At 46.8% G+C, this 68,401-nt stretch overlaps 4 protein-coding genes across 8 annotated transcripts; 3 read left to right on the plus strand and 1 right to left on the minus strand.

Moving 5' to 3' along the window:
* Positions 1-267: 267 nt before the first annotated feature.
* On the plus strand, positions 268-10,342 carry ATP6V0E1 (ATPase H+ transporting V0 subunit e1). Of its 3 annotated transcripts, XR_015806943.1 has the most exons (5): positions 268-414; positions 2,120-2,167; positions 6,474-6,588; positions 7,170-7,298; positions 9,848-10,342. XR_015806943.1 is itself a non-coding variant. In XM_014875952.2 (4 exons), exons 1-3 carry the CDS (start codon positions 311-313, stop codon positions 7,261-7,263), a joined length of 246 nt encoding a protein of 81 aa, XP_014731438.1. In that variant the 5' UTR covers positions 268-310; the 3' UTR covers positions 7,264-7,298; positions 9,848-10,342. The 3 variants fall into 3 exon arrangements, 1 of the variants encoding a protein (XP_014731438.1); XR_015806942.1 differs by having other exon boundaries at positions 6,474-7,298; XM_014875952.2 differs by lacking the exon at positions 6,474-6,588.
* A 2,533-nt stretch (positions 10,343-12,875) lies between these two features.
* Positions 12,876-38,963, plus strand: CREBRF (CREB3 regulatory factor). 2 transcript variants are annotated; one of them, XM_014875949.2, is made up of 9 exons: positions 12,876-12,992; positions 22,181-22,358; positions 23,248-23,373; positions 24,231-25,314; positions 29,393-29,587; positions 31,258-31,447; positions 31,918-31,991; positions 32,365-32,487; positions 33,029-38,963. In XM_014875949.2, exons 2-9 carry the CDS (start codon positions 22,350-22,352, stop codon positions 33,142-33,144), a joined length of 1,917 nt encoding a protein of 638 aa, XP_014731435.2. In that variant the 5' UTR covers positions 12,876-12,992; positions 22,181-22,349; the 3' UTR covers positions 33,145-38,963. The 2 variants fall into 2 exon arrangements, with proteins under 2 accessions (XP_014731435.2, XP_088029634.1); XM_088173508.1 differs by having other exon boundaries at positions 12,905-12,992; positions 22,184-22,358.
* Positions 38,964-39,910: 947 nt separating this feature from the next.
* BNIP1 (BCL2 interacting protein 1) lies at positions 39,911-44,612 on the plus strand. Its single transcript, XM_014876049.2, has 6 exons — positions 39,911-40,039; positions 40,120-40,212; positions 40,523-40,614; positions 41,369-41,470; positions 42,164-42,282; positions 44,005-44,612. Exons 1-6 carry the CDS (start codon positions 39,953-39,955, stop codon positions 44,199-44,201), a joined length of 690 nt encoding a protein of 229 aa, XP_014731535.1. The 5' UTR covers positions 39,911-39,952; the 3' UTR covers positions 44,202-44,612.
* Positions 44,613-60,514: 15,902 nt separating this feature from the next.
* NKX2-5 (NK2 homeobox 5) lies at positions 60,515-62,606 on the minus strand. Of its 2 annotated transcripts, XM_088174006.1 has the most exons (3): positions 62,309-62,606; positions 61,104-61,703; positions 60,515-60,693 (listed from the first exon to the last, which is right to left on the minus strand). In XM_088174006.1, exons 1-3 carry the CDS (start codon positions 62,604-62,606, stop codon positions 60,515-60,517), a joined length of 1,077 nt encoding a protein of 358 aa, XP_088030132.1. The 2 variants fall into 2 exon arrangements, with proteins under 2 accessions (XP_088030132.1, XP_014731404.1); XM_014875918.1 differs by lacking the exon at positions 60,515-60,693 and having other exon boundaries at positions 61,099-61,703.
* Positions 62,607-68,401: the final 5,795 nt, after the last annotated feature.

Here is a 68,401-nt window from a genome sequence, read left to right on the forward strand (position 1 = left end):
AGCCCCGATCCCATCGCACCCCGATCCCATCGCGGCTCCGATCCCATGGCAGCCTCCATCCCGCCGCAGCTCTGTTCCCATTGCAGCCTCGATCCCATGGCAGCCTCCATCCCACCGCAGCTCTGTTCCCATTGCAGCCCCGATCCCCTCGCACCCCGATCCCATTGCACGTGCCCCGCGCGCTCCCGCGGCCCGTTAGCTCCCGCCCCGCGCGCTCCCGCCGGTCCCGGTGACGTAGCGGGCGCTGATTGGCGGGCGCGGGTCGTGGCGTGGCGGGAGGCACCGCCCCCGCGCCCCTCAGAGCGCGGCCATGGCGTACGGCGGCCTGGCGGTGCCCATCATCGTCATGAGCGTGTTCTGGGGGGTGGTCGGCGGCGTCCTGCCCTGGCTCGTACCCAAGGGGCCGAACCGCGGGTGAGTGACCGGGGGGCGGCGGGTACCGGGCACCTTCCCTTCCGTCCGCCGCGGGTGCGAGGGAGGCCCCGGCGGAGGCGGCCCCGGAGCCCTGAGACGCCCCGAGGTTGCTCGGGCCCGGGGCCGCCTCAGCCCCGCGGGCTCCCGGTGCGGCGCTGGCGCAGTGCGGACGGGCCTGGGCCGGGCCGAGATGCAGCGGAGTAGCCGCTGCTGGGGCTGCCAGAGCCGGGCAGTGCCCCCGGAACCCCCCACGGGCTTGGGTTTCCTCTGAGGCCCTGGCACAGGGTGACCAGAGAAGCTGTGGCTGCCCCTGGATCCCTGAAAGTGCCCAAAGCCAGGCTGGACGGGGCTTGGAGCAGCCCGGGATAGTGGAAGGTGTCCCTGCCCAGGGCAGGGAGTGGAACGAGATGAGATTTAAGGTCTTTTCCAACCCAAACCATTCTGTGAAAGCTCTGCAGACAGAACGTCCTGTGTCAAGGTGGCTCATTGTCAGGCGGTGTTTGAGCAACAACTTCCTCTTTCTTTCCTTACTTGACCTTTCCTAACTTACTCCACCGTCCTCTGGTTTCACACTGGGTGACACTGGAAGGGCTGCAGTAGTGGGTTGCAGTTTTGGGTTAAATGTGTGCTGGTGCCCTTGTAGCTGAGGACAACAGCAGGGTTTCCAAGCTGAGGCTTTGCCTGCAGTGGTTGTGGCTGCTCAGATTAAAAAGCAGACAAGTTTTTTGTCTTTCTCTTTTCTCTAGGAGATAATGGCTTCTTAATCTCTCTCCCTCTCTCTGATACTCCTTCTACTCTACAGGTACCACTGTGTTTTCTTTCAGTTCTTTATCTAAACCCTCAATATTCCTCAGTCTCTGATATTTCCTACCTCGTTTTCCAACTTGATGTGCGTTTTATGCCTGGAAACGTGCCTGTCCTCAGAAATACCTTGGAAAAATGGCTTCCAGGCATGGAAGTGTGGGAATTCTGTGCCTCACCAACAGAAGTTACTGACCTATCATGAGGTTTTGTTACTCAGTTGGGGGAGGAAATACATAGATGGAAATGGCTTTTTAGAGTTTAAAAAGAAAAAAAATACCACTCCACTTTGCCACTGAGTTCCATGAGCTGCAGAGATCATTGTTGGAAAATCTCATTTCCTCTCCTCCCATTTCAGACCCATCGCTGTGTGTATTACTGCAGTTTTGCCATTTTCAATTTTAAGAGTTTGGTTCTTCCTTCTTTTCAGCTTTCCAGTGGTTTCAGACACAGTTGTGTTTCACCAGGAAAGGACAATTTTTACACTACAGCTTTGAGGTTTTATTTTGTATTCAGTTTGTAAACCCCTCATTCATGATATAAAATTAGAAGTGACAATTTGACACTGAAATTTTCCTTAAGTAGAATTCCACAAATGGAGAAGGCATTTATTGTGTGCATCCACCCTCAGTGGTTCACTAATGTGAAGGACACTGCCTCAGATTTTGCTGCTGTTCACAGTTGTTAAATCCAGCTGTAAACTGTTGGGCAGAGCTGTGTCAGTCCTGCAGACCTGAGCCTCTGCAGTTCACTCAGCTGGAAGAAGCCAGAACATTCACGTTGAGTCATCTTTCATGTGATCAAAGTTAAACTTGTCCTTGTTTGCCGTGGGGTTTGTGGCTGTGAATCTTGTGGTCAGTCACAACACCACACCTGATGACATTTCTCTCCTTCCTCTTGGCAGGGTTATCAACACCATGCTGGTGACCTGTGCTGTTTGCTGCTACCTGTTGTAAGTACAAATAATGTCCTGCCTCTTGAGCGAGGCCCTCTCCTGTTATCATCACAAATTCCTTTTTTTATAGCCTCAGAACAGTTAGAACCTTTTTGAATGTGTCACAGAGATTTAGGCACCACCTTTGACAGCTCTTGGAATTCTAAGTTCTAAAGACCTTCAGTGTGCTGAAGAAATTTTCCAATTGGAAAATAGTGAATTAAAAGGAGCCTGAATTCCTCTTGTTGTCCTCTGACACATAACTGTGAGCTGTCCTCTGCATGGACTTGCTGTTCCTCCTCTCCAGTTCACTGCCTCATTTGCTCAAGTGTGATGATATTTGGTCCATTCTAAGATTTTCCTGATTCTTAGGGTTTTTTTTATTTTTTTGTCTTTTTCCTTTCCACTTTATACTTAATTCTGAGGTAATACTAATTCAATCCCACTGAACAGTTTTCCTTTTAGATTCCTTGAATAGATTCTCAAAATCTGGTCGAGGGTGGGTGGAAAAGCTGCTGCATGGTGGTTTTTTTGTGAGACTTTGATATATTAAGACCATTTCTGTTCAAATGCACAGTGTATTTTGAGGCTGCCTCCTTTCTGTAGGAGATTTGGTAGCAATAACAAAGTGACTTGTTGAGAGCTCTTCATATATTTTCTTTTTTGTCAAGATTTAAGCCAGCTGTATCTGGAAGCTGCAAGACAAAGCTTGCTTGTGTTTTTCTCTCTTTTTAAAGACTCTAGAGGCTGATCTTGTAAAAAAAACAAACTGCTGTGCAGAAATAGCTTTGAAAGAATTTGTTGTGGAGAATAAAGTGGTAAAAGTCTTGTTTGATCTTAAGGGTTAACTCGTTGCAAAAATTATCACTTGGAGTTCCATTCGAACCTGAGTAGTATTTGTACTTTCTTGAGCTATTTAGGCATTATTTATGCTATTCAAAGGAATTTAATATGAATATTTAGAGAAATGCATCTCAGTGTTGACATGTTCTAGGAGAGGCCTGTTGGGTTAGACTGTGGTACAACTTATGCAGGTTTGGTTTAGGTTAATAGTGTGATAATCAGGATTAATATCAGTTTATACCCTAAAAAATTAATTTCTATTCAGAGCATTTGATATGTGAACTCCTAGGAATTCATTCTTGCTTAACTTTACAAGTCCAGCGAACTTGGGTCTGTTTTGAATCCTCAGAAGTTTTTTAAATTAAGTTTTGCTGAGTGGATATAGAAATTGGAGAATCTGTGCCAGCAGTTTGAATTTGAGATTGAAATTTGAGAATCTCAGTGCTATGAAGGTCTCCTTGCCCTGCACATGAAGTTTGTAGCAGCCCAGTCTTATAACAGGTCCCAAATGTTTGGCTAAGAAAAGACAACTTTTTTTGGATTTTTACTGCAACATAAATTGGGTGATTTTTAATTAGGAGGAAGGTTGAGCTTTGTTTTAGTTTTGTTTAAATTTAAAGTTCTCACTTGGGTTTTTTCCTACAGAAATAACGTCCCACTCTTCTAAAACCCTTGAGGCTTAGGGTTTGGTGTCTTTATTATTTGAAGGAGAGTTTTCATTGAAGTAGAGACCTCGTGGCATCTGCAGCATCTCCTGGATTGTGATGTGAAATGTATTTGTTGTAGAATTTCTTAACTTTTGGCTGAATTCTGTGAACTCTTCAAATGTATTTAACTTGTAGGTTTAATTGATCATTTTTATCTAAACAGACCCATTATAAAGCCTACTGCCATTAACATGTTTTATAAACTCTTCTTGCATGTCCAGGGGTTCTTTGGTAATTTTGTGGGCTCTGACTTGTCTTCTGAATTTCCTTTGGCTTTCTCCAGTTATACTTTGGAAAAATAAAAGCAGCAAAATCTTAGGATGTTTTCTACCCTCCGTAGTTGTACCCAACCACAGAAATTGCATTTTTGTTGCCAGATTGCAACAAAAAGCAGATTTTTCTCCTCAACTTCCAAGAACTTGCCTCATCACACAGTCTTTCTTTTTGCATTTGCTCATTTATTCTGTATAAAATTGTAGAACAGCCCTGGTTGAAAAGGACCTCAAAAGATCTGGTCCAACCTTTTTCTCTCTATTTTATTCAAACATATGGAAATTTATTGTTCTTGTATCCTTTTCCTTTTGGAGGAGGAGGCACTGAAAACATTTAAGGCCTTAATTTTGGGTAATTAAATAAAGAGATTAATATTTCATACCAGTCTTGAAGGAACCCCAAAGAATTGTTCCTGAGGGTTCTTCATTGGATATGTTAGGATTAAAATCATTTCTGCTGTCCCAGGTATTTGTGTGTCCTTAGCAGGAGGCTGGTGCTGTTCTGTGCTCCTCTGTACAGCTGCTTAGTCTCTGCCAGACCTGCTTTCATATATTTGAGTTACCTTTCCAGTTGAAAATAGGGAAAAAACAATTTCCTGTCTTCACTAAACACCACTTGATTGACAAATTGATTTTCACTGAGCTGAATTCTAAGTCAATCACATTTTAACTTAAAGCCGTGCCTTCTGCATTTAGATTTAACAGTGGTAATTTTGAATAACCGTATTGATTACATGGGATTCATTTGGTTGTTCTGTGGAAGATATTTGCATCTAATTTGTGTACAGATCCTGTACCCAGCGGCCTTTGGAAGAATAAACCATTCCCGGGAACCTCATAAAATCTAAGGCAAAGTCTAAGGAGTTACTGCTGCAGAAATTAGAGGTTACACCATATTGTGAGGTACTGTCAAAGTCTAAATCTATTTTGCTGTGCACAAAGCAGTTCCTGAACAGTGTCATCATGTCCTAAGAGAGGACAGGGTGCCTGGAAAATCGTATTTGCTACTGATTCTAACAGGATTAAAATATGGATGCCCAAATTGACATTTAAACAGAGATAGGAGGACCTTAATTTGTAACACGAGCACAGACAGATGGCAGTTGTGGTGGGAAGACCTTTTAAAAAATCTCTCTGGTACAACAGAAGGGACTTTAATTTCCTTGTCTGAGCTGGATAATTAACAGTAACTGTTCTAAGTGGGATCTGGTAGAATTTAAGGACCTGTGGGTGGCTCGAATGCCATACCTGCTTTTAGCAGCTCTGGAACATTGTATCTTGGATCCAGAGGTTTGTTTCACTCTGAAAGCTGCATTTTGTTGCGAGTTGTCGCTGGGTTATTGTATAAAGCAGCATCACTTGAGCCAACCACGGGAAAAGCTTTTTCGTGCCTTACCTTGAATGCAAGGCAGTTGCAGCCTAACAACTGCTTTAAATTCCTCAGCCCTCGCAGAGCAGGGAGGAGGAATGTGCTGCTGCCCTAATGCCACCCTGGCTCAGAGCTCGGCTATCCAGCACGGCCCCAACAAACGCCTTTTGAAACCTCCACGCTGCTTTTCCCAAAGCCTGCTTGCAAAGGTTGAGGTTCTGAATGTGCTCCCAGCTCGTTTAATTCACAGCCATGCTGGGCCTGAGCTCGGGAAGCATCGAGAGGTGAGAGATTCCTGCATGGAGTTCCTTCCTGCTCTGCAGTGACAAAGGGAATAATGTGCTTTAACAGGCTTTTAGTGTTCTACCCTCCTCCCACTTGTGTTACTTCAGGATGCTGGAGGCAGATGGCACAGGGCTCTTTGGATCTGTCTGCTGGAGCTGAAAATTTAACCCTCACAAAAGAAATTCCGTGATAATTTGAAGAGCTAATTTGTTTTTCTCTTAAGTAGATTTAACACCATGGTCTCAAAATACATTGTTGTCACTGCTTTGGACAGCAAAGTAGAAACGTGTCACCCTGAAGGTTTTTGGCTGCTCTCCGTGGTGTCTTGCTGATGTTTTAATTCCTTTGTAGAGCCTGCTACGTGTTCCAAGGCTTGTGTGAGTGATGAACTGCTGCAGGCTCAGCTCCTTGTTTTAGCTGGAGTTCTACCCCGTGCAAAACTGAAAGGGGCATTGCAAAGAAATATTGATAAATGTGAAGAGGATTGATGTGTTTTCTTTAAGTCTGACCCACATCTTTTCCCGTGGCTGTTGCAGGCGTTTTGCAGCCGACCTGCACTTGGTTTGCTGGTCAGAGCATCAAGGTTTGTGTGGAATTTTCCATGACTGCCTAAGCACTCTGATACATTTGTGGCAGCTCCCATTACAAAGCTGCTCTGCTTTTTCTCCTCCTTACAAAGCATTCTAGAAATAGCAGACAGATGAGCCAGTGTGTTCATTAAATGTGTTTATATAGTTAGTATTTAACATAGATTTAAATCCATGGAAGCATCCATTGCTTTTTCTGACTCTTGTAACGTTTACAAAGCAAATATATCTTTTAACAGTGGAATATTTATTTCTGTTTAGCTTTCCTGGATATTTTCCACAAACTACATTCCTCTTGTTCTCAGTTCTGGCCATGGCTTCTGCAGTGTTAGTTCGTGCTCTGCTCCAGTGCAAGGCTGCTGTGCTGATGATCTGGGTTTGTGTCATATTGGGCTTGTTTTTTGGTCTTTTTTGTGTTCTTTTGTATCCTTTTGCTTCAGGTCCCTGTTCCTTGACCTCTGTGCCAGGGTTAAATTCACTTCTGTTCAGTCTGTGAAAAATATACTATGTCTGCAAGGGCAGGTTGTTGTGCACTGAGAAGCAAATGAGAGAGAGAATGTTTCTCAGAGGTTGTTGTTTAAAGGATGCTTCAAAGGCACTGAAAAAAGGTCTGTCTCTTTTATGTTTCCATCTTCTGAGCCCCCAGATACTTGAGTTTCATGTGTCTCAAAACACTTTCCTGTCAAAAGAGAGGTGTGAGGGCAATGCTATCAGGTGGGTCTGTGTTGCTTTCAGTTGAACAGGACAATATTTCAGTTGCAGAATGATTTGGGACCAAACTTCATAGCTGGTGGCTGGTCATTGTGTATGAGCTTGAGTAGAATTTTTGTTTGAACCCAGACCTCCCTGAAACAGCCTTTAATTCTCAGATAGTTCTCATGTTTGGACAACTTTTCTATTGTCACCAACTGTCATTTGGCTGATTTGTCTCTGTTGGGTTGGGGGGTTGTCTTGCAGTTGGCTGATTGCAATTCTGGCTCAACTCAACCCTCTCTTTGGGCCGCAGTTAAGCAATGAAACAATCTGGTATCTTAGATATCACTGGCCTTAAGGATGTCTCTGTGCTGTGCTGCAGTTCATGGGCAGGTGAGTATGATCAGATTTATTGATAAATTTGGTGTGTTGAAGCTTCAGGAGACATTGAATAGTAATGGGAGCAGTGTGCTCTAACTCTACTGTAGCTCTTTTGGAGGAGAAATCTATCTGTAGGCTGCAACAAACATTTTGGATGTTAGTCTTGATTGGATACATGAAAAGCTTGGAGTGAATTACTGACAGTTATTTTTCTTTCTATCCTGTCGTGTGGTGCTCTGTTCAGGGGTTTGTAAGGAGAACAAAACATTGCTTCTAAAAAAAACCTATAATTGGACTGGGGTGTTTTTTAATAGCTAACATAAGTGGATTTCCTAATCTTTACCAATTGTTAAACCTCTCCTCAAGCCTGCTACCATTTCATCTAAGACCTGTCCCGATTTCCAAGGCAACACAGCATTGCCCTCATTCAGCTGGGAAGTTGGACTGGGAGCTGCCATTCGAATGTTCTTTATCTCCTGAGCTCACAGCTTGATGGTTTATTTTGTTTTTAATGACAGCCTGTGTGTGCAGCTTTAATCCTGGGTGAGCCTGGTGGTTGCTATCTGGGCAGTGCTGCTGGAATGTGGTTCTTGCACCTCCTGGGCTTTTTGACAGGGCCAGCAAAAATAGTGTTGTACTCAAAGTACCTTAAAGCTCTTGGGCTTCTTCAGGAGGGCAGCATTTGGAATTGAAGGTTCAAATGAAGGAAATGTGGAAACAAGCAACTGTGATTATAGTTTTAAAGCTGGTAACTGAATAATTAAACACATTTTTTTGTGCTTGTACAACAGTCTCAGTTGAGTGCAGCAGGCAGTGACAGTTGATGTTATGGCTCTGTTAAATGCTTTCTGTGAAATGTCCTGGACATTTGCTCCCCTTCAGAGAAGGTTTCCTGTGAACTGGGATGTTGCCAGACTGGGCCTGTGTGTGTGTCTGCAGCTCCTTTTAAGCACCAAGCAGAAGCTAAAGGTAGACTTGGCCCTGCTTCAACTCCAGGCCTGTAATTAGCTAAGTCAGTCAAGCAGAATTTCCTAGGAGCATTTTCACTGCTTGGGTGCTAACATATAATTAGTTAGCTAAAACAGAGAACAGTGTGTTTTGGTAATGGGCACAAAGATCCCTGAATCCCATAGGATGAATCAGTTGCCTGGGATCTGAAATTGGAGTTATCTGGACATAAAAATTGGGCTTTACAGTCGAAACCAGCAAGGACAGGCAGGAGGTGAGACACAACCTCTGGATTCCTGTTAGCAGAATCAGGCCTTTCCCTGCATTTCAGTGAAGGATTTTCCAGAGAACTGGAGTTAAATTTATACCAAGGAAGAGAGGGAACTTGTTTATTTGAAGATGACTGTAGAGTTTCTGAGGAGCTGTGATTTTTAAACTTATTCGTGGAGCATTTCAGCCCTGCATAGCACATGCTGTTGTGTTACATGAAGGAGTTTGTTTTAACCTTTCCTCTGATTTTATTGGCTTGATTTTGGAATAAAATTAAGGTTGTTGTCTCTGAAAAGAAAAGGTTTAGAAAAGTAGAAGCATATAATAAGCCTCAAATATCTGTTCTTTGTTGCTTGAAATGTGCTGTCACAGGTCACACCACTACAGTGTTGTTTGAGTGCTACTGCAGGGCTGAGGTGCTCCATGTCCTGTCCTTGCTCCTGTGGAGTTTGTGCCTAGTCAGGAGCTAGTGAGTGAGATTCCATCTGATAAGAGCTGGGATATCTCTCTGACACTGCATGGATTCCCATCAGTGTAGCAACCAGTTATTATTGGATTTTGAGATGTGCTTTTCCAGCATTCAGGGGACATGTACTATACTTGTTTCTGCCTCCTGTTCCTTTCAGTTGAGGTTTGGGTGGATTAGTATGGAAAATGCAAAGAGAATGAAGTGCTAACTCCCAAAGTGGAAAGATCCTTAAAAATAAGGATGATTAAAGCAAACCTATTTTACTTTACCAACTGAGCAGCCTGAAAATGCTCCAGTGAGCTCCTCATGTTCTGCTGAGCAGCTCTGCATATGCTGGCTTGATTGATCTGTGCCAAATTCCACAAGTTTGCTCTGTGTTTTCAGGCAGTCTCCCTCCCATCCAAGGGATGATTTCTTAGCAATTCAGCTGATACTTCACCAAGTTAATGGCTTGGGTGGCAGCATGTAAGAGCACACAGAGCTCTGTAAATCCAGGCTGTGGACACTTCCAAGCTGTGATCCAACACTGCCTTTTCTCCCTAGCTTGGTGAATTCACAGGCTGTGTTCTCAGAGCAGGAACTGTCTCTGTACAAGTGGAGAAGGGCTGTCATCCAGCTCACTGGGTGCTGTTAGAGCAGTGAAAACATTCGAGGGAAATAGTTGTTCTACCAGCTTATAATGTAACTAAAACTACTTGCAGCAACTTTAGAAATGAAACTGCCAAGAAAACATCCACACAGATGAATTATCTCCAGTTCTTGACCATTGCTCAGTGCATCTGTGGAATGGAAATTGCTGTGGTTAACAGCCAGGCCTTTAATTAGCAAACTGTCTCCATGGAAGGGAATAATGAAGTTGCCTCTTGCTTTACAGGTGAAGAAGAGATGAAAAACTCCACTGACCCAAAGGTGTCCTTTCCATAGCTGGTTGGATACAAAGCCTGCAGTAAAGCCTTAACCTTTCTAATGTTCTTCAAGTGGCCTCTTCAAAATTCTGTGGTTTTCCCTACTATTCCATTTAACAGAGTGCCTAATGCAATTTATATTCCTCTTTGGTGCTGTCAATTTTTGACTGTTAACTCCAGATGTGATGAAAGTTTCTATTTTTACGGGTCATGGAATCACATTTTATCTGTAATAACACTTTATATTTGCAGGTCTTAGCTTGTCTGTCATTGTGCTGTTCACCCATGTTGTGCTTGCACTGGACAAAAATTTGTGCAATAAACTGTGAGGAGAGGAGAAACAGTGGTACCACGTGTTGATGGCAATTTTTTTGTTGTTTTTTCAAATGAATTGTATTCTTGAGAAATCTGGCCTTAAATTTCTCATGCCTGGAAATAAAACTAATCCTCTGCTTGATACAAAATGTTCTCGTGCCATGTTTAACTGTTACTTTTCTGGGGGTTTAATTGGATACTTGGGAGTTGAGCTGAGGTTATTTAGATGATGTGGATAAATTATAATGAAGTTAAATGGTAGGAATAAATGGGGGATTGTTGCCTCTATCGAGACCTCTGGGGTAGATCTATAATAGGATTAAATTTGCAATTTAAAATTGCTGAAAGGTACGGGGAAAAGTGAATGCTTGGCTTGAGAGCCTCTTTTCCAGGAACTTCCCATTGTCTGAGGGGGGGCTCAAAGTAGCAAAGGTAACGTGGTTGATTTGGATTAAACCTTCACAGTGATTTTGACAGGAGGCTGATTTAATCCCTGGCATGTTTGGAGGATATTTATGAGAGCAAATGGTTTGAATTGGACAGTAAACATTGCAGTTGTTTTGTACTGACCTCCCCCTTGCACGTGGAGTTGCAGACCCGGGAAATGGCAACGCAGGCAAGAGGTTCCTGAGGCTCCTCAGTGTCAGCTGAGTCCGTGGAATTGGGGATGGATCTGGTCAGTTGTTGGCTGAGGAGCAGCTTCAAAGGATAGAAATGCTGCTTCCTGAATGCTTCCTTACCTCATGGCCAGATAAATTACAGTTATTCCCTTTACTGTTATGCACAAGGACATAATGGAATGGTTAATATTTTATTTGCTTTTCCCTCTTGGATAGCACCATTAACACGTTCAGTGGGACAGCACTCATTACTGCACAGGAAATTCCAAGATCCTGACATCTAACTTAGAGTGATCCAAAAGTGGACAGTGTGAATTGCAAAAGAAGGGAGAACGTGCCCATTATTACAAATAAGCATAGCAGCTGTTGGGACTGAAATAGTGGATTTTATTGTCATGTTGCCTTCTAAGAGCTGTATTTTACCATGCAATATGTTGTATACCATCATGTTACACAGTCTGTACCAAATAATTCCTAAGAAAATTGAAACCAAGTGATCATATAAAACCTTAAGGTTGTTGTTTGATTTTTGAAATGTGTGGAGAATAAAATATGTTGACATTGTACGAGGAGGGGGAGAGAAATATTTGAAGACATCATTGGCAGATTTGAGATTTTAAAATATGTTGATCTGCTTGTCATATTTATCCTAAAGTGAAATATCCCGAAAGAAAACACTCAATGACAAACAGTGTTGTTTATTGTGTTACCACTGTCTTTAACAAGCTTTCTATTTTAGGTTCTAAGCTATCACTTGTTCTAGAAGAGAGAAGTAAAACAGAGTTCCCGTGGGGTGTCTCACTGGTGCTGAATTTAATGGAAAGAGCTATTCCAAGCCAGGACAAAGAAGCCATGGAGCAATTTTCACCTAGATGCTTCCCAGAAAGACGTTCTCCTTCTCTCCTTTTCCAGAGTGCTTAATATTTCCCCTGGAGCAGATGCCAGGTGGTGACATGACTGAAGAAGCTGAAAGAATAATATTTTGTGTCTGTTCTGGTAGATGTTGCATGGTGGTTGGGGAATGGTCTGCTCCATGTGTGCCAGGAATTAACACTGCTTGGGATAATTTCTTTTTTTTGGCATGACTGCAGGAAATGAGAAGAGAGGGATTCAGCCATTGGTGTTTAACAAACAGTGCAGGTACCAGAGCTTTTATCACACATCCCTCTGTCTTCTGACAGCAGAAGAGAACTCAGAATGTTCAAGTATAAAAGAAAGAAGTTTGTGCTTGAAATGGAAAACCTGTGCCAGTGTTGAAAGATATTTGGGTAAAAAAATGAGGAAGGTGGAGGAAACTGACTCCACAGTCAGGTTGTGAAGACTTTTAAGTCATAAACTCCGGCAATAGAGCAAGAGTTCAGGTCAGGGTCATCTGAAATGTTTGTAACTGCTTTTGTTCATATTGTTTAGGAAATACAAATATCTGCATCTCTGCCCCTCACAAGAAATCGTTTTGGAGACTTTGTAGAAGTTTACTTTTCCTCTAGTGGAAATCATGGAAACATTTTACTCCTGTGAAGGGCTGAGTTATCAGAGGTGGGTGGCTGCTCCCTTGTTTCCAGAATTAAATGTCGTGGACTCTGTGGGGCAAAAATAGAAGAAATGGGGTGAAATGCAAAAACTTCTTTAAAGAATAGCAGACATTCTTTAGAATTAGCAAGATAAGAGCGCGTGAGTCTATTTCTTATTATGTTTATTAGTAAATTCTCCAGTTGTGATTGAAGCAGTCCAGGCCAGCCACCTGTCACTGAAGGGTGGTTGTGCAGTGGGAAAAATACAGAGCTGCAGGTAGAAGATGGACGTATGAAGGGGGTAAGTGCATGAGCAGGGCCGCAGAGCAGCAGGATCGGGCTGTCGGACACGAGTCCGATACGGCCCCAGCAGCCTCAGGCTCCGCCGCCGCCGCCCCGGCGCGCTCTGCCCGCGGGCACCCGCCTCCCCGCCTTAAATACCCCCCTCGCGCCGCTCCGCCGTCACGTGACTGACACGGCCCCCTGCCATTGGCTGGCGCAGCCCCCTTTCCCCCCGCCCCCCGCGCGCGCCCGCCCCCTCGGGCCACGTGAGGGTCGAGTCACGCGATTTCCGGGAACCCGTCAGGAAGGGACATAAACAAACAAACCCGGGGCCGCATGGAGGGGCCGGGCCGGGCCGCGCGGGGCTGCGGCCCCCGCTGAGCGCCGTGAGTCAGGGGCTCGGGGGGGCCGCGGGGCTCCGGGGGACCGCGGGGCGCCGCCAGGGCCGGGGGTCGGGGGCCCCGGGTGGTCCTGCGGGAGGAGGCGGTGTCCCCGGGCAGGGGGCTGCAGGGAGGGAGCGAGAGCGGGGCAGAGGTGTGTGCTCGGCTGCCGAGGACAGCGGGACGGGGATGGTGCCAGCGGCCCCTCCGCTCTGTTCAGCTCGTCCGGCGGGGGGGTGTGGCTGCTGGGGCCGCGGGAGAGCGGCTGTGTGCGGGGGGTGTCCGGTCCCGGAGCGGGGCTCTGGGGCCCGGGGCCGGGGTGGGGGCGAGGAGAAGGGGCTGCAGGGACGGAGCGCGGGCTGAGCGCAGAGTTGTCGGCGTTGTCCCCTCCAGCCTCCGCCCGGCAGGAGCGGCCCGTGCCTTTACAAGGAAAGCGAGTCTCGCAGCGAGCGCTGGGGAGAGGAAAGCGCCGTCCTGCCGGGGGAGCCCGGCCGCTCTGGGTGTGCGGGCGGAGGAGCTGCCCGGGGAGGGAGAGAAGGGTTCGGCAGGTCCTGCGCTCCTCTTCCTTTCGGGCTCGTAGTCACCTCCTCCGATTGCGACCTGTTTGAATGCCCGGGACGGCCGGGGGTGACCCGTGGGTATGCGGGGTCTCTGTGCCCGGGCGTGTTGGTGTCCGACGGGCAGCTCCGTTCCGAAAGCTGCGGAGCAGAGGTGGTGGAGAGGGATCCCCGCTCTGCGAGTGCGGGACGGGACCGTCCCCGCTCCGGCACGGCGTTTATGTAATGACAGAGCCGGGGAACGGCTGTTCGCTGCGAGCCGCGGCCCCGGGAAGGGGCTTCTCTCGGGCAGCACGGGTGCGCTCCGGCTGCCCGCAGCCCTAGCGGGGGTCGCCGGGCGGGGGCCGCCCTTCGCGAGACACGGGTCCGGGGACGGTGTGTCCGGCTCGGCGGGGCCGGGGCCGGTCTGGCGCGGGCCCAGAGCGGCGGGCGCGGCGCGGGGGTCGCGGGGCCGCGGCCGGGGCGGTGGGAGGGGGTTTGTTTACATGTCGCCTCACCCTAGCTTGAAAGGGCCGCTGGGCGGGTGAGCGGCGGGCGCGTCGGCCAATGGGGGAGCGCGCGGCGGAGCAGCCAGCCAATGAGTGGGCGCGGAGGGCGGGGCGGCTGCGGCCGGGGTAGGCTGCGCTGGGCGGCGGGGCGGCCATGTTGGCCGGAGGTGTGTTAGTGGGTCAGGGCCGGGCCGGGGGACACAGGGGGGGACACGGGCACCGTGCGGGGCCGTGGCTACGGGGCCACTCGCGGTTCTCGTCCCTCCACAACGCTCTGCCTCAGGGGGGCTGTGCCATCTAAGGGTCGGGACCGGCCCGGGGCGGTGCCCGCGCACAGGGGGTCCCGTTCCCCGCACTGAGGGGAGGACGGGGCGCGTTCCCGTGTCCTGCTCCTGGCTTGTCCCCGCAGATTTGGGTTATAAAACATCCATGAGTTCTCCGGGCCGCCTCAAAAGCCGCCCGCGGGTCTCAGCGTGTCCCCACACGGGTGTCGAACACCTCTCCGTGTCTGCTCTAAGCTCACCAGGTTCCTAGCCGGGAACACCTTGCTGAAAGCCCCTCGTGTCACCGAGGACTCAAACCCAATATTTATTATTTACCTTTTTCCCCCATGATCCCCACCCTGGGCGTTATTCCCCACCCGCGGCATCGCTGCCGTGCCCTCCCCCGTCCCTGCCAGCCCCGCAGCCCACGGCATTGCTCCGGGCATCGCTGGATGCGATCCGGTATCCGAGATAATTCCGCTCTCACACTCGCCATAGCACACACGGTGTTTGTTCAGCCCGTGCAACAGGCGGGAGCGCTCAGCGCTGCCGGCTGAAAATGTGCGATTCTCACTTAAAGTGATCGGGATCTTTCTGTTGCTGCCACTCGAGGGGTAACTTGTTGAAATCACGCTCCGTATAACCGGCAGAACAGAATCAGATTCACTTATTGCCTTTTAAACGCTTGTAAATGTTTTAGGGATTGTGTTTGAAAGGCCTCTAAGGTTGCTTCCGAGCATCCTTGTGGGGAAGGTTAATTATAACTATTATTGAATGTGTTTTCGTAGTAAAAATTACAGAGGGGCAGATGCAGGTGCTTTAAAAATATGGTCGATTTTTGTTGTTGGCTGCTTAAATGAGAACTCTGAGTTTCTATGGAAAATAAATCATAGAATCCCAGAATGGCTTATGTTGGAAGAGACCTTAAAGATTATTTAATTTTGATCTCCTTCCATGGGCAGGGACACCTTCCACTATTCCAGGTTGCTCTAAGCCCCAAGCAACCCGGCTTTTGACACTTCCAGGGATCCAGGGAAAGCCACAGCTTTTCTAGGTGTGATAGTTCTGCAAGAAACCTTTCCTGCTAAAATAATCTTGGTGAGATTGCTTTTAAAATAAATAACAGCAGCTCAGAGACCTCAGACATGTCCGTAGCCAGTAGTTCCCCTGAGCCAAGAAGGAATTATCCTGTGTTTGATGGGAGTATTCTCTGATAAGAGCAATCTGCAGCAGAGGCACCAGGCCCCCTGAGCATCCTCAAGTGGTTTTTAAATAATGGGAGAGTCAAACAGCCTTGTGAAGGACAGAGATTGAAGTCAGCACTAACAGGAATTAATTTGGAACAGAAGCTTTTGTCCCACTAATAAACTGATAGTGTGGGATAAATAAGGGAACCCACAGGTTTAGATTGCCATGGCCTGCACGTCCATGCTTTGTGATTTGGGAAATTTAATTGAATGTTTTAACATCAAACCTTGATAAGGAGATTTGCCACTGCCTAAGAAGTGCTTGAGAGTTGGCATTGGCAAGAAAGTTAAACCAAAAGTTCTGTGAACATTTTAAATTTAAGGTTTAGACCTTGCTATAATAATTTCGATTTTTTAATCCTTCTGGTTTTAAACTCTTAACCCACTTTTTTTTTTTACTTTTTGGACAGTTTTGACTGACGCATTTTTCAAATTTGCTACTGGCTTTGAAGTATTCGGTACAGATGCCCCATTTCTAACAAGGGTATAACAATTGTAATTTCACAGTGTGAAGAATAGACCAGACTGTACTGTTCCCTTCATCATAAGACTTGTGTTGTTGCTTTTTGTTTTTTCCTGGAAACTACAGAATTGATTTTTCTTAGTCCAAAAGACTCTGTCAGAGAAAAATATAGGTACAGCCATCCTGTCAGGATGTAGAATATTGCTGGAGATTGGAAACTGAATTGTTTAGTTTTGCTTTTGTTTTTTGCCTTTGCTTTCACCCCACTCTGTTTCACGGGAAATCTACAGCTTAAAAAAAAATGTAAATGTTTGTTTTACTACTAATTCTCGTGTGCAAACAACTCTCCTAACTCTGCAGTGTTATTTTAATAAAGGTTTATGCTATGAATATTTTAAATGTAACCATTTTTCAAAATTAATTAAAGTCTGTTAATGTAGTTCTAATAAGTTCAACATGCTGCACATCCCACTCTTAGCACTAAAATAAGAATAAAATCTCAGTCTTTGTTCCAGAACATACAGAAAAGTGCTTCTAGTAGGAATATATTAATCTGGGCATAGTTGTTACAAAATATGTTGATACAGAATGTTTGTTAGATTAAAAAGTAATCACTTTTTTTTGCTTCTGCCTCTTGCATGATGATCAGAATCAATGCAGGCTGGGATATAAACACAGGCTGGGGATGCACAGATGGAGCAGCCCTGGGAGAAGAATCTGGGGGTGCTGGTGGCCAAGAGCTGGACCTGCCTTGGCCCCCAGGAGCCCCCCATGCCCTGAGTTGATCCCAGTGGGCAGCAGGAAAGGGGTTGGGATTGTGGCCCTGTGCCCTGCTCAGGTGAGACCTCACCTGCAGAGATTCCCCAGCACAGCACAGCAAGGAGCTGGAGCTGCTGCAGAGAGCCCAGAGGAGGCACCAGGGTGAGCAGAGGATGGGAGAGCTGGGATTGTTCAGCCTGGAGAGGAGAAGCTTCGGGGTGACACAGTTTGCGGCCTCAGTGCCACAATGGAGCTGCAGGAAAGATGGAGAGAGACTTCACAAGAGCCTGGAGTGGCAGGAAACTGGGAATGGCTTCACACTGACAGAGGGCAGGGTTGGATGGGATATTGGGAAGGAATTGTTCCCTGGGAGCGTGGGCAGGCCCCTGGATCCCTGGCATTGTCCAAGGCCAGGCTGGATGGGGTTGGAGCCACCTGGGACAGTGGAAGGTGTCCCTGCCCATGGCAGGGAAGTGGAACCAGATGATCTTTGAGCTTCCTTCCAGCCCAAACCATTCTATAACTCTGTGATTCCATCAGTTTTGGGGATCTGCCTGTTTGCTGACACAGCTGGAGCAGCCCCAGAGCTGGGAATTGGCAGCTTGGCATGGGGGGGTCCATGAGTTCTGTGTTCCTGTGGTGGCTCCTGGGCTCTGCTGCCTGAGGTGCTGTGTGTGTGTGTTTGCAGACCAGAGCTTCTCTTTAGAGGTATCACTTCCAGGTCTTGAAGTCTGTCTGCTATGGGCGAGTAGGATTGGAAAAATAACACTGCAGGGGGAAGGGATGGTCAGTAGAGGAACGGGAACAGAGACAGTGAAATAAGAGTTTCCCTCTCCTGAAGGGAAGAGGCTTAGAAGAAGTGAAACAGTCTGTGTATCTTTAGATCTTTTAAGTGGCAATGCTCCATCAGACTCAGGGTCTGGGGGTTTTAAGCAGGTGTTATTTTCTCTTCAGGACAGAAAAAGCAAAGAGCATAATGCCTTAGATGCTTGTGCTGGCATTTTAATAGAAATCCTTCAGCAACAACATAGAGGGACTTGGCTGCTCTTGTGAGTCCAAGAATGAGACTGTGGTGGGTGGAAATACAGGAAGACATTTAAAAAGAGTGTCATTGCTCACTGCTATGAAATAATAATAGTACTAATAAACTTAGTGTCTTTGTGGTGGGGGAGAAAGTAAAATAATTTTTTTGAGTCTAGATAATTATAGAAGGATCATGTAGACAGACAAAAAAATAAAAGGAACATTTTTCAGAAACAAAAGTAAGAAAACATACATGTTCATTGAGGTTGGAAAAGTCCTCCAAAGCCATTGAGTCCAACCTGTGAGTGATTCCCACCTTCTCAACCAGCCCAGAGCCCAGAGTGCCATGTCCAGACACTCCCTGTCCCCTCCAGGGATGGGCTCCACCCCAGGCAGTCTGCACGTTCTCAGCTTGAAGACTGCCCTGAGCAGAGGCTGTTCTGTAACAGAAAACAAGTTGGCACAAACTGTGGAAGGAAAAGATGCTTTTAAGAGACGTGCAGGAGAACTTCTTGCATCTCTAACTCCAGTATTTCATAAAATGTCCGGATCCAGCAACCAGTGCATGGTACATAATGGTTCTTTCCAAGCACGTGGCATAGTTTTTGTGCTTTCTCTGAAATTCAGAGTTGGCCATGCATGTTTTAGCCTGAGCTTTTAGGTTTAGTACTGGCAGGCTCTTGTGAGCTATTTTTTTATACCTGCATCAAAATTGTGACTTTGACAAGCTGTGCTGTGTGATGCAGTCACCATCATGAAAGTGTAATTGTTCCTGTAATGCACTTAGAGCAGGCATTTAGCTGCTGGGATAATAAGCACTGTGCAGCCAACAAAACAGCACAGCCACACTCCGTGTGCCTTTCCAGTGGTACAAAATACAGCTGAACTGGGCCAGAAATAGCAACTTTCCTTACAGCCATGGTACAAATGATTCACACAGGTGACCGAGAAAGACTTTCAGAGGTGCTAAGCTAAAAGCTGAAATTTTGGGGTTTTCTCTTCTAGGGGCTTCTTTGGAGGTGCTGTGTTGTGGTAGGAGGGTATTTGAGTGGCCCAAGAGGCAGCACATGCACAGGAGCTGCACTGTGTGTCCTAAATGCTGCATATGTGGAGTTCAGCTGCTGCTGTAGGCTGGGGTAGACCAATAATCCCAGCTAATGCACTTGCTGTGAAATTCAGTCTTCCTGGGCATCTTGGAACCACTGTTCCTCTTCAGAAAGTAAATATTGAATACAGAGGATCATTTTTATGTAGGATTTGTCATTAGATTAATTAGGTGTTAACTCTACAGAACAGGCTTTGGTTCCTTGTTGATGACTGATGGGATTTTAACCAATGTAAATATGCTTGCCTCCATCAGTAGCTCAAATTCTTAAATTTTAGATGGACATTGCTGTTCCCGAGATCACAGAATCATGGAATGGTTCAGGCTGGATGGGACCTTAAAGATAATTTCATTTTAACCCCCTGCCGTGGGCAGGGACATCTTCCACTATCCCAGAGTGCTCCAAGCCCCATCCAACCCAGCCTGGAGCACTTCCAGTGATCCAGGGGCAGCCACAGCTTCTCTGGACACCCTGTGCCAGGGCATCACCACCCTCACAGGGAGGAATTCCTTCCCAATATCCCACCTAACCCTACTCTGTGTCACTCCATGCCTTGTCCTGCCCTTCCTCAGGTCCCAGTGAAGGAAGGAGGCTCCTCCCAGCAGCAGAGCTGGGCACTGGAGTGACTCCAGAGCTGCAGACACAGAACCAGCTCCGGGCCTGGCTCCTTAATCACCTTAATCTGATTTCCCTGCAGGCTGTTGCCAGAGGAGCCAGCACCCTGCCCTGCTCCAGGCTCTGTATTCCACCTGTGTCTCTGCATTTGGGAAGGGCTGATGGAAGGCATTAATGGAAATTGTCCTGAAGCAGAAATTCCTGCTATATTTATCTTCAGTAATTCTTAGTGCTGCTGTACTTGAGCTCTGCCACAGCTCTTTTAGTTCATTCAGAGCTGCATTCATTATAGATAACACAACAGCTGGACTATTCTTTTCTAACTCAGTCTTGGGCTGAAAGTGCCAGTAATGATAAATTCTGTAAAAATGGGACTTTAACTGCAGTCTACAAATTACTTTCCTTCACAGCAAGTTCTGATTTTACACCTGTGCTTCCATATGTGGCATTGACTTGTGCCATACATCTTTATTTACCACTTCATGGAGAAACACTGGTAGTTAAGTACAAACAGCAGGAGGCTTTTAATGATGACCTTGATCTTTCTGGGAAATTTGGAAAGCAGTTGGAAGTAGGGCTGCTTTGTTGGGAGCATGAAGGATATCTGGATTGTGCAGCTCCCTGAGGCAATGTCTTTCTTTTCATGGCCTCACTGTGTTTTTCCCCTCCACAGAGCTACTAAGAAAAATCCTACGTTGTGGAATAGTCGACTAGATCCTACTGGGATTCAAGTTACATTTAAATATGAATATTATAAAATGTCAAGAGTGAAATATAAAGAGAATTACGGGAATAATTGGGTTAGCTGATACACTGCTTTGACCTGAGAGGACATGCACTGGCATTCTTAAACAGTGCAAGAAGTTTATCACTCCAGTCTTGGAGATGGTAGAAGTATTTTGAGCCTTTAATGTTTGTTTAGAGGATTTGGAAATGATCCAAAAGCTGGCACCTGGAAATGTTGGTTGGTTCTTACTGAAATCAGTGTCAGCAGAGATGAAGTTTCACTCCCCTTTGCTGGCTGTGTGTGGAACGGCTTGAGGCCCATGCTCTAACAAAAAACACAACGAAGAATAACCAGTGAAGAAGCAGCAAATGTTTCCTTTCTTTCCCCTTTGTGTCCTGGAGAACTCTGGCAGTCTCCTTGTGAATGCAGCCGATGTGCTGGTGAAAAAGGCATCAATCTGCATAGAAATAAAGTGTTTGGGTATTTAGGATCGTGACCTTGCCTGTCTCTGTGTGTCTGAGAACGTCCTGTGTTTGTTTTCAAGAACAAGCCCTTTCTGCTGGCCCAGGTGAGGCTGAGCAGTGACTCAGTCACTGCTGCCACGTCCCCACCTGGGAAGGACCAGTCCTGCTGTGGTGTGCCCTTTGCTGGCTGGAGGGAGATGGGGCTTGCTGAGGCACAAATTTCACTTTAAATGTTGCTTTTCAATAAGTAAAGGGTTCCCTGGAGGTTTTGGAGCAGAAAGGAGCTTTTCTCACAAGGAGCTGGCTCATTCATCACAGGGCCCTGTGAGGAATGGCCACTCTGGCAAAGGTAGCAAGGGTTCAACTGAGAACTCCTGTGTGACTGAACCTGTAACTGTTGTTCTTTATATTCCAGCTGCTCTTTGCAAAGCAGCCTGTTTTGATAAGTAAAGACTTTTTTGCAGAGTGTCTGTTTTTACCACAGTCTGATGGTCCATATGCTAAAGAGGACAAACTAGCTGAGATACCATCTGAAAGTGGGAATAATCACGGGGATGCTGTCATGTGCTGCTGGGGGAGGGTTCTGAGCTGTGGGAGAACACTTCGAGTTTACTATTTGTTTTTCAGAAGAGGAGAATAAACACAGCCTGAGCAGATTGCACCAAAGCCTGACTTAGGAGCAGTGCTGAGTGAGAGTTTTCCTTGCACTGTTCAAAATGCTGGATTAAGCTCAGAAAAGTCATTAGACAAACATCTGAAGTAGAGCAGATCTATAGAAAGTCCTAAATTGGTAAAACTACCAGTAGATTAATTGGTCCAATTTCAAAATATGCCTTACTTGAATGAATAAAGAAGATATTTTATTAGACAGCTGTGCATTTGGCAGTTTTTAATTTGTTCTCTTGGGGAAATCTGTCTCTCCTGCTCTGCTGCTGGATGGTTTCTGTGATCCTCTACCACTAGATGTTGCTGTGTGAGTGATTGATGTAATCTTATCTGATGCTGGATGGATTCATCCCTGAAGAAAAGGAGGAGATACCACTGAAACAGCATTTCTGCCTGTTCTGAAATTTGTATTCTGAGACTTTTTGCCTGAGACATTTTTAGAGTTTATTGGCTCTGTTACATTAGTCATAAAGGTTGTGTCTCTCTTGAATACCCAGCAGTGTGCTGATTATTGTTCCAAATTTGGCAGGGTTTTCTCTTCAGGTGTGTCTGTAGAGCTGCTGGTCTCAGCAGAGAGGAAAAAAGGCAACAAAATGTAACTTGGCCAAAAACGGTTTTGCAGCAGCTCTGTTCTGTAGCATCTGTGGCTTTTCATTCAATGAAAGATATCAGGGGAAGAAAATTTCTATACATACCAGCATGAGGAAAAATCAATTTTCAGGGGAAATTCTTGCCTTTGGCTGTTTTTTAAGCGTTCACCTTGTTGGTGAAGGATTACTCACCTCCTTGGGGGTTTGCTGTGTTTATTCTGCACAGAAGTCGACAAATAGAAAAGCTCCATCAGGGTGAACTGAAGTTATCCTAAGGAAAATTTTCATTGCATGGATAGTGTAAACTCCCTGAGACTGAAGTAAAGCTGGAAAGGAATCTACAAGTGAATAAAACAAGAAGTTTGGAATTGGATTTGGGGAATCTGGGCTTGGAAATGCCTCAGGTAAGTCTGCTAGGATTTTATTTGCTTCTGTAAACAATTTTGCCTCTGTTTAAGAACAAATTTGAGCAGCACTGGGAAGGAAGACGTGTAAGAAATTAAAAGATGGATATTTTGTAGGGTCCCTGTAGTGTCTGTGGTGGAAGCTGTGGTGCTGCTCTTGCTCCTGTGTTTGTTCAAGCTTCAGCCACGTTCTCTTGGTGAGGGAGGGTGCCTGGAGAGCAGAACAGCCTTTTATTACTGCAGTGATTCACACTCAGCACACTGAATGACTTTCAGCAGCACAGTGTTTCTCCCTTCCCAACCCTCAGGGTGAGAGTGTCTAGAAGAGAAATTGAGGTCTGGAATTAAATGTAGCAGAAGGCCTTGCTGCCCATTCCCTGCATGCCCAGTCATCCTGCATAATGCTTTTTTTGCCAAATTTCACTTTATTCTTGAGAGAGAGGTAACAGTTTTGATTTAGTTGTTATAAATTTTGCTTTCCTTACAATTTCATATGGAAGTTTTATGAGTTCTGATGGCTCTAAACACAGCACTGCTGTTGTACTAAATGATTTGTATTAGAGGGACTCCCAGATCTTGCCAGGACTGGCCCTCATCCTCTACAAATGCTAACATATCCCAAAACTTGGCATACATAAGACTTTGAAACCAACAGGGAAGAAAGAAGGAGTCTTACAGCTCTGTGGTGGATAAAAATGTGTGCTTTGATTGCTCCTACATGATGTCAGCTGCTCTTGAAGCATTCTCTGGCTCTGAGGAATGATGTGCTTATCTGTGGTGGTAAAAACCTTTGGAGACTAGGAGGAAATTGTGATCCTTTTTCTATTTGTTGAAGACGAAAATGTGCCTTTTTATATCGTGTCTGAAATGTCTGTGTGTTGTGTTGTAGCCCAGTGTGAGTGGAATGGACCCTCCTTTTGGGGATGCCTTTCGGAGCCACCTGTTTTCAGAGCAGACTCTGATGAGCACGGATGTCCTGACGAGCAGCTCGGATCCAGACTTCATGTATGAACTGGTAGGTCACCTGTGTGTGCCCTGGCTTTCATCTCCTTGTCTGACACCACTTCCTGTAGGAATAAAGGGGTGTTGGTTCGAAAATGCAGAGAAATTACTCGTTATTCTGGCTGTTGATTAGGGAAGTGCTGGACTGCTTGTCCAGCAAATGTGATGTTTCCTCAGCAAGCACTTCTTCAAAGTGGCCATTGGGACAGGCTCAAATCCACCTTCCACTAGCCTAGGGTGCTCCAGCCTGACCTTGGACACTTCCAGGGATGGGGCAGCCACAGCTTCTCTGTGCCAGGGCATCACCACCCTCACAGGGAACAATCTCCCCCTGCTATGTTCTACTTCACCCAAGCTGTGAATGCAGAGGAAGGAGAATAAAAGTTGACTCACAAGCTACTTACATGAGCATTCCCTTTTTCATTTTCTCCCTGCATCAAAGGAGAAAGGTCACTCGTGGTCATTAATTGGTCGTGTTAGAATGAGGTTTTCCAGGTACTGGTAAACTCGAGCATATTCTGTTAAGCACACAGCAAAGGTTGACCTAGATTATAGAGGTGCCTGTGATGTCTTTCATATTTTAAATACATGGATATTGGTACTGGTTCAGTTCCTGATGAGCAGATGGATTTGCAATACCAGGAAAATACAGTGTTATAGGAAGAGCAGTGTCTTCGGAAAGATCTGTTGCTGAAGCACAGGAACTTCATTCTGACCTTCAACAGAAGCTTTTAGTTGAAGGTTGAGGTCTCTTCCTATGTCACCACTCTCTCATACTTCGCTGGAATTGAGCTCTCTTTACCAGGTTAAGTAGAGGAAAGAGATGATGCATACTTTTTTTTATATTAACTTTTAACTTAACTTTAACAGGACAGAGAAATGGACTATCAGCAAAGCTCCAGGGACAACTTGCTTTTCATGGAGGACTGCAAAGACCTTGAGAACCTGGAGTCTTTTACAGACATCCTGGACAAAGAAGCTGCTTTCACTTCCAAGTGGGAGCAGTGGGATACCTACTGTGAAGACCTAACCAAGTACACTAAACTAACCAGCTGTGACATCTGGGGGACAAAAGAGGTGGATTACCTGGGCCTTGATGACTTTTCAAGCCCATACCAGGATGAAGAGGTGATAAGCAAAACACCCACACTGGCTCAGCTGAACAGCGAGGACTCCCAGCCTGTCTCAGATTCACTCTATTACCCTGATTTGCTCTTTAGTGTAAAACAAAACCCTTTAAATCCTTTGTTACCTGGCAAAAAGATGGCGAGCAGAGCCGCGGCGCCGGTCTGCTCCTCCAAGAACGTGCAGGCCGAGGCCGCGCTGTCGGACTGTGCCCAGAAGGCCAGCAAGCCTGGCAGCCAGCCTGCTTCCAGCACACAGATCATGGTCAAGACCAGCGTGTACAGCAGTGAGAAGGTGAACATTCACGTTGAATGTAAAGACTATGTTAAAAAGGCAAAAGTAAAGATCAACCCCTTGCCGCAGAGCAGGCCGGTGCTGAGCCAGGCGCACGCCGACGCGGCCAAGGAAAACACCTGCTACTGTGGGGCTGTGGCAAAGAGACAAGAGAGAAAAGGACTCGAGTCCCCCCATGGTCACAGTACAAATCCTGGGCTGCCTTTCAAAGAGACTCAAGAGCTGCTGCTCAGCCCTCCCCAGGAGAGCCCCGGGCTGGCCGTGGGGGAGAGCAGCCTTTCCGCCAGCGCGTCCGTGTCCGACTCCTCGCAGAAGAAAGAAGAGCACAATTATTCTCTTTTTGTAACAGACACTTTGGGTGAGCAGTCGGCCAAAGCAGACCCTGAGGAAGAGGAGGAGGATGAGGATGATGTTGAAGATGAGGACCACGATGAGGGGTTTGGCAGTGAGCACGAGCTGTCTGAAAACGACGACGAGGAGGAAGATTACGAGGACGATAAGGACGACGACATCAGCGACACCTTCTCAGAACCAGGTACCAGCGTGGTTGGGTTTGGTGATGTGCAGGTTCATGGATTTGTCCTCTGAGTGGGAAGGAAAGCTTTTCAACTCCTGCTAGTTACAGATGAGCAGCACTGATCTTAAGTTGTGAACTCTCCTCCTATATTTTCTAAGTGCTTTCCAAAATGCAATTTATTCAAATTATGCAAAGTCTCTGTTGGCCTATTTCATGAGAAACTGTGGTCGTGGAACAAAAATAATAATAGAGAATACAGGAAGCCCAGCTGTAGCCTGAGGTTAAAGCAGCTGCCTGCAAGTGTGGTCTTTTTTTTTTTTTTTGTAGCTCTCTGGTGGGATGTGCAGGGTTTTCTTGTGGCTGTGAATTTATCCAGAGTTGGATCTGTCAGGATGAACTCACATCCTGAGTGAAATAATTTCATAATTACTTAAGTTCCTACTTTCAAGTGGAGTTTTTCCACAGAATCCAAAGAATGACTGATATTAATAGAATAATTTATTGTTGGTTTTCAGCAGTAACACTTAGTGGGACTTGAGAGGATACTGAATTCCTCTCTCCTGCCTGTAGAAATGGAGTTCTAACTGCAGGAATAAGAACTAACCTTCACCTAGAAGGTAAAAATAAAATTGCACAGGAAGCAGCAGGATTGTAGCCAAGTATTAATTTCATTTCAGAAAGTATTACAATGTTCACATCTTACAAATGCCCTGTAGTAGAGTATAAGAATTAAAGTGTTCAGACATTTGGCAATATGTAACTTAGAGGGGGATAAAGCAGCTGTAATTTTTCCTTGTTGAGAACAGCAGATTCCCTAAAGCTTGTCAGTGTTTGTCATAATGAACTCTCAGATGAAATTATTTTCTAATTAGATTTCCTGCGTTGGCATTAAACTCGTTAAGCATTCTGCCCTCTATGCTACTTTCACATGCACACAACACATTTTTATTAACATTTTGAAGCCTCTTGCTCCCTTCTGGAGTGAACTCCCTCTGCTTTCTGTTCCAGCTGTGCAGCCCATGGGGGATGTGTTGCACTGGGAGCCTGGGATCCATGAAGAAAAGATTTTGTGTTAAATGCTGTGGATGGAATTAATTAACTTAATTAACTATTTTACTGACCAGCAATCCACATTCTGCAGCAGTAGCTGAGGATCTGGGCTTATCCAAGCTTGCCAAACCCTTCCATGAATGAAGCCTAAAACCATTAACCTAAAGTGTGATGATATTAAAAATTTCATCATGTACTTTGTCTATTTTAGAAAATAACATCTCCAGGTATTCTAATTATGTCACTCTTGTACTTTATGTTACTTTTTTACCTCTAAAGGTAAATACTATGGATAAAGTATCTAAATATAGGCACAGCACAGGAAGATTTAACTTTTCACAGCTCTGAAAGCAAAATCAGTGGGTATTTTAAGTAAGGATGTAATTTACTGATAGGACAAAAATCTACTAGTTATTGCTGGCCCTCTGATGTTTTTTTAGACATAATTTGCTTTTGGTTATTCTTCACATATGCTTTTAGAGTGAATGAAATGCTTTCTTCATTTCTTCACTTTCTTCAAGTGTTATCTGAGGAAATATTTAGATATAGTGAAGGAGAAATAGCTAAAAATGTGACTGGCTCTCAGGCAAGTTTGGACAACAGTGTTTTTATTATCAACATGACACAGATTTAGCAATTTTGCAATTGTAAAAAAAAGTAGTTTATTATGGGAATTACCAGCCCAGTCCTTTTCTAGCATTTAAAGGTAGTGGTTTTGTTATTACTGAGTATATTTTTCCTATCTCATTTAGTAGAAAAACTTTTAAATGAACTGTTCATGCCATCAAGTAGTCAGGAGATTCCAGAAATGGGAAATGCAGCAATTAATTCACTTGTCAGTAGCACTGGAGAAGAAATGAGTGAAAAAGTGCTCCTAGAGACACAGAGATTGTTTTAAGCAGCTGCATTAGTTCAGTCTGAGCACCTGGAGCATCAGCTGGGGGAAAAACCTCTGGAAATTATTTGCCAGAAGCCTCAGTGGTGAAGAGGAGGAGTTCTCTGGGTTTGTTTCATGGGGCTATTTTTGGGTTTCACCTGGTGAGATGCAGAAGTCACGTGCACGCTGTTCTCTGTTCTGCTTCACTGAACCCTGGTGAATTTAAACCTGAAACCACAGGGAGGGATGTGAAGAATGACTTTCAGGAGGTTCTTGTATTTAAGTCTGAAGGGCTTCAGAGTTAAATACAAGAACCCTTTCAGATTCCTTAGAAGCCTGCCCTGCTGTGTGATCTTTGCCAAGGGGAGAAATAAATAAAGAGGTGCTAAATAAATGCAGAGCTGCTAAACAAGTTTGTGTGTTAGGTTAGGACACTGCACTGGATTCTTTTATGTAACTTTATAATGGTAGCAGGTCAGTGTTGGGCTTGCAAGGCAGGATGTATTAAGTCAATGTAATTGAAGTTGCTAACTTAATTACAGTTTGAATAAGCAAACAGGAAGTCCTGATTTTAACCTTGTTGTACATTTGTACACTTCAGCTCTTACAGAGATTTGTTTTCATTGCTTGGATTAATTCTGTGTTACCATGAAGATGGGCTCAATTTATATATTTCTGTATAATGAGTTACATAGCTTTTTTTTTTAGGTGAAAGGTCAGTGGGCTTTTTGAGTGTATTTTGATACTTTCATCAAATAGCATTTGAGTAAAATGGAGCTACAGATACAAATATTTATGGTATATGAAACTGTATTTTATGTAAATTGTCAATAATTTTGGCTATACAACACAAATGTTTTATAAAGCATGTTTCATTGTTTGGTTTGCCTATAAAACCCTGCCATTCCAATAAACCAGAGAATCCAAGCAAATGAGTTGATGAAATGATGAGAAACAGAGCTTGAGGATGGATTTCATCCTTCTGCATACCTGACTTCTATTTGTGCTTTGGGTTATGGTGTGAGAGACCAAAGCAAGAAAGTTTGTTTTTCCTCTTTCAGCTGTTTTTTCAAGTGCAAACAGACTAATTGAATGGACTGTTTTAAAAAGAAGAAAGTGTTCTTTGTGCTGGTGGAAGATGAAGCAGAGCTGAAGCATATGGGGTCAAGGCTTGCTAAGCCTGCACACCATGCATGGTGGCTTTTCCTTCAGCTCCATCAGAACATGTGATGTTTAGAAATGCTCCTTTTCAAAGCAAATGTAAACTATTATTTAGCATTTTAGCACAAAGTGCCATGCAGTGGTTTGAGATTGTTTTTTTAACTTCAGTATAGCTTATCTTTATTTTTGAAATACATCTGGGGTTTGAAAACCCGTGGTTTGTGTTTACATAGTTATGGTCAAATATTTCTGTGATGTGGACAGTGGCATTATAATTTCTAGGTCCTTCATGAGCAGTTCATGATATCAAGTGCATTATAATTCACCTCTAAAATATTGTACAGCTTTACTGAGGATCATTTCTTGTTATCCCACTAAAGAGGAGGAAGAGGTTGAACAGTGGGTCCAGATCCCTTCAGCTTAGATGGTCCTTTGGTCACTGTCCTCATAACAGAGCCCCTTTCTCCAGCCTAGGAGGAATCAGTGCTTGGATTTATTCCCTGCAGGTCTTTGGACTCAAGGAGCAGCAGGAGTTGGATTCAATCCTGTGGGACTCAGAATAATTGAATAATCTTTTCTTTATTGTCTTTTGCTAGTCCATCTTTATTATCTGCTTCTCTTTCCATGCTTTTGTCAAATGTGGAGGTGAGTTAGGATTGTGTTCTTGCCAATCCACGGAGAAAATTGTCAGGATGGGAGAACGTGGTCCAACATCTGTCTGTACTTGGCACTGCTGGGATTGTGGGGCACTAGAGCTTAGGGGGTCAGAGAGCACAAAGGGACTTTAAATGCATAAATAATTTGGGTTTTTCAACTAATGAAGGCCCATCAGTGGCTCAGTGTCTATCCTGGATTTAAGGCAAGTACCCAGGAGCAGTTGAAATCTGTTAGATAATGCAAAACAGATCTGTCTGTGGTTCTGCTCTTAACTTGAATCCTCAGTCCGCTGCTAAAGGCCTACAAACAATTCTGTCACCAGCATATAAACAACCCCCTGCATCCTTTTAGGGTATGAGAACGATTCTGTGGAGGATTTAAAAGAAATGACTGCAATATCCTCTCGGAAAAGAGGCAAGAGAAGATATTTCTGGGAGTACAGCGAGCAGCTGACGCCGTCCCAGCAGGAGAGGATGCTGAGGCCATCCGAGTGGAGCAGGGACACCCTGCCCAGCAACATGTACCAGAAGAATGGGCTCCACCATGGTAAGAAATCCTCATCCCGCTCACCAGTGACTGTCTTCTCCTTGTGACACCTTCAGCAGCCAAATTCCCCTCCTTGCAAGTGTTGAGAAGTTGTGTTTTGGCACAAATTCAAGCGCTGTAAGTCTGTTAAGGCTGCTCTGCAGTGCCCAGGGAGGCACAGTGAACACACAGTAGGGACTTTCAGTGTGGTTTCTTGCAGAAGAGTGTGCATGAATTGAGAATTGTGACTTCCAAGGGCTCTCAGTGGAAACCCCGAGAGTTCAAAGCTTTCTCAGTGTGATACTGTAAATATTGGATGGGTGGCTTGACTGAGGTCTGCTGCTCGTGGCTCTTGCTGTCAGTGCTGCCTGTGTTAGGAGGCTGGGAGGGCTCTGGGGTGCCAAGTTCAGGGAGCTGTGCTATGAGCTGAGGACAAGCACTAAGGCACAACTGTCTCTCTCTGCTCCTCCCTCCTTGTTTTCCCCTTCTGAAAGCAGCTCAGTGAAGCAGTTACTCCTCTGGGAATAAACTATTTCCTTAAGATGCCCTCTTAGAAACTTAAACCAGTTGCTCTAATAACTGTGATTTATTCCCAGTGAGCAATTACTGTACCACGAACATGATTAACATCACCCAAAACAAACCACTCTAAGGGGTATTTTTGTTTTCTTGTCACAGGGCCTCTTTTAGGCTCCTCCATTTGATTTTGGCTTTGAAGGAGCAAATTAAACCAACTTCCCTGGTTGTAAGGTTAATGTTCCCTTAGAGTTGAAAATTACTGCTTTTAACATGGCAATTGGCCTTCTCTTAAATCAAAAGATTCTGTTGTTGTTGCTGTTACCTGTAGATTTATTCAGGGAAGAAAGCAATTTTTTCTTTAAATCTCCTTAGTTTTTAAAAGCTTCTTTATCCTGTAATGAAACATCAGTACCTAAAGCCCCTGTCACTGCTCTTTCTCGTGCTCTGAGCAACCTGGTCTAATGGAAGGTGTCCTTGCCCATGGCAAGGGGGAGAAAAAGATGAGTTTAAGGTCCCTTCCAACCCAAACCATTCTGTGATTCCATTATTTTATATATTTGTTATTAAACGACCAATAACCAAACATGCCTTGAGGGCTCAATCCCACCAGACACTTGGATATTTGACCTTTAAGTCAAGTGCAAAACCAGGCCTTAAAGAGCTTCAAATACACATAATAAAAGGGGTTAACTGGCATTTATCATTTCATCATTGAATATTGTTTCAGCACCAAGCCTCAGCACTCTTTTCTTAGTACAGAACTTTAGCAATTAGATTATTTAGGAGTTTAATTCACTGGAGTGTGCAGGAGGATATTTTGGCTGAATAGGAGTTAACAAGTTTACAGCTGGAACAAAACAAGAGAGTTTGAACTTGTGACATACATTTTTCAGCAGAGTTGTGTGTATGCTCTCTGTCACATCCAGTGGCCTGGCCAGCAGTATTTGCTCTTATCTGATCTGGATAGAATATGAATTGTACAAAGCTCTTTATCTGGAAATGCTCTTTCTATTGTGAGAGGCCATGGGGATCACCTGATTCCGGCCCATTCTCATGCAATGAACAAAAGAACTTCAACTGCACCCAAAAATGCCTATTTTGGAGCGTTTTCTCATAGGTTTGTGTATGTATTATGTCACTTCCCTACCCATTTTTCTGCACATCTAAAACAGGAAAATATGCAGCCAAGAAGTCACGGAGGACTGATGTAGAGGACCTGACTCCCAACCCCAGAAAACTCCTCCAGATTGGTAACGAGCTGAGGAAGCTGAATAAAGTGATCAGTGACCTGACACCCGTCAGTGAACTGCCCTTAACTGCCAGACCCAGGTCAAGGAAAGAAAAGAACAAGTTGGCTTCCAGGTATGCATTGGGTAAAGCTGCAGGGATGAGAAAATTTGGATTGTTACAAGTGAATGATAAAGATCTAAATAAATTTTGCCTGAAGAAATTGTGCTTCATGTAGCAGCTCCTGCAATGGGAATTGCAGTTTATCAAATGGGAATTACCAGATTATCAAATGGGAATTACCAGTTTATCAAAAAGCAGAGCAGCTGGCACTTTGGGAGCTGTGGTTTGTCTGTCCCCTAAATGAGGATGTGTTTCCACTGGAATTGGCTTCCTTTGCTGTGGGGCAAACAGCTGGGCCAGTGATAAATTCCACAAATGTTAAATGGGAGCAAATGCAGGTAGCAGAGTGTTTTCAGTGAAGCTGAGTGAGGATGGATGAGTTCGTGCATCACAGTTCTGGGAGGGTTGGTGGATGAGTTTGTGGCTCTTACTGCTCTGGAATTTCTGGTAGTGTTCTAATTCTTCCCCTCTTCTTGCCATAGGGCTTGTAGACTAAAAAAGAAAGCCCAGTACGAAGCCAATAAAGTAAAACTCTGGGGTCTCAACACGGAATATGGTAAATACAACTCTTCACATCTTATTCTTTCTTTTGTTTGGGCAATTCTGTGTTTTACACCATGATGTAACCTGGCTCACAAAGAGTTGGTACAAACTCAGCAATTCTGTTGGTACAAAACCAGCTCATTGAATAAAATGAATGGAAATTGGGTTGCCTGCAATGTTGAACTACTTTGCAGATGTAAATTATGTAAATGTTTGCATGTGCTGTAAATATTACTGAAAATACTGGTAATATTTGATGTAAACTATTTAATTTTACAGTAAGTGTAATGTGAGACTTCTGACACAGATAGCTGTGTGTGGATAACTGTGAATCCCTTCCAGGGGAATGTGATATAAAGCTAATTTTTTTTTTTTTTTCTTTGCAGATAATTTACTCTTTGTCATCAACTCCATTAAACAAGAAATAGTTAATCGGGTGCAGGTACCTAAAGATGACAGAGGAATCAACATGGAACAAAAGTTGAACATACTTATTAAAGACACTCTTGGTAAGCAGTGAGCTTTGTGTATTTAAATGAAAGTAGAGAATCATAAATGCCCTGAGTTGGAAGGAGCCCCAAAGCTCATCCCATTCCACCAGGGACACCTTCTACTGTCCCAGGATGATCCAAGCCTGTCCAGCCTGGCCTTGGGCACTGCCAGGGATCCAGGGGCAGACACAGCTTCCCTGGGCACCCTGTGCCAGGGCCTTGCCACCCTCCCAGGGAACCAAAATCCCATCCATCCCTGCCCTCTGGCAGTGGGAAGCCATTCTTCCATCACTCCAGGCCTTCTAAAAAGTCTCTCTCCGTTTTGTTGCTTTATTCAGACAGTGGAAGGGTGCAATGAGGTCCCCCCAAAACTTCTCCTCTCCAAGCTGCACAATCCCAATTCTCCCAGCAGAGCTGCTCCATCCCTCTGATCTCACTACATTCGATTACAAACCTTTTCTGAAATCAACAACGAACCCTTCCCTGATTGCAGCTGTCCCAACCCCAGTGTCCCCTGTGAGCAGTGCCCTGAGAGCAGCTTGTCTCCCGTGCCTTTCAGGACTCCCTGTAGCTGGACAGACATCGGAGTTTGTGAACCAGGTGCTGGAGAAGACGGCAGAGGGAGACCCCACGGGCGGCCTCGTGGGGCTGCGGATCCCCACGGCCAAGGTTTAGGACGGGGCTGCAGCTGCTCCTGCCCAGGTTCTGCCCCTGCTGTCGAGTTCCTCGTTGTAAATGGCAATTCTGGTCTGCATGTCAGCTTTTAGCATTCTGTAAACACTCACCTGTAGGTTCCATTGGTTTCAAGTAACAGTGTAGGAAAACGAATCACGGCATGGTAGAAAATGCTGCAGAGCATTTTTGGACCATAAACCAGATTGTTTCAAAGCTGCTTTAAGCTCAAGGGCAGAAATGAGAGTTCTCTTTCAAATGATCTAGGACCAGAATATATCACTTGTATTTTAGAAGCAAAACCATGGGTTTGCTAATGAAAATGTTTTAGCATTTGCCAGACATTGTGACAGGTTTATGGTCCAAGTGAAGTAAGAGGAAGCATTTTTTTGGTGAAGCTGTCAGTGTAGGGAGTTTTTTGTTCTTTTTTTTATTTTTAAATAATTGGATTTTCTTTCCTCGTTCTTAAAAATACCCAGTAAGCTTTCTTTGCAACCATTAACTTGTACATAGCACACGCAGCATTAGAGCTAGTGTGCCATATAAAATTTTAATTTTCTGAGCTTAATAGAGTATTTAAATGTCTGTGCAAGCAAGAGAAAAAAAAAGTATATTCTTTGTGCCTTGTATTTTGTGGGGAGAGCTATCAGTATAAGCTGGTAAAGTTTTGTATGAAGAAAACCCTGAGGGGCAAAACCGAGCTGTATAGATGGTGAGATTTTAGGTTTTAATGTATTTGTTCCAGCTCTTAAAAATTTTTGAATGTATATAGGAATATGTTGAAAAATGTAGATATATGCCACAGAGTCTATGTATTGTATAAAAGATGGCTCTAGAAAACTCAATTTCGGTACTTTGGCCGGAAGAAAACAAATACTTGCACATTAATGCGATTGTTTATTTTTGTACCAAAGACAAATGCAACTGATATGGCGAACTGCCAGTCTAAGTAAAGTTTTGCACAGCTTATATGATACTGTACTGAATGTAAAAACAAAAGAAAAAAAGAAAAAAAATTAAAGGTCAGGGTTAGGGATCTTACTGAACTGTGAATTTTTTTGTTTGGGTCCAATTATCTACAGAAGGAGCATTCATACATAACAATATTATTTTGCTGTTCTTGTAGTTCGCTTCCATGGTAGATAAGTTGGTGGCCGTCTTGGAGTCTTTAAATCTTTTTTCTCTGCATTTACTGTAGGAGATTTTAATATATTTGGATTTTAGTAAGCTATTGGTAAAATAGTTTTCGACTTTGAGAATTTAAAAAAAAAAAAGTATTTAGCTTGTTGTAGTATACTTCCACCAAACAACCAAAATAAAATTATTTTTATTGTAACGTGTATATATGTAAAGAAGAAAAAAAAAAAAGAGCTACAAATATCTAATTCCTTAGTTGCCACTTTTCCAGTTGATGTATTATTATTATGCATGTGATGTTTCCAAGGATCAACACAGGCTTCAAACAAAACAAACAAAAAAAAAATTTATAGACTTTTATATTTTTGTACAGGTATTTCGAAACTAGCTTCTTCAGACTTATATGTGACTTATTCTTGTTAATTCAGTAGTTTCTATGATTGAAGAATATTAACACAAAGTTCTTATTTGCTCTTCTGCTAATAAGAGTTGGCTTTGTAGTCAGTGTTAACGTACAGATTAAAAGCTTTAGCCTTTGATGAGAAAGTCCTTTATCTCAAGGCAAGATCATTCTCTGGTTTCATGGACCCCCCTCTCCTTTTCCTCCCTGTTCTTTCTCTCCCTATTTAAAGATGACAAAACACTGTTTACTGAAAATAGAAATACCAAATATTTTCAAATGTAGCTGCTGAAAAAAAAATGCAAAAGTCCATGAAGGCTTTCTCCCCACTCCCTTTGGGGAATTTCTCCACTTTGTTTCTAGTTTGTCTGAGTTTGTTTGTACTGTGATTCCTTTTTGTTTATAAGTAGATTATTTTTATATCCAAGCTTGTACTATTAAGAGAAAAAAACATGAATTGGTAACAGTGCAGGAAAAGTGGCCCGTGAAGGTGGTGGCCCTGCCACACTCACAGCTTCCTTTGTACCTAAATATTTTGGAAGACTCAAAAGGGAGGAGGAGGCCAAAATACCACTACTGAGCTGTACAGAAAGTCTTTCCTACAGGAGACTGAACAAATACCCAGGGCAATTTAGGCAAAACTCTGTAAATCCACTTAAGGCTTGCAAAATCAGAGTGGAATGTGGGTGTTTTCCTTTGAGGCTTTGTGTTGTTGTTGTTGTTGTTTGGGTGAGGTGAGAATTGGCTGCTACTTTCCACGGTGGGTCTGGTGTATTCCTCTTGTTCTTGTGGAGCTGCCCAGGACCCCAAAAACCCCGACAGAGAATGTGTCCTGTGAGGTGCAGGCTGTGCCCGGGCAGGGCTGGCACACAGAGCTTGTCCCTGTGCTCCATCCGAACCCTGCAGGCGAGGCAGAGCCTCTGAACATTGAGAGAGAACAGTCTGAAATCAGGTAGAAACTTCTGTGACAAATTCAACTGACAAGGTATTTAAAAGCCCCCCACCCCCCTTTTTTTTTTTTTTTTCAATGCCTGGCGATCCTGGGCAACACACAACTTTATAGCTTTTTATTTTTGTCTGAAAACCAGACTATGATTTTGGTCTCGCATTTCAAAGTAGACTTTGAATCTTTAGTGAGTTCCATACCCTCGCATTTCAGTGTTTCCTATGTATTATTTTAAGTTAAAGCTTTGAAATAGTTGAGCTTTTTAATGTTGACACTTTATTTTGTAACTATTTATATGTATGTATATCTTAGAAAAGCACTTTGTTTAAAAAAAAAAAAAAGACGAAAAAGAAAAAAAAAAAAGAAACTGCGTTTTATATGATTCCTGCCACTTGCTGCTAACTCTGGGCTGGTCAGAATGCTGCAGCGATACTTGAGATAAATAAAACCTGGCAGTAAAATGTAGAGTAAAGATAAGACCTTTTGGTGGTTTAACTTTATCATAAAGGTGACATAGGCAAGCTGTGCAGCTTTACATTTTAACCAGGGGACTCTGTGGCATTTAAACCGTCTAGAAATGGTTGTACTTTAATGCCAGTAACAATCTGCTTCCTCTAGTGTCATTAAAATATATACATTTAGTGTATACTTATCACAAACAAAAATCTTATAAGGGTATAAAAACCAACAAATGTACATGTTCTGTTCTTTGGCAATTGTGGCATGCGTTTTGGGGTGATCTTTAGAGAAGACCATTTTCTAAAGATGTTCAGTGTTCATACATAGTATGTGGATCTTTACAAAGTCCTGGTTTGTTTTTTTTTTTTTTGTTTGTTTGTTTTTGAGTGTAGGCATTGTGAATATTCACTTTTAATCCTATATCCAAAAACAATGATCTATTTTTTTTGATTTAATACAACCAGAAGCTCTTCCTTTTTCTGATACACTGGATTCTCTAGGATTTGTTTCCATATTAAAAGCATGCTGTCATAACTGCTCTTGTCGAGATCTCGTCAGTCTGAACGTAGGTGCCACACTTGGAATCGATGGGCTGCTTGTTCTGCTGTACCATGTATGACCCTCGTCCTTCCCCCCTCCCTTCATGACAGATGATGATGTGGCTTTATATTGTGCCTTACTTGTACATCTAGAATTAAGTGTTTTTCATTCCCTCTGAACTCGTCAAAGCTCCTGAGATGGAATCAGAGCTGATGAAAGCGTGCTGGAGCGAGTGTGGATAGGGCTGATTTCAGTTTCTCTCAGTAGTCCTTTTGTATTTCTATGGAAGACCAGTTTTTGAATGGCCTTGCAAAATGTGGGGGTGCTCCTGAAGGGTGTTTTTAAACCCAAAACCCCTTTTGCTAACGCTTCCTTTTATGGTTTATTGAACACATTTACTGATACTTGGTGAGTACTTTTTGTTTTTTGGGATGAGAGAGACTCACTACTAAAGCTATGTTTACGTGTGGATGGGCTGGCTTTTCTTATCATACCAGTTGAAATCATTGTGATATAATAAAATTGCATTGCTGTAAAGCTGATGTGAGAGTCAGGTTCAGCTGTGTTCAGATCCTAATTTATAGATTGACCTTTTTTCCATACCAAGAGGGCCGGAGAAAAGTTGGGGTTTTTAAAAAAATGCCAACAAACGAAAAACCAACCTAAAATGGATGGAAGGGTCTTTTAACTAACCTAAAAGCAAACAGACACTTTGGAAATATAGAGGTGTCAGTTTAAAATTTATTTTTAAAAGACACTCCCCCAGTATTTATCTAATATTTGCCTTCAATAATGAAACAGCTTATTCACAACTATAATGACTGGATGTGCTTTTCCATAAATCATTTAAACATAGCTTTTTTCTTTTTTTTTTAAGCTCTAAAAGGTTTTATCAGGAGAATTTCCAAGGGTTGTATCCAATCTGCCTCCAGCAGAAATAGCAAATGCAGTTCTGTTCCTTAAACGTGCTTGCTCGTCTTCCTGAAATTCTGCTGAGGCACAACCCAGTTCTGGACCGTGAATGTCAGGATCTGTATTTGGCCTTGAGACCTGAGTTTCAAGAGTGCATCTAATCATGATTTGAATTTCTTTTGGAGGCTTCAGTTGGAATCACCTCGTGGAGTGTGCTGCTAGATGTGGTCTTGGCTTGTTGACACAGCCTTGCACACAGCTGAGGTTTATTTTGTTTACCCCAGGGATCGTGTGAAGTACATTTCAAACAGTTGCTGCCTCAGTGACTGATCCTTCTTGTAACTGTATTAAGGGCATTAGTTTGTTGAGAAAACACCACTCTTGAATATTTCCCAATGTAAATTGGGATTCTTCAATGTCATTAATCAAAGATGGCACTTTCAGGCTGTATCTTCTTTGCAGCAAACAAAAATCTCTGTCTTTCTACAACTTGCATTTCACAATATGCCGTGTTTTCCCTCCAGTGCTTCTAGAAGGTGTCTTTGCACTCTGAATATAATCCTCAGCCTTTTAGACATCCATGAACTTCCACAGGAGCAAATACTGACTCTGCATTTATTGTCTTTTTAATGAGCTGTGGAGATAAAAGTGGAACCAGAGCTCTTTTAAGCCACACTGGCAATTTTTGTTTCCCCCATAAAAAGAAATAAAACCCCAAATTTTTTAGCTAATACCGTTGTTCAGAGTTTTTCTGGAGTTTAAAATATTTCGTAGTTGGGTATCCTTTAAAGTCAAATTTGGGTGATTTAACTAGCTCCTGTAAGGAAAACTTTTGGATTGGATTTGGTATTGGGAAAAGCACATCGCACTCTATCAAAATCTTCTGATCAGGAAACAGAACCTAGTCAGAAAATTTAATTTTAATCTTCTCCTTATAATGATGGATATGCATACATTCTGATTGGAATTGCCTATCTTCCTGGAATATATCCAGGGAAAACTTACTGCTCAGTATTTGTGGTTGGGTGAATTCTTAAGGCTGATGGCACATACAGATGCAAAAAAAAAAAAAAAAAAAGGCATTTTAAACAAAACATGGCATCCTGTTCTGCCTGTGCTTGGGGTCATGATTGTAATGCTGTCCTTGATATTCTATAATCAACTTCCAACTGGAGCTCAGAAAAACTTACTGAAAGTCTTGTCTCTGTTAGAAAATAAATTTACCTTGTTCAAAGCATGATCTGTTAAGAGTTGCAATGTTAAATGTTGGTTAATAGTTGTGCAGTTTTATTTTTTTGAAAAGAGGCACAATTAAACTATTGACTTTGTTTACTCTGTCACCCTTGATCCCTAGCACTTCTATTCAGATACAAATTCATCAATGTATGCAACATCCTTTGTAATTTAAAATAAAAATTGTGGAGGAAATACTGTCTGGAATCACTGTGTGTGTGGAATGATAGTGAATGGCATCTGCTGCCTTGAGCTACATCCTCGGTCTCCTGGTATTTCCAGGAACTTTCATTTGGAAGGGATGACAGCTAGGTAAGGAAATATCTGGTTTTTCCTTCCTCGTGATCAGAGCTGCCTCTGCTGGGTCAGTGCGGGGCCATCTGGAGAACCTGGATTAGAGCCTGGAGAACCGGGCTCCCTGCAGCTCCTGTGGAAATGTCTCCAGCTCCTTTGTCCAAAGGGTCCGAGGGCAGCAGGGGAAGGACACAGCACGGGGGGGAATTTGTGGGAAAAGCAAAGGGTCATTGCCCTGCTGCTCATTTTGGGGGCACAGAAGCGACCTCGTGTTCCCCCACCCTGCTCATGGCCAGCGTCAGCCTGGCCTGACCAGAACCCAAGGAGGTTTTGGATGTAAACTTGGAACTCCTCCAGGGGAACCTCGGGGCTCTGCACAACTCCCTGACAGGAGGGGACAGCTGGGGAATGGGGATCTGCTCCAGGGAACAGGGACAGGAGGACAGGGGAGGCTCAGGGTGGACAGCAGCAGGAATTTCTCCATGGAAAGGGTGACTAAACATTGGAAGGAGCTCCCAGGGACGTTTGGATCCCCATCCCTGGAGTGTCCAAGGAAGGGCTGGAGGTGACATTCAGTGCTCTGGGCTGGGGACAAGCTGAGGATGGGGCACAACTCGATGGGTTCCAGAGGCGTTCTTTAACTTCGGCGATCCCGGAATTCTGTTGTTCATCCCAGGGCCCGTGGATCAGCACATTCCCTGCGCCCCCGCTCCGGCCCCTCAACCCCGGCCCTGGCCTCTCAGCCCCAGCCCCGGCCCCTCAGCCCCGGTCCCGCCACGTTCCCTTGGTCCCGGTCCCGGTCCCGGTCCCGCCACGTCCCCTCACCCCGCCCGCCGCCCGCAGGGGGCGCCCGCGCGCTCCCCGGCCCTTCCCGGCCCTGCCCGGCCAAGATGGCGGCGGCGGCCGCGGCCGTGCCGCTGCGGGTCTGTCACCAGGAGATCGTCAAGTTCGACCTGGAGATCAAGGCGGCCGTGCAGGTACCGCCGCCAGCCCCGGGACACCTCGGCACGGCCACGGCGAGAGCCGGGCCCGAGCTGAGCTCGCCGTTGTGTTCCAGGACATCCGGGACTGCCCAGGGCCGCTCAGCGCCCTCACGGAGCTCAATGCCGCCGTGAAGGAGAAGTTCCGACAGCTCCGCGACCGCATCCAGGTGAGGGGTCCTGAGGGGGCTGCTGAGGGTACCGAGCTGTGCTCCGGGCCCACCGGCTGTGGTTTAGGGGTCCCGGCTGTGCTTTGTGGGGTGCCGGCCCAGAGCTGTGAGTTCCTGCCGGGTTTGGGGTGTTCTGCTCGTGTTTTGGGGGATCCTGGCCTTGAGTTTGGGGGTGCCGGCTGTGATTTGGTGATTCACAGCCCTGGACTGGGGGTTTATCAGATAAATCTGCTCCGAATCCGCTCCCCGGCCGGGGCTGGGCTGTTGCGGGTGGACGGTGAGGTTTTGGTGTTTGTGCTCTCGGCCAAAGGAGCTGGAGCAGATGGCGAAGGAGCAGGACAAGGAGTCGGAGAAACAAGCCTTGCTGCGAGAGGTGGAGAACCACAAGAAGCAAATGCTCAGGTGGGTCTGGCAGCCGGTGCTGTTCCCGAATCCGCTGTAACCAGAGATTGGCTGACTTTGGTGCAGCGTCTCTCAGAGTCGTGTTTTGCCCCAGACCAAGAGGTCAGGGACAGAAAGGTGCAACTCCCACCTCCTGTCCTGACTTCCTAAGTCTGGTCTGTCCCTTTTAGCACTTGAGCTCGAAAGAGGTGGCTTTGGAGTCTGTTGTTTGACAGCTGGCACAGTTTTCTTCTTCCCTTGCTTCATAAATGAGGAGTGGGAATGTCAGGGTAGAATGTTGTTGTTGTGTGTAGGAATCCAGAGAAAGTGAGAGGCTGAGGGAGCTGGGAAAGGGCTTGGCCTGCAGAAAAGGAGGCTCAGGGGGACCCTGTGGCTCTGCACAATTCCCTGACAGCAGGGGACAGCCAGGTGGACATCCAGGATGAGATGAAACAGCCTCAGGGGAGCCCAGGGTGGACAACAGCACGAATTTCTCCATGGAAAGGGTGCTCAGGGATTGGAACTGCCCAGGGAGGTTTGGATCCCCATCCCTGGAGGTGGCACTCAGTGCTCTGGGCTGGGGACAAGGTGGGGATTGGGCACAGCTTGGACTGGATGATCTTGGAAGTATTTTCCAGGTCAAATATTTCTTGGATTCTGAGGGTCCTTGCATGTATCAGGGGTGCCCAGTTACAGTGGTGGCTGCTTTGTGAAAATTGTCTGAGCTTGCAAGGTGCTCCCATCACATTACAACACTCTGCTCTTGTGATTTCAGCAACCAGGCAGCCTGGAGAAAGGCAAATCTGGCCTGCAAAATTGCTATTGACAACTCTGAGAAAGATCAGCTGCTGCAGGGAAGAGACATCTTAAGACAAAGGTATTGGACTGTCCCACGGTACTGTGGGGTTTAAACAGTGTCTCCTATATTCACTCATTTTAAATGGAAGTTACATATTTCTAAGTTATTTAATTATATCGAGTATAGCTTTTCTTTTATTTCATTTCCCTTTTGTGAAGATTTGGGCTGTTAAGGATTGTGATGAACTCGGGTTTTATTGGCACTGGCATGTCTAAACAGAAAAGAGGATAAATTAAACTTCATAGTTTTACATACTGTCCTTTACATTAATTCCAGATAGGTTCTGAAAAAGAGCAGGATCATTATCCAGGCTGTTTTCACATACAGAACTGGATGTGAGTGTGTGCAGGCTGTGTATTGAAAGCAACAGCTGGGATACTCAGGAGAATAAAATGGGTTTGTGCTGGTGCTCCCTTAGCAGCTCATGGAGTTACACAGTCCTGGGTGAACAAGTGGTGAAATACAGGCCCCTCTGAGATTCTGGGCTGTTGCTTGGGCTCAGGACGTTCATATTTTGTGATTATTTTTTATTGTTTAGTGAAAATAATCTGAGTTTCTCATACAGCAAAAGCCAGTTGTGTCTTCTGTACACTGCAGAGATGTTTAGTGTCAAGTACTATTCTAATCTCCTTATCAGCAGCATTTTCCCAGAGTATCCAAAAGAATAATTTCACCCCTTCCTGCTTTGTTTTTTTTTTTCTTCTTTTTCAGGAAGACCACAAAGGAAAGTCTGGCAGAGAGTGCAAGCAACATCACAGAGAGTCTGATGGGCATCAGCAGGATGATGTCCCAGCAGGTGCAGCAGAGTGAGGAGACTGTGCAGACCTTAGGTACAGCTGGAATTTGGGCATGGATGGGGAGATGGGAGCACCTTTGGTCAGCTCTGTCAGCAGAGTAGGAGAATGTGCTGCAATGATGGTCAGCAGAACTCCTCTAACAGCTGGACATAAACAGGAAATATCAGTGTACTTTGTGTGGGGTTTCTGTTTCATGATCACGAGAAGGAAAAGGGGTCAGGATCACGTTTAGTGTCCTGTAAAAGCAACGTGAGCTCACACTGCCCAGAGTGTGTTTGGTGTTACTGTGTGCCACTGTCCTGGCATGGATTTGGGAATGGCAGAGGGAACACAACATGGATACAAGTCCCTGCACAGAGGAAGGAGTGTCTGGAAAGCTGCTTCCAGCCAGGCTCCAGCTGGGATGGCTGAGACACTGAGATCAAGTGCCTTGAACCCGGGGTCACTTGCTCTGTCAGCAGTGCATCAGGGACTGTGAAACCAAGATTTCACCCAGTTCCTTGGCTTTGACTCCTAAAACAATAAATCAAGTGACCTGTCAGAACTGGTGATTCATGGAGCATTTGGAAGTTGCTGCCTGGGCCTCTTCCTAACTGAGCTTTTGGGCAGGAGGGCACTTTTAAAGACAAGGATAAATAACACAAGTTTGCCCTCCTTGCTTTCTGCCCCATGTGAGGGTGGCAGCTGGGCACAGTTTGTTGCTGCAGGAGTTGCATGTTCCTTGTCCCATTAAAAGGACAGTTTGGCAGGCACTTCTTCACCCTCTTTCTGAATGAACAGCACTTGGAATTCATCAAGGGAAAAACTACCAGAGGTCATTTACAAAACCCAGCTGCAAATTCTGAGTTAGTAGTGGGAATTCCTGTTTCCTGAGCATTCCCTGGGATGCAGTGAGTGTTTGAGGCTGTGGAGCAGGGAAGCTCTGCTTTGTCATTAACTCTGGGAAACAAGTTGTCTGTTTTCACTTGGATCAAAAATGCCTTTTGAAATGGGATGGGACAAAGTGTTTTGCAAAATATTGCAGACCTATTTCTGCTCTGGTTTTGTGAAGCAGACAATGCTGGATTTGACCTTTCTGTGAGCAAGCAGGGCAGTGTGGGGTGGTGCAGTGTTCTACAGGCTGTGCTTTCTGTAAAGCAGAAAAAAGGAGATTCCAGGGCTTTTGCTTTCATTTAGCAATTTGAAAGGAGCAAGGCTCAGAAGTTTGAGGCAAGTGTTTGTTTTCTCACACACTTCTAGTTGACCCTTCTCATTTTTCTTTGGCAAAAAATTGCTATGTGTGTCAAAAAGGACTGTTAAAAACTGTTTAAGCTGAATAATTCTGCAAGGCCTTTTGAATCACACTGATTTACTGCTGGGGCTTGGGGGAGCACTTCCAGTGGTGCAATTAATATTTCCAAATGTTGCCCTGTCCTGCTGCTGATGATTTCTCTCTCTAGCACAGTTTCTATTTCACCCAGCTTCCAGCAGTGCTGACTGAAAAATCTGAACTAGATTTGACCTGCTAACCCAAAAATTCAAACTTCAGGAATCTCTAAGCTTTTCACTGCTCTTATTTTGCTTTGCACTTTTCCTCAGCACATCAGCACCCCTGAGCTGTGAGAACTCTCTGTGTCTGTCACCCACAAGTCAGCCTGACCCACAAAGATCCCTCAGACACTGTTACCAAATCTCATCCTCACACACTTTGCTGTGTGTATTTTTGAAGCACAACCTGCTGATTGAATTTTTTTTTCTGTTCCCCTTTAATTTCAGCCAATTCTTCCCGAACTATCCTGGAGGCAAATGAGGAATTCAAGTCCATGTCTGGGACCATCCAGCTGGGGAGGAAGCTGATCACCAAGTACAACCGTCGGGAGCTGACAGACAAGCTGCTCATCTTCCTGGCCCTCGCCCTCTTCTTGGCCACAGTGCTCTATATCCTCAAAAAGAGACTCTTCCCATTTTTGTAAAATTCCAACAATCACTGAACTATTAAAAAAAAATAATCAGAAAGAGGTGGTTGGTAACGGTGGGGCTTTTAAATGAAATAATAAAGGGATGTTGCAATAGCTGGAGGAGCATTAGAGGAGGCAGGAATTTGTGCTGTCCTCACAGAGCTTGTGAGCTGCCTCAGAAGAGATTGATAGATGATGCTGTGGAAAGAAGAAATGCCAATTTGCTGCAGGTTTGGGGAATCAAACACTTATGGGACTGGGCACTCAAAGGTACCAGTCTGAACTTTCAACCTCTCACTGATTTTTGCCTTGAATTTTGTCCTTGAGTTGGACTGGAAGCTGCTCTGACATCTGTGTATAAGATGCTGAGAATAAGAATGGAAGAGAAAAACTCACACATTCCATTAATAAAATATTTATTGTATACTCATGTCAACAGAGTTTTGTTTCAAAACAAAGTCTGGTGGCTTGAAAAAGCCTTTCAGTGTAAAAATTCTGTTTTTTCGTTAGCAGCAGTGGTTGCTTATGGAGTGTTTTTCTGGGAGTATAACACAGCCTGACTGGCCTCGGGAGGGCTCTGAGCAAAGCAAAAATGGGAACTCCCCTTTGTTACTATGAATTCACACAATAGATAAGAGAATTAGATTGGCAATCTGTTAAAACCAAAAGCCTTTTTCCTCTTTTTCTTTATATAATTTCACTTCATGCTTTATCTTTAAAATTACTGCCAAGGTGTGCATTTGGAAGTTGGAGAGGTTTGTTCCTATTTTGTGGCCCTGGAACAGGCAGACTGGACAGAGTGGATGTGGTTTTCCATATTGTTCATTCTTTGTATTTCAGGGCAGTTCTTCCTCACAGCCTTTCCTGAGATACAGAATTGCACCAAGAAGGAAATAAATTGATGATGTGTACATTCAGAGTTTGAATAAGAGAATTTACTCAGCTTCAAAAATCTGATCTTTGTAAATAAACCATCAATTTACAGAGAGACAATTAGAGACCAAGAAATTAGGGAAAAAAATAGCAAGGACTACTGGATTTTTGGGAGAGGGGAAGAGAAGTTTCAGAAATGCAGCAGGTTGCTCTGCAGCACTTGGTACTTGAGTAATTTCTTTGCATAAGCAGCCAAGAGCCATCCATTCTCCTGATGGGCCACAGAAAATAATCAGAGGAGACAAAGAGCTGAATGTTATTTCTTTTTGGGTGAGAAGGGTGATTTGGTGCAGCAGCTCAGGAGGTGCCTCAGCAGCCCCCCTGGAGCAGGGCACAGGTGCCGGAGGTGCCCTGGGTCCCTCCTGGCACCGTGGGATGCCCCAATCAGCCCTGACAGGGCCCAGCTGGGGCTGCCTGGGTGCTGCTCAAACACCCTGCAGCCTCATTCTGGTGTCTGTCTTGCTCCTGGTCACAGGCTCTACTCCTGCAGCAAAGGTAGGACTTGATTTCTCATTTTTGGATAATTGATTTGGAGCAGTATTTTGGGAAGAGGAAGTGGTTGTGCCTGGATTTTTGCTGTATGATCCAGGGGATGTGGGAAGTTGTGCCTGGGCAGTTTTTCTGTGTGTGCAAAGGTTTTTATATTTGCACTCAGGATGTTTTGTCTTGGGGTCTTGCTGCTGTGTGCCCAAGGTTATGCTGTGAAGGATAGAAAATGGTACTGTGCTGTTTTTTTGAAAGGGAGTAGCATTTTCTTGGATGTCTGCCTTGCCAAGTGCAGCAGAGCCATCAGGGATGGTGAGAAGGGAATGGCCTCTGCATTTTTGGTCTTGGGCATGACTTGGGGCCAAAGGGCTGGAGCCCTTCTGAGACCAGAGACTCCAGGACTGCAGGAGAATAAAGAGTTTGGGAAGGAAGAAATAAAGAGGCCTCTGGAGGAGTGCTCAGGGCTGTGCTGGGGGGCTCATACACAAGTGAGAGCAAACAGGAGTGCTCCTGTTACTCCCCAAAAGGCAGCAGGTACCAGGTGCCCTCCCTACAAGTGGAGGATGGGATTTATTCTCACAAAACAGTTGCAGTTAAAGTATTCTTCATTTGAAGAACATCACTTCTTTAAAACAAGGAATAAAAAACCACCAAGAGTTTGCTGTGGAGTTGTGGGGCTGATACAGGCAGCTGGCAGCAATCAAGCAGCTGTGGGTTAACGAACTCCTGCTCGTTAGCTGAGTGGTGGCTCATTAAGTGTGTCCTGCAGTTAGGGGGCTGCAGGCACTGAAGGGACCGTGGGTGTTTGGCTGTGCAGCTGGAGCCACTTAGGGATGAGGATGGGGCAGCTCTGATGCCTCAGCACATTTAGATGTTTAGAACTTGGAGGTTTGTGATGAATACGAGGTCCTGCTGTGGAGTCCAACCCACTGAGAGCAATTTGCTTTGTCTGAGCACCTGTGGAAGAAGGGAAAAGTGCCTGGAAGTTGCCCCTTGGAGTGTCAGGAGCCAGGCAGTGCTGTTGGGTATTTGGCTGTGTTGCCAGCACAGGGTGGTGGATCAATCCTAGTTTCCATTCCCATGTGCCTGTGGTGGGAAGCCTGTGGGCAGGAGCAGGTGCCTGCCAGGTGTCCATTACACCCTGGAATCTGCAGCATGAGGGTCACTTCCAGAGTGTTCAATCAAGTCTGTGTTTCCTTGGAAGGTCACCTTTTGGTGATTGCAATAAATGTGTACCTGAGAACAACTGGAAATTTAACATACATTGTTAAAGGTGCTGAGACTGCCTTGATTTGACTCATAATTATCTTATTATTGACTGTGATGTTATCAAATACAGAAATATTGCAGGATAACTCTGGGAAAACAAATGAAGGGGATAATATTATTTATTCCCCCCAAGAATCAAGGGGAAATGAAGTTTGTATTTGAAGTCGTGCTTTTGAAATGCTTTCCACATAACTGACTTTACCAAAATGGAAAGGTGAATTCATAGCTTGGAGGTTTCTAAAAATGTCTCTGCCAAATGTGCGTGGCTGCTATCACATGCCAAGTGGCCCAGAGCAAGCCAGGCAAGTCAGGCTGGAATCTTTGGGGGCTGAGAATATCCAGGGGACATGTGCATACTTGTCTGCAAATATGTGGGGCTCTCCTTTGGAAAAAGGGAGGATGGAAATCAACTTTAATATTGCTTTGCCACCCTGTTTGTAATGGTGTGATTCTAGCAGAAGAGAATCTGAAGCATATTTTTTCCCCAGAAGTGGTGTCTTGGTGACAGCATGTTGCTCCAAAACCCTTTCTGTCACTGACTGAGTGCTTGTTGTGTTTCCTTCCCACAAAGGTGAGAATTGTCCTCCAAACAGGCTGCAGGTGCTTTGTACCACAACCAAATGCCACATCCAGGCTCTTAAATCATCCTGCTGCTATCAAAAGCTGATTGTGGACTTGCTTGGCTGAGGCCATTGAATAAACACAACTTTATTTTTATCTGCCAGCTTATATAAAATGGTACAAACTCTATGCCACAAAAGGAATGACAGCTCCACTGAGTTGAGGCTTGGTTTTCTCACAGGAACTTGTGGTGAAGGCTGTGTTAGTTTTTTTTTGGGTGATAGATTGATAGAGTTGAAGAGAGCCTTGAAGTTTTGATCCTCTCCTGCATAAAGAGAGCTGCAGTCTGAGGGATTGGGATCTTTATTAACTTAATTGGGTTTAGACCCTGGCCCTTCATGTGTTCAGTGAGATCTCCACTCGAGTTAGCACCTCCAGGTGTTTCCTTGGCCACTGAAATGCTGAATTAATCTTCAGGCTCCTGCAAGTGGCCTTGCACTAAAAATAATTGGGCAGGAGTTGTTTGGCTCAGCTGGTCAGAGCCTGGTGCTGATTCCTGGGCCATTTACTCAAGAATTGGACTTGATGATCCTTGTGGCTCCCTTCCAGCTGTGAATATTCTGTGACTCGAGTTGAGAAGCAAATCTGGTGAAGGTCATCCCGACACTGCCCCAGGGCTGTGCCCTGGCTGTTCCTGCTCCGCGGGGCTGGCGGTGACCCTGGGGGACAGCTGGGGGACACTGACCCTGCTCCCGTGAGCGCACAGGCTGCTGTCACACCTTGCCACGCCTCGGACCGATTTCCTTTTATTTTTACCTTCTCAACGTGAGGCTGATCAGGTGCCATCGCTCCCGACCTTTGTCCCTTTGTCCCCTGCTGCCACATCAGAGCCGGCTCCCGCATCCCGCTTATCGTGCGGGGCCGGGGCTGTGCCGGGCGGGCTCTGCCCCTCTCGGGGTGTCGGGGGCGGCATGAAAGGAAAATGCCACTCGGCTGCTCCGAGCCTGGCCCGCAGATAAAGCCGCGTGTGTCCCTCGGGGCCCCGATAAGCGCCCAAAGGGCAGGCGGGGAGAGCGGCTCGGCGGGCATCAGCGCACACCAGCCCCCGGAGATAGAGCCGCGTATATATAGAACCACATGAAAGCTTCGCGCTTTCTTCTTTTCAACAGCGGCAGGGCTGAGTGTCACATCCAGGGACGCTTTGGGACCTGACCCCGCCGGGCTCTGGGCTCGCTGTCCCCGCCGGTTCTTCAGTTCGCGTCGGGCGAGGGGATGGGGATGTGAAACCCAAACCCGCTGCGCAGCGATGTTCTGCCCCCTGATAAAGCCTCAAAGAGCGGGCAGGACCGGCTCCCTGTCCCTTTTATCTTCAAAATGGACAGCGGGACAAAATTTTCCTGTTGGGGTTATTGGCTTTTGGTAGGTGTCACCCAAGCACTGAGCAGTTTTTGCCGCTGCTGATGGCAGATAACTCTGTCAGAGGCATCTGGGTGCTGACATTATGGCCAGCCAGCCTGAAAGGAAGATAAGATTTTTCTATATTGAGTAAGTCTATTGATCCGGTCGGCCTCCTGTCCTGTGTCTGATGATAACTTGATGTTTCCAAGAGAAACAAGCCTTCCCCTGCTCAGTATATTCATAGAAATACAGTATATACATGTTTTAAAAAAACCCTCACTATTTCAAATATAAGCAAGCCTTCCTCTGTTCTGTATTTGATATATATATAACACATTATATATTTATATATATCAATGCCGTGTATTTTGGATTAAATAACGAAGGATTCCTTTCTCAGCCGTGTTCTTAAAAGATGCTGCTTTTGCTGCTTCTCATGTGGATATTCCTAGCAGCGTTTGCAATTTCTTCATCATACTCCCATTTGTTGAAAAGTCAGAAATGTTGAAATTATGTTTGAAAGCAACTACAGAAAAAACTAAAAGTTTAATGCCAGTGGCTCCTGGTTTTCAATGACTGGCTTGTGCCGATAACCTGCTTATTCAAAACCAACAAATAAGAAAAAAATTATTTAAAAATTGAAGAAAAAGAGAAACCTCAACTGCCATGCTCTTTTCTCTAGGTTTATTTAGAATAGTTTTGTCTTGGGTAATTGCAGCTTTTGACCCGAAGTTCGTTCTTGATCTTTCACAGACTTAATGGTAAATAACTTTGTAAGCAATAAATAAGGTAACGTTCATGCTGAGAGACAGCAAGTTGGAATTTACATTCTCATTTCTGAAAGTTAATTTGTTTTTGTGAAGTTGTGGGTTTGCATTTAGGTTTTGTGTATCTCAACAGAGCTTCCTGGTCTTATCACCTTGTTAAAGGAAAAAAAAAAAAAGTGTCTGTCAGAGTGTTCCAGAAAAGACAGTGAGGAAATGCCAGTGGAGAAAGCTTCAGTCCTGCAGCAACAAACAGTAAATATAGCGGGAGAAAAACCTTTCATGTTCAGTACTAAACTGCAGATGAAACCTTTCCCTCTGCCCTGCAAGAGGGGAATGGCAGCAGAGCTATTTTGGTGGATTAAAGCCAAAAGATAGCAGCAGCTCTCTGTGCCCTGGCCCGGGGCACTGGATTCGGTGACTTTGTGGCAATGAGCACCCGTGTGTTGTTAATTCGAGTATCTCAACCTCATTGCTGGGAGGTTCCTCAGCCCTGACCCCACGGGAGAAGTTCCCGTGGGCGAGCAGAGCCCGGGGGTCCCTCGGAACGAGTCCATCAGCCCCAGGCACTGCTGGTGACAAATGACATTTTCTGTGCCTTTGTACCCCGGGGCACAAGATGTGACGTTTACATCCAAGATCAATTATTTTTAACTGAAGAATGATAGCCCTGCGTCTGAATTATCTCGGGGCTTAATTCACATCAGTTAAAGCTTTTCAAAGGCTTATTAAAATTCCTTAAGTGTGTCCAGCTTATCAGCAGTTGAGTGTCGATGGCATTATACAAATGCTGCTATTGGAAATAACTGTGAAGTATTGTTTGGCCATATTATTCTCATATATATATATTGTGCCTGGGACTATTAATACTACTTAGTACTTACATGATTCCTTTCATCTGGTGATCCCAGGGAGGAAAGGATTGCTCTCCCCCCTTCTAAATACAGGAGAACTCTCACATCCAGCAGCTGTACCTTGGATTTAACATCTTCCACTGGATCCTGTCTGATTTTAACAGGACTTGGTTAATTTGTGCTGCTGCACCTTGGAGCAGCTCCTTTTCCGAGGCACCTGTGGTGCTGGAAAACGTGTGGATCAATGTGGAAAATGTGTAAATCGATGTAAACTGGCAGCAGAAGGAGGCGATCCTGAGCAGAGCAGAAATGGGCACAGCAACCCCTGTTATGGGGCACAGGAAAGTCTGAGAGGACGGGAGGAGGATTTGTCACTCTGAGTGTCCCCATGCTGGGAGGGAGGAGGGCCAGGGACAGTCTCTGCAGAGCTGGGGATGCCACTTGCTCCACGTTCCTGTGCCAATCCTGGCAGTGGTGAGGGAGGAAAAATCCTGGTTGTTGCATAAATATAATGCCTTTCCTGGCGTCTGATAGAGCTGTGGGAGGTTGGGATGGAGTGTTGATGTGCATGAATATGCAGTCAGAAACCCTTGCGATTAGTTTGCAAGTTTTTCCTTTTTCTCCTTTTTTTCTCTTTCTTTCCCCCCTGCAATTTAACTCGTTTCAGGCAATGGTGAGAGTTTAGATTTTATTGTCATCTGTATTTACTCCACACTGAGGCTCTGTCTGGAGAAGTGTTTAGAGGAGCTGATCATTTATTGCAGAAACCACTAGGTAGCACTGTGAAATAAAGTTCTGCACCATGTTCTGCTTCCCTGAACAAAGACCTGCCAATTCCAGCGTGGCTGGCCTCAATATGGAATAAAGGCAGCAAGGCTGGGTTTAAAACTTTCTGCAGTCTTGGATTCACAGTCAGGTGTGGGAGAAATGAAGCTGTCAGGGGAGGTTTAGACTGGATTTTAGGATAAGCTTCTTCACTCACAGTGCCTGACCACCCTCTGGGGAAGAACCATTGCCTAAAATCCAGCCTAACCCTCCCCTGACACAGCTCCAGACACTCCCTTGAGTCCTGTCTCTGCTCACCAGAGAGGAAATGCAAAGCTCTGATTTTTATCTTGATTTAATATGTTAAATGGTGATTTTTCCAAAGGAATAGAGTCGGGTAAAATTTTGGTTTTGATCATTAACTTGTTTCCATTGAAATTACTTCAGTCTTTGGTTTATCAATCCCCCAAATTACTCAAATGAGGTAGCTTGTCAAGTTTATTTTGTAACTTCTGGGCTTCAGCAAGCTAGCAGGACATCCTTCTGCATTTTAACTCTGCTCCACAGAGTCAGTGCACAACAGCCAACCTGCAGAGCACTCTATGCCCATTTCTATTCCAATTTCTATTCCAATTCCCAGCAGCCAACTGCAACGTGTGTTCCTGCAGCAGCCCCATATCGCTGCTCTTTAAAATTAGCCCTGGCTTTGGCTGCTGCAGGGAGAGGAGACATGATAAAGGGATTGAGCATCACGCTCTGCCAGAGCTGCTGGGCTTAAATCATCCAGTTACAGGAACCCTGAGCTGCTGCTGCTGGAAAGATCTGCCTGGTCCCTGGCTCCAGGGGTCACGGGGGGTGTGTTGGTCACTGTCAAATGCTTTGGGGAACTTCAGTGCTGCCTGAGGAGCTGGAAATTCAGAGGAGGGGATTCTTTTTATTTGTCTGCTGTGGTTGTACCTGATGCAAGGGGTTTTCTAGCTGCAAAATCAGGGAATTGGGTGAGATGGTCTCTGTAGGTCCCTTCCTACTGAGTTGTCCCATTCTAAAATTATTCTAGAAGGACATGGAATTGTTGGAGCGAGTCCAGAGGAGGCCACGAGGTTGATAAGGGGACTGGAGCACCTTCCCTTTGGGGACAGGCTGGGAGAGCTGGGAATGTTCAGCCTGGAGAAGAGAAGGGTGTGGAGACCCCACAGCTCCCTCCAGGGTCTGAAGGGAAGAGGGAGAGTCAGGGCAAGGGGGAATGGGTTCAGACTGGAAGAGGGGAAATGTAGGTCGGGTATAAGGAAGGAATTGTTCCCTGTGAGGGTGGGCAGGGCTGGCACAGGGTGCCCAGAGCAGCTGTGGCTGCCCCTGGATCCCTGGCAGTGCCCAAGGCCAGGTTGGACATTGGGGTTTGGAGAACCCTGGAACAGTGGAAGGTGTCCCTGCCCATGGTAGGGGTGGAATAGGATAATCTTTCAACCCAAACCATTCTGTGATTGTGCAGAAAAGCACTTTTTGAGGTGTCACTGTCAGGGAAATGCCTGGAGAGTGCTGACCAGTGAGAGCAAAGTGTCTGTACTGAGACTGTCTCCAGTCCTGGGCAAACCAAAACCATCCCAGCTCCAGCTAAAACAAAAGAGCTAATTTTTCCTTGACAGGGGCCTGAATTGCTTGATGTTTTCACCTTTTTATAGGTTTGGCCACCCTGGCTTAGAGCAAAACAACGTAGTGGCCTCACCTGCTGCTCTGAGGGTGTCTGTTAACACTTGCTGGGCGGCTGCTTTCCTTTATCTGCCTCCTTCTGCAACATCTGCAAGCCAGTTATGTGGCATTTTCATCCCCGGAGGATTTATGGTGACCTCTCAGGGACCTTCATCAGAGGATCAATATGCTCCTGACACCTGTAGATCAACATAAACTTGACCCTTGGTCTTGACAGATCCATCACCACAGAGCCCTTCCTGTGAAGCATCCCTGGGGTGGGGGGGGGTCTGGGGAGGAAGCAGCAGCGGTGGCACAGCACAACCCCTCCATCCCAAGGTCAAAAGTCAAAATGATAAAGGAAGGCCAAGCCTGTGGTACCCAGAAAATGAGAATAATAACGAGGGAGAAGCTCGGGGATGGTCCAGCCAGGTCCCTGCAGGACAATTCATGCTGTGGGTGATGCTGGAGTGGAGGAAAAGCTCAGTGAAACTCCACATTCCCTGGAAGTGCTGCTCCCTCCTCGGGGTTTGTGATAAGGAGGGATCTGCTGCTTTTAAAAGCTGCTGCTTGTGCTCTTCCTATCTTTAGCTCAGGGCAGCAAAAGCCTCCTGTCTTTTGAAAAGCCAGTTCCTCTCTATGCAAAGGCTTTCCCCCCTCATCCCATCCATTTTTTCCATCCGAGCACTCCAGAGCAGGGATTTGTGTCTTTGCAGCATTTCCAGGTGCTGGAGAATCCTTGTTCCTCACTTGAACTCTGCCTCTCCAATGCCATACATGAGGTGAAACAACCATCTCAATATTCCACAAGTGTCAGAGCTACAATTAAAATTGGCTTCTCAATTTCAAGACCTCAAAATTTTTGAGTTTACCCCCCAAAAAAAAGGGAAAGCAACAAGCAGTGGCTGCTGCAGCAATGATAAGCACTCTGCAGGGCTGAATTTTCCCAGACTGATTTTTATTTAAGGGTTTTGTTTGTTTTTTTTTTTCCAAGAAGTTTTCCACAAAATGTCAGTGACTCAAAGAAAAAAAAAATCCAGTTATCAATTCTGTATTTAAGGAAAAAATAAAAATACAGAATGAAGACCTGAAGCCTACGCTGTTTCAACTGATTTTTTTTTTTAATGTCCCCTACTTTCATGCCCCTCAGAAATGAGTAGGATGTTGTTATCTTGGTTGATAAAACAGGAATGATCTCAAAGAAGACTTTTTGAAATCATTGGGCTAAGGAATTTGGAAGGCACACATCAAAATCTGCAGAAATTGTGATCTTAATAACAAAATTATGTAAACGGGAATGAATTGCTTAAATGGCCTTTCCCTTCCCAGCCACTTCATTCTGAACCTCACTCCTGCCTTTTAGCGAGTTCACTTCCAGTTCCTGGGAGTTCCATTTCCCCTGGGGTGTGAGATGCTGCTCCCAGGAGCTTGCAGGGATGGCGATGCTCAGATAAACAGCTTTGTGTGCTGCAGTCTGAAGGGACTGAGGGGATGTGGGTAGGAAATGATCCCTGACAGGACCCAGCAGAGGTCCTGGCAGGCTGCAGCTGTGGGATGCTGTGGTGCCCTGCTGATCCCAGCCCAAGGACAGGGTTCTGCCCCCCAGGAGGATTTTTTGGTGGTTGTTGTCATCTGCACAGGCACTGGCCAGAGCCATCCATCATCTCCTGCTGTGACCTTGCACCACCTGTCTGTCCCCAGCAAGGGCAGCAATTAAAATGTGAGGTAATGAGGACAGCAGGACATGAAAGGGAGCTGATCAAAGGGGCAGAGCACAGCGTTTTTACAGCCAGAATATTGAGGCAAAGAGGACTGGGAAGGTGGTCAGCAAAGGAAGAAAATTCAAGAAAATACTTAAAATTAACCAACAACTGTTCCTGTTGTTCCATGTGCTGCATGGGGGGTGATTCTCTCATGTGCTCTTGCTTTTGGTAGGGAAAAATGCAGAGTATTTATGTTCCCCTTGTTACACGGGAAATAATCATCGTGTGTACAAAAATGAAATGCTGTAGATAATGTTACCACTGAGGACTTGAGTGAAAAGTTGATTTCCAGTTTGAATTCCTCATTGGATAAGAAGTTATTTAGGTTTCTACTCTCAAGGTGAAATGTTGGTGGGTTAAACTGGTGTCTAAGCAGGCAAATGGTCACCTCTGGCCTGGCTGTCAGAGAAGCCAATAATTAGCAGCTCTCACTGTTTTGGGGGGGTTTTTAAATTATTTTTTGTGTGTGCATCTAAAAGGGGAATTTTTGATCCCAGATGGACACGCTGGATGGCTGAGAGGGTTGGATGGCAGATAGGGTTGAACATCTCTTTTTATGGCAGCAATTACGCTTTTATTTCTTCAGAATTATGGTTAAACAAAGCTTTTTTTTGGCTTTGCTGGGAAGTGTTGTTCCTAAAGCCAGCAGTGAGGATCCTGCATTCTGAGCAGGGCTGTGTGCTCGTGGCTCCGGGCTGGGCAATCCTGCAATCCCCATGGATGCACAGGCTATGGATCATTTCCTGAGCACGGCATTGCCTGGTGCAACTCAAATAAAACCCAGGACAAACAGGAAAACGCCTCTAACCCCCAGAAGCAGCAAGAAATAGCAGGAGGACACTGGAGCCTGGGCATGGGAGCGTGCCAGGAATGAGCAGGGTGTCAGGGGCTGGCTGCTCCCCGCTCCTGCCCTGTGGAATCTCCAGTGGGATTAGGCACGTCTGTAAAGTGAAGTGTGTAATTGCAGGGTGGGGCTGGAGCAGCAGCTGATGCTGCTCAGTGCTTAAAGCAGCACACGAGACCTGGAGTCCAGCGAGATTCCAAATTTCCTCCTTTGAAACGGCATAAATCACCTCCTTCATACCATCAGGTTTGCTGATTCAAGGTAGTAGGTTTTCATCCTAAATTTTTTGGTGCTTAAAAATGTGAGGAACTTGCTTATTTGACTGAAACGAGTATGATTTTTTTTTTTTTGTGACCTGTTTTTGAATGGCTCCTCTTGCTCCCAGCCAGCACTGCCCATGTCTGGTGCTGCTCCTCCACTGCTCTGACAGCAGCTTCTCTTCTGCACAAATAATAAAGAGCACAAAAAGATCCTGGGCCGGGAAAATGAGATTTGGGGACAACTTCTAGCAGTCAGTATTGTGATTTTATTCCAAGCTTATGCTGGAGGAAAATGCATTCTATTTAGGAAATGTCTGCTGTGCTAAAATGAACTCTGCTGTATTCCTGTGGCAGCAGAGAGCACCAAATCCTGCTCCAAAAGCACAGAACCCCTGGAAAATGTTTGAGAGCAGGTGTTTAGAGCTGTGCAGCTTAATAACTTGTTGAACAAGCAGATTAGTTGGTTCTAGGACTAAAACTCTAAAATCCATTTGTTTCTTTTTAACTAGTTTTGGGAGCAGTTCACACAATTTGAAATACTCAACAAATCTTTCTTTCCCCCCAGTTTGAGCCTGCTAACTCCTGGCCTTGCCCACTCCACAGCAGTGTCATTCATGCCTTCAGCTTGCTCATCTCCACAAGCTATAATTTAGCTCCAGGATGTCTCCCCAAGAGCAATTAATCCTAACAAACCCTAAGAAATAAAATTATTTTGACCATTAAGAGATTTTATTCCCATTTAGAAGAGGTTTTTATTTTTTGGGGGTTTTTTTGAGTTTTGTTTTTTGTGGGAGTTTTTTTATTGTGTGTGGGGTTTTTTTGTTTGTTTGTTTGTTTGATTTGTTGTTTTGGAGGTTTTTTTATGGACAACTTATTTTTCCAGCCCTCCAAAGCGAGCAGGTACAACCCCTGGACTGCTCACAGTGGGCAGGACTGAGCTGAACCTGCTGCAAACACGATGCCCCTCTCTAATAGGGTTGGGAAAAATGCCCAATCTCCTGGCTTAGACCTGTGGTTTAGCCATTTGACCGTGATTCTTTGTTGACTCCAAAAAAAAAATGTTATTTTAAGCAGGGATGACTTAAGAGATGTGTTACAGTCTCAGTGGGGTCAGTGCTCCAACTGCTCACACACAGCTGGTCTAAAAACCCTTTGCTCTTCAAATGTGAATTTCTCTTCCTGGGTGCTCGGTTTCTGGGAAAGAATTTTTCTGTCTCAGCATATTCGTCCAGGCTCCATTGAAATAATTTATATTTCATTTGAAGTTTCAGCAATTCCTTCATGCAAAGGCAGAGGAGCTCACCTGTTTTTACTCATCTCAGCAGCTCCAGCCTGTGCAGGACAATGGGGAATGTGGCTGATGGGCTCAGGGTGATCTTGTCTCTAAATGGGTTTTTCTTGCTGCATGAAACGCTGGAGTGGCAGGGTTTAAAATGACTGCGGACAAAGGTAGAGATGTTCTAGTAATGTATTCCGTGTCACTTCGCTAAACCTTGATTGATGAACTTTCACAAATGCGTTGCCAGCGCTTGATCTGCCGGGAGAAATCTCTACTTCCCTTCTCTGCGTCAAAATGTAGCGTTAATTTCGTGTTTTGGGCAATAAGAAACCAGCCAAGAATGAAAAATCGGACCCCAGCCAGAAAGCCCATCCCTTTCTCGCTTTGGAGTGGCGTTTTAAAGGTGTTGATTCTTCTTAATAATCCCCATTAACAAGAAATCACTTACTGCTGATACTGATCTAAACTGATGTCAGTGAGATGAATTAGGGGCCGGGGACAGAGGGTTGTTGATCTGTTGTTTTCCTGCCGAGCTTCTCAGGAACACTGAAACAATTCCTGCCAGGACCTATCTTGTTTTCGGGCTCCAGAGAATAACTTCCGATGTGGAAACTCCTTGAACTTAAGGAATAAAATTCTGGCGCTTTAGGAACTGCACGGGTGTTTTTTGGGGGGAAAACAATTACTTCAGTTCCTACGAAACTGCTAAAGGCGAGGGATTTGCTATCAGTCTCTTACAGCTGACAACTTTTTCCTGTACAAATTGTGCGAATTCCAAAGAGTTCGGATAAACTTGCCATGTGCGGTTTGTCTCAAGGAGACTGAGCTGCTCTTACCCTGTCACCTTCAGGTACTGGGGCACTGAATTCTCAAAAAAAAAAAAAAGCTGGGTTTGAACAGAGCCGTCGATGCCAGTGACAGTCTGTGTAATCCCCCAAAAATCTGAGGGAAGTGCGAGATCAAATCCAAGTGCAAATCTTATTAAAAGTTGGTTTTTTTTTCCTACACTCCTTAGCATGTCCTCGGGCTCTGGGAGGATCTCTGATTTCAGATTCCCTGGGGAAACGCCAGGATCCTGCACTTCCTTCTGTGCAACCTTTCCTAAACTCAGGGTTTTTTCTTGCTGCTCTAGAGATGGGAAACCCTTCAGGCTCGGACAGGAACGGGTCAGATTTGATCCGTGCGGTTTCTCTGAGCCTTTCCGAGGGCTGGGCTCAGAGCAGCGCAGCTCCGGTGCTTTTGGAAGTCCTGGGGGGACCTTTTACCCCCGCCTGACCCTGCGGAGCTGCAGCTGGAAATGAGGCTGAGCTGGAGAGCAGGAATAGGAGAAATGGGGTCTGTGAGCACAGGGAGCTGCCCTGGCCGGTGTCAGTGTGCGGGGGTTCATTCCTCCTGTATCTGCTCGCATTTCCCATTAATCCAGCTAATGGAAGGTCTGCTGGTGCCCCTGGCAGCGCTGCCCGCCAGCTGTGCTCGTGTCCTCTGCCTAAAATCATTTTCTGAGCCGGCTCCAAGGCTCCGGCTGCTGCTCCAGCCCCCGGCTTGTCCTGCCCTGCATCTGCTCGTGATGCAATTCCCGCAGGAGGAGGGGAGTGTGTGAGCAGGAGCTGTGGGACATTCATCCCCTCTGAGAATGAGCACAGAGCAGCCCTGGAAATCAGACCCAGAGCTGGTGCCCAGAGCAGCCCCTGCAGGGAAAATCTCACCGGACAGTCAGATTTCTTGGTAGCTGTAGCTCTGAGTTATTGTGGGAGGAAAATAAACGTGGTTGAAGAAAATAAGGGGGTCTGAGGAAAGGAAAGGATGTTGGGAGTGTGTGAGAAGGGTTCTGTGTTGATGTGGGGAGTTACTTTTTCCTGTGGCTTTTCCTGACGTTTCATTGCTGCCTGTCTTGTTTGTCCGCTTAATGAAGGGCCTTGCTCAGGGCCAGATTCTGAAAGTTCAAGTTTTAGCTAAACCTTAATGCCTGCCCTCATGTTGTCTCAAGACTCGTCCTTTTTCTGAGGGCTCCCTGTGTGCTCTGCCCCTGGCCGAGCCCTGCAGGAGTGGCACGGCACTGCTTGTGACCATTTGACAGCTCAGGCAAACTGTGACTGTCCCCAGCACTCACCAGTTCAAACCCGCCTTTCCCTGCCCCGCTCTATTCTCTTTTCCCGGAGTTCTTGGGACACCCTTGGCTCTCCTCAGGCAGGGCATTTTGGGGTTGATCTGCCTCTCTCCCATCCGGATCCTGTGTCCTCCTAACACACAAAGCCCTCATGGAGCCTTGGGGATGGTTCCAAATGAGAGGAAGTGGCCTTTGCTTTTCTCTGCCCTGCCCAGGTGCCCTGTCCCCTTGCTTCAGGTTGCCAGGCTCTGGTCCCCTTTGTCACAGACCCCGTGTCCCTCTGGCTGTCCGGGGTGAGTTCCCCGAGGCAAATTCCCCTCGGGATGAGGCTGAAGGTCCCTGTTTGCCCAGCCCTGAGCCCAGACAGGTGTCTACACCCCACACTGCGTTAGGGGCTTTGTGGGCAGCACCCAGAGCTCCTCTTGCGTTCGCAGGGATTGGAAGGAGGTGGGAGCTCCTTATCTGTGCAATCCTACCTCGAGGGGTGTGTGTGGGCTTGGGAGGGAGGGAGAGAGGCTGCAGGCAGCTTCCATTCTCCGGGCAGCCTTTCATCCTCTGTCCCAGGGCCACAGCCACCCTGTCTCCATCCCTGTTTACTGATGGGGCCGATAGGGCCGAGGCAGGAGGGGTTGCAGGTCCCCCTAATCGCGCTGTCACCGGCCGGACAGCCTCAGACACTCTCAGAGGATGTTGTGACTGCGCTGAATTACAATGTTTGTTGTTTCTCACTCCCAATAATTGACATTTGATAGCGACTACCGTAAAAGCGGCCGAAGGGCTGGGGCTGAGGCAGAGGAGAGGCAGGAGCCGGGCGCTGGGGAGCCCCGCTCGCTGTCCCGGGGCACTTTGGGGACAGTTTTAGGGACATTTGCCTCTCTCTCCATGGGGACAGGATGGAAACCTCCCGCGGACGCGCTGGGGGCAGTTTGGAGGCTTTGGGTTATTTGGGGTGTCGGTACCTCTCCTTGCAGTGATTAAATCAGCCCCACGCTCCCCATCGGGGTCGCTCCCGATCCCAGCCCGGGTACAGGGGCCGGTGCTTAGCGGTTCTGCCAGCCTCCAAAAGCGGCTTTAAAACTATTTAAAAAAATTCCTTCAAATACAAACACCGCTTGCAGGCGGCAAAACGGGAATGCCGAACGCACGGGAAAGCTACACAAACCCGGAGGGGACCGGCAGGGAAAGGCTCCCGGAGCGGGGGGCGGCCCGGGACAGCCCCCGGGATGTCCGTGATGCGCAAGAACGCCAGGGACGCCAAGGTTCAGCCACTCTCTTTAATGACAACTCGCTGATCTCCGTCAGCTTGTACAGCAAAGGGCAACACGTACGAAGGGGCGGGCAGTGCATTTCCATGCTAACTCATGTTTTAGTGCAGAACCCTACGGGACCTGGCGGGCCGGAGTGTCTGTGTCCCTCGGCTGGGCTGGGGTGGGAGTCTGTCTGTCTGTCTGTCCTCATCCCTGCCCAGGCTGGCAGTAACAGCCTCGCAAGGGACACCTGGGGGTGCCGAAATGCCGAACTGACCGAACAGCGGGGACCTTACGGGAAGTGCAAAAATTAAATGTGGATGTCAATAATAATTAGTATAGAGTAAAAGTTTAAAAAAAAAAAAAAAGAGAGAGTTGTAGGTCTTGGCTGGGTGCTATTGGGAACAAATCACGCGAAATTACCGACTGGTTTGTAGGAAGGAAGGAGGGGAATTATCAGGGTGAAGACCCGGGTGGAAGGGAAGCGAGAGGGGCCGGGAAATGCGGGCATCCCCCGCCGGTGCCTGCCTGGCCCCGCACGAAACAACCCAAACCCGCCCCGTCCATGGCCACCACACTCGTGAGATCCTCGGGGATGCTCCACTGAACCGTCCTCAAGCCCCGCAGCCTGGAAATGTCCCGAGCCCGGCTCGCAGGCGCGGCCGCAGCCCGTCCATCCCCATCCCCGGCTTGGCTCTACCAGGCTCGGATGCCGTGCAAGGTGGAGATGCCCGCGTTGCCCTGCGGGATGGGCGTTTGCACCGAATTCAAGTCCCCCACGCTGAAGTTCATGAAGTTGTTGGCGGGCGCCGAGGGCTGCATGGGCTGCATGGAGGGGTAGTTGCAGTTGTAGTTGGCGTTGCAGGCGTTGTTGTAGTTGGTGTACGCGGGGTAGGCGTTGTAGCTGTAGGGGTTAATGCTGACATTGTAGGGCGAGCTGTAAGGGGAAGATTCCCCCAGGCAGGGCTTCCCATCGCGCACCAGCACCGGCACCGCGATCCGCCGCGGGGGAGGGATCCCCACCATTTCCAGCGTCTGGTCCTGCCTCTGCCTTTTGCATTTGTACCTTCGATTCTGGAACCAAATTTTCACCTGCGTGGAGGTGAGCTTTAGGACGTTCGCTAGATGGTCCCTCTCGGGGGCCGAGAGGTATTTCTGCTGCTTGAACCTTCTCTCCAGTTCGTACACTTGGGCTTGAGAAAAGAGGACGCGAGGTTTCCTCCTTTTCCGCTGTCTGGGGCGCTCGGGATCTTCCAGGTCTCTTTTCTCCTGCTCCAGGCTCTTGTGTAGGGAGCACAGCTCTGCAGCAAAATAAATGGGCGAGGGAAAAATGGAGGAGGAAAAAATTGTGCAAAAAAAATTAAAAATCAGTATTTAATAAAGAGGGTACAACAAGAGCGGGCGAATCCTGGCTCTTCCTCGGCCTGCTCCTGCAGCAACGAGACCGCCCCTGCCACGCTATTTAGGTGCCTCTTCAGCAAATTTTCCGTCTTTTTTTGTTTGTTTGTTTGAAAACAGCGGTGCTCCGTGCACTGATGTGAGTCTCTCCCGCCTGTGCCCCAGCCTGGATTTATGGCACCTAGCTTTGTGCTGAAACCCACCCCGACCCCCGAGCGAGTCAAGAATCCTATTTGTCATCCGGTTCCTGTCCAAACTCGAAGAGTGTCACCCTGCAGCTCTGCCCGTCCCCTTGGGCAGGGGCACAGCCCTGGGGGTGTCTCTGAGCCGGGCTCAGCGGGACCCTCGTTCGGCTCAGCCCCGCTCCTGCAGCGCAGGGCCCGGCAGGGATAAAGATGCTGCGGCTCAGCGAGAGCAGCCCCGCGCTGTCCCCTGTCCCCCGCTGTCCCCGCTCGGGGATCACCATCCCCCTGCCCTCCCTTTTCCTCCGAGCCCCTCTTGGCTTTACCTTTCTTATCCGCCTTGGCCTCCTTGGCCGAGTCCATCTCCACGTAGCTTTTCACGTAGTAGGAGCCGGGGAAGGCGGCCGTGCTTTTGCTGGGGGGAGGCTCGGGCAGCTCCTCCCGCAGGTCGGGCAGGGCGGGGGGCTCGGCACCGAACGCCTCCTGCTTGAAGGTGGCCAGCATGCAGCTCGGCGAGGCCAGCGACGCCAGCTCCATGGAGCCCAGGCCGCTCTGCTGCTGCTGCTCCAGGTTCAGAATATCCTTCACCGAGAACGGGGTGGTTGTCACAGGGCTAGGAAACATTGCGGAGGACAGCGGGGCAGCGGCCGCAGCCCAGGGTCATGGAAAAGTAGGTGGGGAGCAGCCAAGGTGGAGCAGTGGTGGAGCGTGGGCTCCCGGAGGGGGCACATAGCATTCCCGAGAGTGTAGCCCTGACTTGTGCACTGCGGGCAGGTACGAGCGGACCATAAGGCGAGGGAAGGAGGGACTAGGCAGTTTTTGGGTGACTTTAGCTTTCTATTGGCCAACATTGCGGTGATGGTATGAGAGATGCAAAGTTCCATGTCACCTAATATAGTAATACATCTCAAAAACAGCTCCGCTCTTTTAAAGGGGCGGCACTGCATTTATCCAGCTTTGCAGCGGCGGGTTTGTTCATCCATTTGAAACAAAACAAAAAAAAAGAATGGCCGAATGCGTACAAAGTCACTATCTGACTCTATCTATCATACAGTCAGATTAAATAAACAGGCCGGGAGGAAACCATTAACCAAATATGTGCTGATTTAATATTTTTTTTTAAGAGCGAGAACGGAGGTTTCGTTTTTAGTATTCTGCAATGTCCGATGGCAGGAACTCAAAAACGGGAGTTCAGTGCTGTGTGAAGCGCTCAAGGGGAAATCCGCGCTCAGGATTTATACAGATACTCTGAAGCACCACAGTGATTGCAAAGTCCAGTTGACAGGAGAGAGACCCTGAGCAGCCACTCAGGGCTTTGGAGAGAGAAATGCCGACCGGGTTTTCCTCTCGTTTGTTTGTAAAGCTTTCAAACAAAAAAGCAGCACTCTCTGAAGGAAAAAAAAATAAAATCAACCAAAACAGGAGCGGGTGAAGGTGTTGCAAAATATCCAGGGGTAAGAGAGGAGTAAGTAAAGGAAGGGGCTTCACTGTCCCCGGCTGGGTGGGTGCAGGGCCCCAGATTCATGGGGCAGAGGTGGGGCTCATTCATTTAACTCGCATGGAGCCGCTAAAATAAACCTTAGCTGCAAAGCCGCATGCTGCAGAGGGGCGCTTCGCTGCTTTGTGGGCTGGGGGGGCGAGAAAAAAATTAAGAATAAATAAAGAATCTCCTTTAGCGCTCCAGCGCCCGCCTGAGAGAGGCTCGGTGGGAGCAGAGCAGAGAAACCCTGAAGGGATGCGGTGAGTTTGGGGGGCCCTTGGCTGAGCTCCACTCTCGGGGTCACAGCGTGTCAATCCTTTCTCCTCCCTCAGGAAGGGACCCTCCGGGCCGGCTGGAAAGGTGAGCACCTGCCCACCCCCAGCAGGACGGACCCCCGAGATTTTATGTCTCGACACCCCGGGCTGTCTGCCGGGGAGTTTAATTCTGGATATTTTTGCTGGCGGTGCTGCCCAGAGCTGCAGCATCCCCGGCGCTCGCAGCCCGTGGCTGTGCTGGGAGCGCTTTGTTGGCGAACCAGCCCCGGATCTGGCGATGACAGTCGGAGCGATCCCCGTGAGCGGGGAGGACTGAAATATTGCGGTTTAATGGGGAGGGGAGGGGTCGGCCAAGCGGCCAGCTCGATCTTCGCGGCTGCGTTTCCTGCAGACTGCCCCGGGAAATAACTCCAGGGGATGGATGCTGCTCTGTCGCAGGAGAAAGGGTGAAGTGCTCGGGGAATGTGAAGGCAGCCTCGGGAGAGGGGCCTGTGGAGGGACTTTGCAGAGTGTTTGCGGCACCTCTGGCTCCCCACGGGCTTTCTTAACCTCGTCGCCTGCTTTTTATTGCAAGCTTATAGGGATAGGTTAGATACAGGCTAAAACAACCAAGTGATGCCGATCCTCCCCAAACTCAGAGCCGCATCCCCATCCTAGGGGATGGGAGAAAGGGCTTCCAGCCCTCCCTTCCTTTATCTCGGGCCAAAACGCCCTTCCCAGGCCAGGCTTGGAGCTCGCAGGGCAGTTCCTGTCCCGGAGGTTTCCCCGGCGGGGTCCGGCCTGGGCCCGGAGCGCATCCCGGGGAGCGGGAGGTGCGAGCCGACAATCCGGGATTAATTGAGGATTGCCCGGCTCCCTGCAGCCCCCCGGTCACACGGCGGCTGCCGATCGATGTGGGCCCGGCTGCAGAGGGTGGAAGTGATTAATTGAACGATAAGCCGGAGCTATCATTTGGAATGTCATTAATGCGTCGGGGAGACATTCATTGGAGACAGACAGCGTTATCTCCGCTTTATCTTCAACAATGCATCACTTTTAATACTGCAGTTTAGAAACAAATGGGGGCTTTAGCCTTAGCCCTTCTCTTCGTGTTTATATTTTTGGAAGAATCACAACTAGTGGGAGTCCCGGGCTCGGCCCCCTGATAAATGAACATTAGCACTTTTTAGAACTACTGTATCAACAAAAAGAGCTGCAGGGCCGCAATAATTGGTGAAAAAGCAAACACTCGGCAAAGAGAGGCCAGGTCTGCTCTGTGTCCGGCTGATTGATGAATAAGTTACTGACATACAGCAGCTCACGGACTTTCCGGGTCGGGGCTCAGCACCCATTCCTCCCCCCTTTCCACCCCCTTTTTCCCTTTCCCGGGGCTCTCCAGCAGCCCGCTGAAGCCAGGCTCGGGCTGTTCAGCGGAAGGGACAAAGGTGACCCCAGCTTCCCCCAGCTCCGGACCCTGCTCGCAGCCCGCAGGGTCCTGCCCAGCCCGGGGGGACCTGCCCGGGTGTCCCGGTGGAGCCGTGGGTGGGGACCCCGAACTCTGCCGCATCACTTTGTAACTTTTGCGGACTCGTTTTTGATCGCTTTTAAATAATACTTTAAATTTTTTTAAAAAAATTTAAAAGGGTAAAGAGGGCCAGGGACACTGAAACACTTTCTGCAGACCGAGGCCCCGGGGGTATTAGTGGGGGAGATAGGGTGAAAAACTCGCTGCTGTTTTTCTGGCTGTCAGGGGGAAGTGGGGGTGTCCCGTTCTGTCCCCGATGGCTTCACGCTGTTTGCAGGTTGCTCTCGCTGCCCCCTCGGGACTGAGCCTGCCCTGGCCTCTCGCAGAAGAGGGTTGTCGTCCACACCCGCTCCTTGCTTCTCTCCGGGATTGCTAGATGTGATTAGTGTTTAGTGTGATTTAGTATTATCTTTTTGTGTGCTATTTTTTCTTAAGAAAAAAAAAAAAGACACCAAAAAAAAACTTTTCTTGCTGAAACCACCCAAACAAAGAGAAAAATTCCCAACCCCGCAATTAGCTCCAGAGGGCACATCCTCTCTCCCTCTGAGCTTTCGACACCTCGGACTGTTTAGAGAGAGAGATGGTACCTTTTAAAAAAGTTTTCCTCTTAATCCCAGTCGGTTAAGATGTCCAGGGCCCCCTCCCGTTCTAATTCCCAGCTATCTCCCGAGGACTCTGTTTATACCTCGCCAGTAAACGCTGGGGTTTGAAACCTTGTCACTAATTGAGTGCTAACACTTCAGGTGCTATAGATTTGTTAAGAGCCAGTAGTCCAGAAATAGCCTATTAGGGTTTCCTGGCGAGAACCGGTGCCAATCTCCCGGTTCCCACCGTGGCGCCGGGAGCCTCCGGGACCCCGGGATCTCTGCGGCTCCCCGAGGGCTCCCCAGAGATTTTTGGGCAGTAATTCTTTCCAAGCCATTGGGAAGCGGTGCTGTGACCCGGCGAGCGCTGGGTGGATCAATCCTGCTGGCGGGATCGCGGTGCTGCCGGGGGTGTCGGGGTCCAGGAGGGCGTTTGGGGGACACTGGGGGCGGCTGGGGCCAGGGAAGGTTTTGCTTTCACTCTTCTCGAATTCTGCAGGCGGAAAAGGGTTTGGAGCTGTCCAGGCACTCCACTCCGCCGCAGCTAAAACCTCCTTTTCTTCATATCCTTTTTACTCCCTTTAATTTTCCCCATTTAAAAAAATTGTTTTCTTATTCTCTTGTTTCTCCCCGCTCCTTTCAAGCTCTAAAGAAGCTCGCTTTTTCCAGCCATCAAAAAGAGTTCGGACCTTGATGTGAAGCCGGCCTTGGAAAGGGGCCCGGTGCTCGGGACCGCTGCTCTGCGAGCCCGGGGCTTCCTCCGGGACAGCCCCGGTACCGGGCGGCGGGGCCGGAACCAGGGCAGCGAGGTGACCCCTGCCACCGCTGCCGGCTCCCAGATCAGGAAATATTCAGAGTATTCAGGAAATAATCGTGCCCCTTCCCTCCGTGCAAACCGCAGGGAGAGCGCGGATGCAGCAGGGTACAGCACCAGAGCGTTTCCCTTTATTTCAGGACAATTGATGCAGAGTCCCGGGTAAACCTCCCCGGAGCTCTTTGGGTTTGGGCACCCCAGCCCAAACTCCCGGGGCTGGGCCGGTCGCCTCTTTCCGCCTCCGTCGGCGACTTGGGCAGGAGGATTTGGACAGCAAATGCCTCCCTGGAGTTTCCCCTCCTGCCCTGGGCTCCGTGCCTGGAATCTGACAATTCAGCTGGTTCTTGCACCTCGGGTGCTGGAAGTGTTTTTGCCCCCCGGCTGAAGCGAAAGCTGGGAGCTGGGCAGATAAATGAAAAGCTTTAATTTTACCTGCCTGTAACCGCTTTTTTTTTTTTTTTTTTTTTTTTTTTTTTTTTTTTTTTTTTTTTTTGCTTGTAACTATGCTGAGTTCGCTGGTGAAGACACAGCGATGGGGGAATTCTCCGACCTTCCCGTCGCCCTCTCCCCGTCCCCGGGCAGCGGTCGCGTTATTCGCGCTTGTTTCGGACCCGCCGATTTTCTGCTCTCCAGAAAAAGTTTTTTTACGCGTCCAGGTAACCCCCAAGGCGCTTGTTCGTTACATTTCCGTGGGGAACGCACTCAGGGTGAGAGCCATACGGTGACTTTTTAGGGACGGAGAATTAAACGACCCAAGAGACTTTGATGTGACAATGCTTTGTCACCGGCCGGGACGCACCGGTGTCCGGCGATGGACAGGAAAACAGTTTCAAAAACGAAATACCTTGCGGGCACTGAGAAGTCTGGGCTGCTTCGAAGGACAAAGCTCTAAACTCGGCGGGGCTTTGTCCCCATCTGCCTCCCCGGGGCTGAGGGTTCCCACCGGCTCCGCTGGGACGGGAGCGGTGCTGGGCCGGGAAGCCCGAAACTGCCGCAAGATTTCAGGGTGTTTGCGGCTTGTCTGTCCGCACGATGTTTTCCAGAGGAGATAAAGGTCTGATTTCTCGGGTACTTCCTGCTGGCCGTGTAAAATCCGATCCGTCTTGCGATGTCACCGTGCGCGCTTGGCGCTCCTCGGGATCCCGGAGGGGGCAGGGCCGGTCGCGGGGGTGGGGGGGGGGGGGGTCACGTTTAACATGAGAGGGTGTTTGGGCTTTATTTGTCTTAAAAGTGTTCTGTCCTCGCCCGCACACACCCGCAGGGGTGAAGGATCGGCTGCGTTCCCGGCATCGCCCAGCCCGGGGGTGCCGGTTCCACCCGGGGACTGCGCGTTCCCCCGGGGTTCCCGCAGCAAGATCCATCCCCATCCTGCCCCAGCCCTCTGGAAAAACCCATTCCTGAAGGATCAGCTCCGCCGAGACGGATGGGAGGATGAACCCGGGCGAGTTGAGTTACAGAGCCCTGACCCCCGGCGTCTCCCGGCCGTGTCCCCTTTGCTCCCAGCCTGTGACCCACGACCGGAGAGCCATGAAATCGGCTGGGCTGGGGCGGGAGGACTGTGTGTCCCCTTCCTTTTCTCCGTCCCCGTCCCCCCCTTTTCCCCCGTCCCCCTTTTTACCCCGTCCCCCTTTTTACCCCGTCCCGTTTCCCTTTCCCCATCCCCTCGGGGCCTTCTCGGGATGCCCGTTCTGCCTTTCCTGCCCGTCCCTTTGCTCCAGAAAGGCGAATTCCCGGATCGGCCCCATTTTTTTTGGTCGTACTT

Source organism: Sturnus vulgaris, chromosome 15 (genome assembly GCF_052056855.1).
Source record: "Sturnus vulgaris isolate bStuVul1 chromosome 15, bStuVul1.hap1, whole genome shotgun sequence".
In the NCBI taxonomy this organism is placed as follows: Eukaryota; Metazoa; Chordata; class Aves; order Passeriformes; family Sturnidae; genus Sturnus; species Sturnus vulgaris.

What these genes read in the sequence shown, in the direction of transcription:
- NKX2-5 (XM_088174006.1), bottom strand. Translation starts at nt 62,606, where the DNA reads ATGTTTCCTAGCCCTGTGACAACCACCCCGTTCTCGGTGAAGGATATT. An exon ending in GGCCAAGGCGGATAAGAAAG is followed by an intron (nt 61,704 to 62,308) that starts GTAAAGCCAAGA and finishes ATTTTGCTGCAG; the next exon opens with AGCTGTGCTCCCTACACAAG. An exon ending in CTTGCACGGCATCCGAGCCT is followed by an intron (nt 60,694 to 61,103) that starts GGTAGAGCCAAG and finishes ACTTCCCGTAAG; the next exon opens with GTCCCCGCTGTTCGGTCAGT.
- CREBRF (XM_014875949.2), top strand. An exon ending in AAGAACAAGTTGGCTTCCAG is followed by an intron (nt 31,448 to 31,917) that starts GTATGCATTGGG and finishes TTCTTGCCATAG; the next exon opens with GGCTTGTAGACTAAAAAAGA. An exon ending in ACTTATTAAAGACACTCTTG is followed by an intron (nt 32,488 to 33,028) that starts GTAAGCAGTGAG and finishes CGTGCCTTTCAG; the next exon opens with GACTCCCTGTAGCTGGACAG.
- ATP6V0E1 (XM_014875952.2), top strand. Translation starts at nt 311, where the DNA reads ATGGCGTACGGCGGCCTGGCGGTGCCCATCATCGTCATGAGCGTGTTC. An exon ending in CCCAAGGGGCCGAACCGCGG is followed by an intron (nt 415 to 2,119) that starts GTGAGTGACCGG and finishes TCCTCTTGGCAG; the next exon opens with GGTTATCAACACCATGCTGG. An exon ending in GCTGTTTGCTGCTACCTGTT is followed by an intron (nt 2,168 to 7,169) that starts GTAAGTACAAAT and finishes GTTGTCTTGCAG; the next exon opens with TTGGCTGATTGCAATTCTGG.
- BNIP1 (XM_014876049.2), top strand. Translation starts at nt 39,953, where the DNA reads ATGGCGGCGGCGGCCGCGGCCGTGCCGCTGCGGGTCTGTCACCAGGAG. An exon ending in AGCTCCGCGACCGCATCCAG is followed by an intron (nt 40,213 to 40,522) that starts GTGAGGGGTCCT and finishes TCTCGGCCAAAG; the next exon opens with GAGCTGGAGCAGATGGCGAA. An exon ending in AGAGACATCTTAAGACAAAG is followed by an intron (nt 41,471 to 42,163) that starts GTATTGGACTGT and finishes CTTCTTTTTCAG; the next exon opens with GAAGACCACAAAGGAAAGTC.